The 72,089-nt window shown below is 33.0% G+C and overlaps 7 protein-coding genes and 1 long non-coding RNA gene across 9 annotated transcripts; 5 read left to right on the top strand and 3 right to left on the bottom strand.

The window, feature by feature from the left end:
* The first annotated feature begins 14,486 nt into the window (after positions 1 to 14,486).
* Positions 14,487 to 14,965, top strand: LOC126678392 (zinc finger BED domain-containing protein DAYSLEEPER-like). The gene is made up of 2 exons (XM_050373290.1): positions 14,487 to 14,501; positions 14,573 to 14,965. Exons 1-2 carry the CDS (start codon positions 14,487 to 14,489, stop codon positions 14,963 to 14,965), a joined length of 408 nt encoding a protein of 135 aa, XP_050229247.1.
* A 22-nt stretch (positions 14,966 to 14,987) lies between these two features.
* LOC126678391 (zinc finger BED domain-containing protein RICESLEEPER 2-like) lies at positions 14,988 to 16,326 on the top strand. Its single transcript, XM_050373289.1, has 2 exons — positions 14,988 to 15,920; positions 16,030 to 16,326. The coding sequence occupies exons 1-2, from the start codon at positions 14,988 to 14,990 to the stop codon at positions 16,324 to 16,326; spliced, it is 1,230 nt and encodes a 409-aa protein (XP_050229246.1).
* A 13,991-nt stretch (positions 16,327 to 30,317) lies between these two features.
* LOC126676655 (zeatin O-glucosyltransferase-like) lies at positions 30,318 to 31,939 on the top strand. Its single transcript, XM_050370907.2, has one exon. It carries the CDS (start codon positions 30,345 to 30,347, stop codon positions 31,737 to 31,739), a length of 1,395 nt encoding a protein of 464 aa, XP_050226864.1. The 5' UTR covers positions 30,318 to 30,344; the 3' UTR covers positions 31,740 to 31,939.
* A 4,135-nt stretch (positions 31,940 to 36,074) lies between these two features.
* Positions 36,075 to 38,733, top strand: LOC126679232 (mitochondrial acidic protein mam33). The gene is made up of 3 exons (XM_050374221.2): positions 36,075 to 36,234; positions 36,444 to 36,778; positions 38,359 to 38,733. Exons 1-3 carry the CDS (start codon positions 36,121 to 36,123, stop codon positions 38,513 to 38,515), a joined length of 606 nt encoding a protein of 201 aa, XP_050230178.1. The 5' UTR covers positions 36,075 to 36,120; the 3' UTR covers positions 38,516 to 38,733.
* Positions 38,734 to 38,867: 134 nt separating this feature from the next.
* On the bottom strand, positions 38,868 to 40,517 carry LOC126679231 (NAC transcription factor 32-like). The gene is made up of 3 exons (XM_050374220.2): positions 40,180 to 40,517; positions 39,673 to 39,962; positions 38,868 to 39,568 (listed from the first exon to the last, which is right to left on the bottom strand). The coding sequence occupies exons 1-3, from the start codon at positions 40,403 to 40,405 to the stop codon at positions 39,398 to 39,400; spliced, it is 687 nt and encodes a 228-aa protein (XP_050230177.1). The 5' UTR covers positions 40,406 to 40,517; the 3' UTR covers positions 38,868 to 39,397.
* Positions 40,518 to 42,203: 1,686 nt separating this feature from the next.
* On the bottom strand, positions 42,204 to 43,965 carry LOC126679230 (NAC domain-containing protein 1-like). The gene is made up of 3 exons (XM_050374216.2): positions 43,689 to 43,965; positions 43,215 to 43,474; positions 42,204 to 43,092 (listed from the first exon to the last, which is right to left on the bottom strand). The coding sequence occupies exons 1-3, from the start codon at positions 43,909 to 43,911 to the stop codon at positions 42,319 to 42,321; spliced, it is 1,257 nt and encodes a 418-aa protein (XP_050230173.1). The 5' UTR covers positions 43,912 to 43,965; the 3' UTR covers positions 42,204 to 42,318.
* A 1,208-nt stretch (positions 43,966 to 45,173) lies between these two features.
* On the bottom strand, positions 45,174 to 53,054 carry LOC126677311 (protein SLOW WALKER 2). The gene is made up of 16 exons (XM_050371867.1): positions 52,351 to 53,054; positions 52,121 to 52,196; positions 51,834 to 51,953; positions 50,928 to 51,003; positions 50,553 to 50,621; positions 50,358 to 50,438; positions 50,200 to 50,271; positions 49,711 to 49,803; positions 49,403 to 49,558; positions 49,201 to 49,284; positions 48,944 to 49,087; positions 48,161 to 48,250; positions 47,722 to 47,804; positions 46,714 to 47,073; positions 46,246 to 46,468; positions 45,174 to 46,067 (listed from the first exon to the last, which is right to left on the bottom strand). The coding sequence occupies exons 1-16, from the start codon at positions 52,997 to 52,999 to the stop codon at positions 45,429 to 45,431; spliced, it is 3,015 nt and encodes a 1,004-aa protein (XP_050227824.1). The 5' UTR covers positions 53,000 to 53,054; the 3' UTR covers positions 45,174 to 45,428.
* Positions 53,055 to 57,731: 4,677 nt separating this feature from the next.
* Positions 57,732 to 60,411, top strand: LOC126678735 (uncharacterized). Of its 2 annotated transcripts, XR_007640714.1 has the most exons (3): positions 57,732 to 57,813; positions 59,157 to 59,272; positions 59,983 to 60,411. It is a non-coding gene; the product is annotated as an uncharacterized LOC126678735 (long non-coding RNA). The 2 variants fall into 2 exon arrangements; XR_007640713.1 differs by lacking the exon at positions 57,732 to 57,813 and having other exon boundaries at positions 58,811 to 59,272.
* The last annotated feature ends 11,678 nt before the right edge of the window (positions 60,412 to 72,089 follow it).

The raw sequence follows: 72,089 nt of genomic DNA, 5'->3' as shown, positions 1-72,089 counted from the left end.
GATGGTTTTAGGTGGTTTTAGATGGTTAAAAGCTTAAAATAGTTCTTAGCATTTATTTCATTCACAAAATTGACACTTAATATATTTTTATAACCACTACATTTTGATACTTTAAAAATCAAATTAATTTTAAAATAAAAACTAAAGGATCTGTTTATACTTTTTTAACTATCATCAATATTAGAAACCCTAAACTCCATAACTTCTTCTTCTTCTCCAACCAGCCACTTCTCTCCCGCCGCCGCCGCTGCTCCGCCGCCACTATTCCCACCGGCCACCTCAGCAGACCCATCTGGGTCTGCCTTCTCCTTCGTCAGAGAAGGCAGACCCAATGGGTCTACCGTTGAAGCAAACGGCAGACCCATCTGGGTCTGCCATCTCCGACGAAGGAGAAGGCAGACCCAAATGGGTCTGCTGTCGTAACAAAACGGCAGACCCATCTGGGTCTGCCTTCTCCGACGAAGGAGAAGGCAGACCCAGATGGGTATGCCGTTGAAACAAAACGGCAGACCCAAATGGGTCTGCCGCTGTAACAAAACGGCAGACCCATCTGGGTCTGCCGCTGTAACAAAACGGCAGACCCATCTGGGTCTGCCTTCTCCGTCGTCGGAGAAGGCAGACCCAGATGGGTCTGCCGTTGAAACAAAATAGCAGACCCATCTGGGTCTGCCTTCTCCGTTTTCACGGAGAAGGTAGACCCAGATGGGTCTGCCATGGAAAAAAACGGCAGACCCATCTGGGTCTGCCTGGGGTTGGATCAGACCCACTGGGTCCGGCGGTGGTGGGCAGGCGGAGTTTTCGGGCGGCGGCGGTGGGGTAACCGGAAATTGTTAATTAGGAAAATTTAATTAATTATGAGAGTAATTATATTTAATTAGGGAAAAAGATAGAAAAAACCCTCAATTTTGTGTTTGTTAGATTTTAAATTAAAATGATTAATTAGTGTTTTAATTAAGATTAATCGGAGTTAATTAAGTGTTAATTTTAAAATTAGGCTATTCCACTCTCTTTTTTGGTCAAAAGGGTGAAACCGATCCGATTTTGCATAGTTCTGGGGCACTTTGATCCGGTATTGCGAGGTTGGACTTATTTGATACTTCGTGCCAAGTACAGGGGGTAAATTGATCCTTTACTCTAATATAAACTCACTCAGTATTATCTGACCCCTATTGTTGTCCCCATTTTCAGGTACTTATTTTGGCGTGGTATACCTTCCAATTTCTTCTTCTCGGAAGCGTTTCATTTTGCTTATGTATGTTCAAACATTTAAAAACTATAGATCGTAGTAATATTAGAATATGTTTAGCTTATAATTATATTAGGATGTTTATTACTCGGGAAGTGTCTGATGAATGTTATTAACGTTATGAATGCATGTTATGTTTGATTTGGAGTATCAAAACTGTAATGAGCATTTATATTATTAATGTTGTATGGTATTATTATTGTTGTTGGAGTCTCGGTTGCACCTGAGCATTTGATTTATTATATGTTTGTTGCAGGATGCATGTTTAGTTAGGCTTCCTACGGATTTCAGAGCTCACACTCCCAGTCCCTAGCGCTGGTCACGGCCTACGATTTTGGATCGTGACAAAGTTGGCATCAAAGCCTATGGTTATGAATACCTAGGCCTTATGCATGATGTTTGGTGTTGGTTATGTATTGTCGTCGTGTCATAGGGACTACTATGGAATTAGAATTTGTGTTATGTCTCCGCACGTCATCTTTTGTTTTCAAAATTCTCCACCTACACCTATATAATTTGTGTGTCAGTCATGGTATGCGTATGATTATGCGTATGATTGTTGGTTTGTTATGATATGTACATGTTGATCTTTAGAATTCTTTTGTTGTTGAACTTTTGTTTGTTCTTCTTCGAATGTTTAATCATGCTCGTACCAGTGCTCATGTTGCGGCTCAACATGCTAAGAGAGCCCAAGATGACGGTTTCGTTGAGGTTGACCAGAATGAACCGGTGGTCCAAGCTGCCAGAGGTCGTGGGCGACCTAGGAATTAGAACATAAATCAGAATAGGAATCGGGCTCGGAATGTGAAGGCACCGGAGATGCCCCAACAACTGAATATGCAAGCTTTTGACATGAATACTTTTCTAGCTGAGATTCTAGCTTTATACAATAACCAAGTGCAGTTTCAATCATAGCAAGCGGCCATGCAAGACCAATATACTTTAGTAGGCTATTTAGTGCAGCAACAACAACGTGGAGGTGCTGGTGGTAGAAATACGAACATGGATTTGGTGTTGGATTACGATAGGTTGAAGCCAACTGAGTTTGATGGTAGCGGTGATGCGCTAGACTTTCTAGAGGAGGTTGAGCAGAATGCTAAGAAGTTACAAGAAGATGACAGGCAGATTACAGTACTGATTGAGATGTCTTTGACAGGACCCGCGAAGGACTGGTTCCACAGAGTGGTTCTATCTTCCATGTGTCAATTGTCATGGGAAGATTTGGTGGCAAGATTCAAGGAGTTCTTTCTGTCATTCTCTATTAATGAAGGCTTCAGAGACAAGCTTTTATTGCTCACTAAAGGTGATCGATCTGTTCAAGAGTATACTACCGAGTTTTCCTGACTTAGTAGGTTTGCTCCCGACTTGTTGGTTGATCAGTTGCAAGTCAATAATTTGTATGTGAAAGGTTTGGGTCCCAAGTTTATTTTCATTGGTAATTGTTCCAATTTTATATATATTATTTGGACAATTTTCTAATTATTTTATTAATTGTTTAAACAATTCCAGCAGCTTTTTTAGATGGTGAACTTCAGTAGGAAATTTATGTGAGTCAACCTGAAGGATATGAAGTTTTGAATAAGGAAGGGAAGGTTTACAAGCTTAAAAAGGCACCATATGGCTTGAAACAGGCACCAAGAGCCTTATATTTCAAAGTTGACTCCCATCTGATCTAACAAGGGTACAATAGGAGTGATAATGAGGCTACGCTCTATCTGAAGCAAGTCGATAAAAAAGTGAAGTCGATTGTTTCATTGTATATGGGTGATCTACTTGTGACTAGAAGTGATGATAGGCTAATGGTGAATTCAAGAAGGAAATGAAGCAAATCTTTGAAATGTTACTTTATAGGGATGTAAATTATTCAATACTCTTCTGGGATTTTCATTTCACAAAGGAAGTATGCAATTATGCAATTGATATTTTGAAAAAGTTTAAGCTCCTCTTACTCAAAATGAAAGACTATTAAAGAATGATCGCAACTATGAATTCTAATCGTGAAGTACGTGCGAGTGAAACCAATGTATTCTAATCGCAAAGTACATGCGAATGAGACAAAGAATTCAAACTTCCTTGGAATCTGAAAATTTTACATTTTTGAGAGAAGATTGCGTAAAAGAATTTTCCAAGGATCTTGTAAAGGCAGAAACTTAAGTAGTTGGCTAGGAACATGAACTCATAAAACATCCGATGATGTCCTTATTATTAGAGGCAAGCTAACAGCTAGGTAGAAACTAAAGATAAAGCCTTAAATCTCAACAGATTAATAAGGATGATAATAGAAATATAGCACGTAGAATGCGCTAATATAAGAATTCAATCTCGCATTCGCACAGTATGCACTTGTAGTTGGAGTTAGGAGTAGATAAGTGTAAACACCTATTTTCCGGACAGGTAAAAACCGATAAAGGACTGAAACGTCCAATGATGATTTCCAGAGAAATATGTCCGAGTGATGAACTACCGATTTGCTTATTGGAATTTAAGCGAGCGAAATCTGCGCATAGCTTTAAACTTGGAGGGTTAAAACGTAATTAGCCGCAAACAGCCTATAAAATCCAAAGAGATTATAGTCTAAGTCTAGAAATTGGACTAATTGCAATGCCTTAGAAGTTTATGGGCCAATTTGCAAGTTTGACTGATTGAAATTGATCATAATCAAACCTATAGGATCTTATTAGCTTTTTTTTAACAATTTCAAGCACTAAAACTCACTTTTAGCACTCTTTTACTTAGCCATCAAGCCTAAATCCGAATTTAATAAGATAATGAGTGTTTTTAACTAATCCATATACCTAAAGGCTTATCACTTAAACAGTTTAAAACCTGGACCTAATTCACCACTATATATTCAACCTTAGGTCAGCTGAGTCAGAGGTCGGACCAGAAACACATAAACCCTAACTCATAAAATTCAACAACACCCTAGAAAAACCCCTAGTTCGCCGAACTCACACACACACCACACACACAAAATCACTCAATTCTAGACTAGAAAAACACCTAAATACGCTTTGATTCTCTAAGAACGCAAGCCTTGTACAGATTTGAAGCTGGATTCTGCATCCACTTCACCAGCAAACGAGCCAAGGACTCAGACCGGTACCTATGAGGACTCTAATATTCTTTCTATCACTTTTTTCCATGTTTATTTCGAATTGCTAGATTTTTATGTTCTTAGACTGCATGTGTAGGCTATTTTAATGTAAATTGCTTAAATAATGTTTTTGCCATACCTACTGATTTTAATAATATTTCCATGATTGTCATGAAAACTGATTAGGAAGCATGTTAATAGTTGAATTAATATGTTTTGTATGTTTAAATTTAGAAATCTAGACACTAGAATAGCTTGGAGTGCATGTTTAGGTTAATTAGAAGCCTATTTTCCATAATATATTCAATTCAATAACTGCTGCAATTTGTTAGTTGTGATGCTATAAATCACCTCCGAACACTCCTTGCCTATCATATTTAGAACGTTTGATTTTTTTGTCATGTTTAGTTGTGATAGTTTTGAGCTTTTGTTATATGAAAAACGGACTCAAGAACGAGCTAAAACGGGCTAAAAACGCTTAAAACGAATACTGGAAACTGGTGCTGCCCGCAGTGCCTCCGCCTCCAGAATAAAGTGGCACCGCCAGATCAAACTGGCCCGTGCTCATCGCTTTCTCAGCCTTCCAGAATCGCTTCTAGATCCTTTCAGACTCGATCCAGACTTCCAAACGCATTTCCAAGCTCGTTCAAACTCGGAATTAGGCCCAGTTTGAACCCAGACTTAGATAATTCAATGTAGTTTAATATTCTGTAATGTAACGGGCCATAACCGATGTAAAACGGACTCAGAAGTCCAATAATGTAATATAGTGTAAAAACCGGGCCCACGAGCCCAAGGCCTAACAAATCAGCAACTTACAGCGCCGATTCTGAGCTAACCCAAACTTCGAATCAACTTCAGATTGAACCAGTAGAATCGAATCGACGAGACACACAACTCTCGTGATCTGACCGAAAGCCCGTTCCGACCAGACTGATGGTCAAAATCCGCGCGAGTGCCAGGCACTTAAAAAGTTAACGAGGTTTAAAAGTATCTCTAACCTTGCATGTATAACAACTGTACATGGGTCAGTTTGCAATGTTTACCGCTTTCCAAAAGCATGCCAAATCGAATATTAATTGGTTAAAGGACTAATCACATAAAATTAGCCAAATAATGCAACTTCAGCCAGTCACTTAGACATCTTAGGACTACCATAAAAAAGTAGTAATGGTTGTATAGGTTTTTCATGACTCGCTAATAAAATCAATCAATCGAACGTTTACATCCGGTTTAGGCTTTGTGCATGTAACATATCCAGACCAGCCAAACTTTTGATATTTTCTAGAAACCTCTAAGGTTAGATGTATGTTTAGGAGTACCTGCTACTTGCTTCAAATGCCAGTCCAGATCGAGTCATATGCGCGTCAAACCTGTTACACTCTTTCATACTTGTTTATTTACAGCTGTCATATCCCATAAACTGCATATACTGTTGAGATGAGAATAAAAACGAATGTGTCCAGTAAATAACGCCGGTAGCAAATAAGAAGTCCACGAACCCTAGTCTTTGGTCTGATGCACGGTAATCTTTTCCATAAGCGAGTAAGGTTACCTAGTCGGTTAAAAGGCATTTCCTAATTGAACTAGGTGGCGACTCCATTTTTCAAACTCATTTCCAGATTGAGAAGTCATCCATAAGCCTTGGGCGAGCGACCCCCGAACCCCGCTCCACTCATAATAAGAGATTACTTTATAAAGGTAAGCTAAACAAAAACTAAATAAGAAGCCATTCAAAGTTATTCACCAAACCAAGTAGACAAAATATTCCTCAGCCGATCATCGGTTTTGTGCTCATTCCTAAGCACAAGATTGAAGATGAATCGTATAGGCAGATATAGTCGCATCGTGCAATCATCAACTATGCATTTGAATTGAATTAAATAACTAATTTTTTTTCTTAGATTTTCAATTTGTTTTGAAGTTAAAATTAATTGTACCAAACTATCATATGGGTAAAAGAAATATAATCTCCCATTCACAAACACATGCATATAATTTAATTTGCAAATTAAACTAAAACAAAACCGAATAGCGGCAAAGCATAAGCTACATAAAATAAACATCTATGAAAATCTAAACCTGGAGATCATATGTAGAGGAGAGGAAGAGAAGTGTCAATGAAGAAAAAACAAAATGATAAATTGATATAATAACTTTCCAAATTTTATTACTTACGCTTCATAACATAGTGCTATACTAAAATAATTACCATTAACTTGAGCGAGATAAATTTCAATGTGTAAATTCATTTGCAGGTTGTTGAATAATACTAAGATATTGGATAAAATTGAGATTAATTTCTTATACTGCTAGAGCATGAAGAATTTATTAGTTATTTTAGCTAGCATCATTTATTTTTATATTTAATTTATGAAGTAAAAACTTTCAAACTATCGGGCAGTGCCACAACATTTATTTTTTGCAGATATGGCAAGTAAATCCCCAAAACGAGTAGAAACTAGTGTCTATGATCCATAAATCAAAACATGCTTTCTTTAAAATGTCCTCCTGTGAGCAAATTGAAAAATGGATTCTGATTTTTGCTACTATCTCTTTTACCTTCTTCAGAATCAAGATTTGTTATGTTTGAGTTTGAAGTTGCTAGTCTCTTAACTAATATGAATCCTGTTGTAGAGGGTACATGTCTTTTAACGGAAAGAAATGCCAACACCGGACTTAAGAGTCAAAGTTTTTGAGCTAGGAGATGAACTTGATGTTGCTAGAACGTCATCTTCAGGAGGAATTTTTGCTTCTGTAGTTTGTAGATCAAAGCTATTACCATCCAATTCAATGCGACCTTAACTTCCTCGTTGTTTCCATTTCGGATGAATGGCATGTAAATATATCTATTTTTTCTTCCTTTAACTAACTATAAGCTTCTCTGATAGTGTTATTATCCTCATTCAGCTTCGTAATTTGAGAATCATCTTATAAAAGAGAAAATAGTGTATTAAGTATTCCGACAAAAAAAAAAATTAAGTCAAGTCAAAACCACTAAAATGCATGAACAAAGAGCGAAACCCAATTAAAGAAGGCGTTGATCTCTCACTATCGTCATTACTGCATCTGCGTAACTTAAATGTACTAAAAAATGCAATCTGATGAGAAAATTTCACCTAGCTTTATAGTTCTTAATAAAGGTCACATAAGAAAACATAACACTACAAGTCTACCATTTAAGCAGTCATTCCAGTCCTATCGTATGGAAACAAACAAAACATTAAATGATAAAACAATAAAGTTTTTCATTTGAAACTTATATAAACGAGTTTAAGAGCTAAGAAAACGAGTGCAACTATAGAAAAAATTATGGAAAAGATGCAGCTTAAAATTCATGACCAAGACTGTTTTCCAATACTTAACAAATACTTAAAAATTTATTTTGCCAATAAAATAATGAAATCAAAAACAATTGGGGGTAAATTTCTTATTTTTATTCCCAAGTGCACATGTGATAATTTGGATCGAGGAAATTCGAAGCATAAAAGAGGAAACTGCCTCATTTATTCTCACCTCCAAGAAATGAATCAATACTCGTATACCGCATGTCTGAACTTTCACTAAAATCTTCTCTGAGATCCCCATCTTAATTCTTCACCTCAATGTTATGTGTTGTATCAAGCAAAACAAATTTATCGATCTCCCATATACAATCTAAGGTGATAAATTCTTTATTTATCAGATATACTCCCTAAATACCTGCATCAAATCTTAAAGGATAAATTAAAAGTAAGCAGGAGATTAGAAGAATTTAGAATCAATTTCAAAGGATAAAACACATAGATGTCTAACCAAATCCTAAGTCCTTCCTAGGTGATCTTTACCGATTGCTTCTTTTGCAGAGAGAAGAAACCATGTTGAAAATAACATCAAGTAATATCTATAGGAGAAAATAAAATAAATATTTCAATTATAAGAAACAACATGATTTTACACAAGTAGCAATAGTCTGGACTATGAAAATTTAGACACTTCATTAAAATGAAAAATACAAGTTACAAGAAATACATAGATTCCCATTTATAAATGCTTTTTAATTATTTGTCCCATAAATCAACCAATCAACTTCATGTAATTTTATCGTGTTGCAAACTATTTTTCTAAATGTGATAGCAATGACGTATCCATGTTCCTATGAATTTGTCCCTTTCCACATACCACAACGTTCTTTATTCTAACTTGTTTCCACCACAATAAACAGTTCCAGAAATAAGAACTTACTTGGTGGACCAAAATGCAAAATCGTGCAAGGAAAGCAAGAACTGTAAAAGAAAATCCCATAAAAAAGAACATATAAGTAGAGTAGATTCCTTACTGACAAATGTCAAGGGAATAATCACATGGAAAAGAACACACAATGCACCCTAGACTTGGCAATTTTAGACACGACACGATTAAATGATACGACACGACACGAAATTAAACGGGTTTGGGTTTGATGTAAACAGGTTTGGGTCATAAACGGGTCAACACGTTTAATTTCGTGTCTAAACAGGTAAAACCCGCATAACCTGTTTAGACACGATCAGAAACGTTTAATTAAACGTGTATATGTAAAGAATGGCAGAACTCAATAATATTATTTGAGTGAAGTGTTACAAGCTATATATAATGGCAGTTAGAGTTTTAGACTCTACTGCAAATATAAGGATATCTTAACAGAAAAATATACATGCACTATATCTGGATATATACATTAGCTGTAACTGAGGGAATTTTGAAACTCAAAACCATAACCAATCTTATCCCTTATCACCTCCCCGCAAGCTGAACTCGGGATGGAACGACGTTCAGCTTGTCACGAAGAACAGTAAACCGAGACTTCGACAAAGGCTTTGTGAGTACATCGGCAATCTGTAATTCTGACTTGATGAATTGAACTTGAACCGATTTGTTTGCAACTTGTTCCCGTACATAATGATAATCGATTTCAAGGTGTTTTGAGCGAGAGTGAAAAATAGGCGTAGTAGTGAGATACGTCGCACTTAAATTATCACACCACAAGATTGGACACTTGCCAACAGGAAGAGATAACTCTTGTAGAATAGAAAGAATTCATTTGAGTTCTGAAACAGTGGTAGAAAGTGCCCTGTATTCAGCTTCAGTGGAAGATTTAGCAACCATTCTTTGCTTTCGAGATCCCCAGGTGATTAAATTTGAACCATAGTAAATACAAAAACCAGTCGTAGAGCGACGATCATCAAGGGAACTCGCCCAATCACTATCACTGTATGCTGAAATCTGAGTGGACAGTGATTTCCGAAGAGTAAGACCATGACTAATGGTAGACTGTAAATAACGCAGAATCCTTTTCACAGCACACCAGTGATCATCAGAAGGTTTGTGCATAAACTGTGATACCTTATTCACTGAAAATGAAATATCAGGACGTGTAAGTGATAAATACTGTAAGCCACCAACAATACTTCTGTAAAGCGAGTCATCCTTAAATGGTTCCCCAACATTGAGTGAAAGAGTATTCTTAGGATCCGCAGGAGTTGAAATACCATTAGCTGTATCCATTCGAGCCTTTTGAAGCAATTCTCAAATATATTTCTGTTGAGTCAAGTGTAAACCATAACTATCCCAAGAAGCTTCAACACCAAGGAAGTAATGGAGAATTCCAAGATCTTTAATCGCAAAACTACTGCCAAGTGATGCAATAATAGAAGTAATGAGAGATGTGTCATTTCCCGTAAGAATTATGTCATCAACATAAACAAGACAAAAAATTTGAACACCATTCTTCAAGATGAAGTACAACGAACTGTCTGTTTTAGATCCTTCAAAGCCAAGACTAACAAGTGCAGAAGATAGTCTTTTGTACCATTGACGAGGTGCTTGTTTGAGACCGTATAAGGATTTTTCAAGTTTACAGACATGATGTGGTTTGGACCTATCAATGAAGCCCGGTGGCTGAGACATAAAGACAACCTCATCAAGGTGGCCATGAAGGAAAGCATTTGAAACGTCAAGTTGTTTCACTGGCCAATTATTGGATACGGCAATTGACAATATGAGACGAACAGTAGCCGGTCGAATAACCGGGCTATAAGTGTCAGTGAAATCAATACCCGGGCGTTGGTGAAATCCTTTCGCAACTAATCGAGCTTTGTAGCGATCAATGCTACCATCAGGTTTCCGTTTAATTCGAAAAACCCACTTGTTTCCAATCACATTATGAGATGGGTGAGGAGGAACAAGAACCCATGTGTTATTGGAAGAGAGAGCGTTTATTTCATCTTGCATGGCTGATTTCCAGTGAGGAAATTTAATAGCTTTGGTGAAACATGAAGGTTCAGTTTCTGGAATAGAAGAAGCAAGAAAACTGCGTGGCTTTAGAGATCCAGTTTTGGAGCGTGTATTGTAAGGATGAGAGATAGTGTTTGCCAAGTTTGTAGGATAAGTGGTTAAATCAACTTCTAGATTAACATTGGAAGTTGACGTGGGATTAGGAAATGTGATGGGAGTTTGTTGTGAAGATCTTTGATGGGATAAGGAAGAAGTTTCTAAATTTAAATTATCATGATTTGATAACTTTAAATTAGAGGGATTTGGAGAGGGATTTGTATGAGCTGGAGATAGTGTATTCGAATTCAAATTGTTATGCGAATTAATAGGAACAGTTGAGCCAATTACCACAGGATTTGGATAAGCAGTAGATGGTAAGCTAGAAGGGACCAAAATTGTAGCTGGAGTTTTATCAGGATTCAGCACACCATGCAACACATCATTAACCTTAAAAGGAAATTCCTGCTCAGAAAATATAACATGTCTAGATGTCAGTAATTTATTGGATGATAAATCAAGACAAATATAACCTTTATGTAACTTACTGTAACCAAGAAACACACAAGATTTGGATCTAGGAGACAATTTATTATTTGCATACGGACGTAACCAAGGATAACACAGGCAACCAAAAACACGAAGATCGGCGTATTTAGGCATGGAGTTAAACAGAACTCAAATGGTGATTTGTTTTGTAAAGTTGGTGTTGGTAATCTGTTAATGACATAAATTGCAGTGTCAAAAGCATAATTCCAATATTTGGTGGGAACATTTGAATGATTAAGCAAAGAGAGTCCAGTTTCAACTACGTGTCGGTGTTTGCGTTCAACATGACCATTTTGTTCAGGAGTTTTTGGACAAGCAGTACGAAACGTAATACCATTTTCAGCAAGATAAGAGTTAAGCGCAATAAATTCACCACCTAAATCACTATGGAAAATTTTAATTGAACGATCAAAAAATTTCTCTACAATATGACGAAATTTAATGAAAGTGGAAAGAACATCAGATTTATTTCTCAAATAATAGATCCAACAATACTTGCTAAAATGGTCATGAAATAACACATAATAGCGGAAACCATCAACAGAAGGTACAGGGGATGGGCCCCAAACATCGGAACTAATAAGATCTAACGGGCCTGTACTACGAAAATTAGAAACAGAGAAAGGTAATTTATGACTTTTGCTTACACAACAAGCATGACATAAATTAACATCTTTATTAAGAGCTGAAATTTGAGATTGATGCAATATTTGATGAACAGTACGAATAGAAGCATGTGCCAGCCGATTGTGCCAAGTGGACAAAGAACATTTTAATGCCTGTTTATGAAACGCTGAACCAGCAGTTGGAGCAAGAGACATGGAATAAAGACCACCATTATTCGGGCCTGAAAGCAACACTTTCTTCGTGCGGATATCCTTTATCTCAAAATAAGTAGGAAAAAATTCAATAGAAACCTGATTAGTATTAGTAAAGGAAGAAACAGAAAGTAAATTATCACAAATGTCAGGAGCACGAAGAATATCATGTAATGAGAAGACAAAATTATTGGAATGAAATTTAGAGTTACTAGTATGAGTAATAGGAAGAGATTTACCATCACCAATTTTAATGCCATCAGGACCTGTGTATTCAGCAGGTAAAGAGAGATTATTCAAATCAGAAGTTAAATGATGTGTTGCACCGGTATCCATAATCCATGATTGAGAAGAGTTGGGAGTGGAGGCTGCAGCAATATTGGACGAGGGACTGTTGTGAAAATGGCGAGTATCTCTCTTGATTTTTGGTGAAGAACATTTATTTGCATAATGACCAGCTCCATAACAATTAAAACAAGTGACCGACAAAGGATCAAAAGATGAATTCTGACCAGTATTGTGAGAGTCGGTATTTGGCACATGAGGGGAAAAATGATGTTGGAAATTGCGAGATGGATTAGCAGAATAGTGGGTACGACCGCGTCCCCTTGTTCGTCCTCCTCTACCACGAAAAGAAGGCTGATTTCTGCCATGAAAATTCGAATTGGTCGAATAAAAAGCAGTAGGTATAGTATTCATGGTTGCCTCCGTTTGTAAGCTTGCTTCCTCACTAAGCAATAATCCATATAAGTCATCAAAGCCCACAGAATCCAAACGATTCTCTAGTGAACGAATGAAAGGTCTATAACTGGAATCAAGACCATTAGTGATAACTTGTACCAAATCATCTTCATGAACAGAAGATCCCAAAGCTAATAATTGATCAAACATCGTCTTTGCCCGTTGAATGTAAGAAGCAATAGTTTCGGCTGAATCTTTGTGAAGCCGATAGAAATTAGCTTTAATATTACGAATCTGCGCTTTAGATCCAGAGGAATAAGCTGTTGCAAGCTTTTGCCATGCTTGAGAAGCACGAGAAACATTCACAATTTGAGGTAGGAAATTTTCAGAAATAGATCCAATAATCCATGTTAGAACCAGCTGATCTTGCTTATACCATAAACGATAAGCAGGGTTGGGTTGATTATCAGCTGTTAAAATATCAGGAGGAGAAATTGAGTCATCAATATGACTATCCAACTCATAACTACGAAGAAGAGGCATAAGTTGTGCTTGCCATAGGAGATAATTGGTCGTATTTAACTTGATAGGAAGTTGGGTTGTAATATTAGCATTTGGCAGGTGATTTGTAGCAGAAATTGGAACAATTTGGTTTTGGTTTAATGCCATTGAGAGAGGAAAAAAAAACTGGTATTAAAACCTTATGAATGCTCCGATACCATGTAAAGAATGGCAGAACTCAATAATATTATTTGAGTGAAGTGTTACAAGCTATATATAATGGCAGTTAGAGTTTTAGACTCTACTGCAAATACAAGGATATCTTAACAGAAAATATACATGCACTATATCTGGATATATACATTAGCTGTAACTGAGGGAATTTTGAAACTCAAAACCATAACCAATCTTATCCCTTATCAGTATAATCGTGTTAACCCATTTAATATGATCCATATATAATGTTAAAACCCATATAATTTGACATGTCAATATTACTTATTTATTTAATTTTTAATTTTTTGCTAAAGCAAATATTAAAAGAAATAATAAAATTAACCCTAAAAATCTTTCATCTCACTTATACATGTTCTCTCTATTTTGTGTGCCGCCTCCATCTTCTTGACCTAATCTTCTTATTCTCTTAACCAACCCTAATCTCATCTTCTTCTCTTCACATCTCAGCCTCTCATCCATTCCTTTTCATACATTATACTAATTTCGTTATTTATTTTTTAAGATTTGCAACAAAGAGACAAGGAGTGGCAATTTTACAGGTAAGTATATTTTTTAAGCAATTTTTTTTAATTCGAATATAACACTGTAAAATTAGGACTTGCTGCTTTATTATTTGATTTTTTTTTCTTATTTTAGTTTTTTTTGTCAAAATTAAGAGTTGCTAGAGGAAATTATGATGTCTGTATACTATTTTTAAAGTATATGTAAACACATGACTCATAATTTTGTCTTGTGCAGCCATTTAAAGAAATATAATGGGTTTATTATTTGTGGGATGTGGATGTTAGTATTGTATTAGCTTGTTGAGAAATAGTGTTAGCTGTCAAGCCATTTTTAAGTCTATATTATATTTATTGAACTAACTTATTGATATTTTTTTAGATAGATTCAGAAGGCATTCATGTTAACTTAGAGTCAAATACAATTTCTGTAGATGCAAGATGACGATGTGGTGGAAATTTCAGAGTTTGAAGAACCTGTTACTTCAAAAGAAAAAGGGAAGAGGAAGAGAAGGCTGACCTCTTCAGTTTAGGATTACTTGGATCGTTTGCCGACAAAAACAACGATGGAGCAGCAAGATGTAAGTGTAAACATTGTGCGTCTATTTTTAAGTGTGATAGTAGATACAGAACGGGTAATCTGAAAAGGCAGATTAATAATTGTCCGGGTAGAGTTAATCGTGATATTGGTCAAATGATTGTTGGGGTTGATATGAAACTCAAGTCTTTAAAATTTGATGTTGAAAATTTTCGTCAGATGCTTGTGGCTGCCATTGTGATGCATAATTTGCCGTTATCATTTGTTGAGTATAAGGGTCTTAGAGCTTTATTTTCTTATTTTTGTCCAGAAGTTGTTTTGATATCAAAGAATACTGTTAAAGCTGATTTGATGAAGATGTATAAGTATGAAAAGGATAATTTAAAAAATATGTTTGCTGAATTATCTGGTAGGGTTTGTTTGATGGCTAATTTGTGGACTTCTAATGTTACTGATGGGTATTTGTGCATCATTGTACATTTTGTGAACAAAGATTGGATTTTATAAAAAAGAGTTATGTTTCTCATATATGCCACCTCCACATAGTGGTGTAGCTTTGATAGAGAAAATATTTAGTATTCTAACAGACTGGGGAATAGAGAATAAGTTGTTTTCAGTTACATTAGATAATGCCTCTGCTAATGATGCTTTTGTTAGTCAATTTAGAGATCAATTAAATGTTAAGAAGTCACTCTTGTGCAGTGGTGATTTTTTTCATCTTAGGTGTTGTGCTCATGTGCTTAATTTTATTCTTCAAGATGGTTTAAGAAATATTGATCGCTCGGTTCAAAAAGTTAGGGAAAGTGTTAAGTATGTCAAAGGGTCTCAAGGAAGAAAACAAAAATTCTTAGATTGTGTGAATTTTTTGTCTATGAATGCAAAAAGAGGTCTAAGACAAGATGTTCCAACTAGGTGGAACTCAACATTTTTGATGCTTCAAAGTGCTTTATTTTATCGGCGTGCCTTTTGTCACTTAGAATTAAGTGATTCTAATTACAAGAGTTGTCCTTCTCCAATTGAATGGGAAAAGATTGAAAAGATTAGTAAATTTTTGGATGACTTTTATGATATCACCTGTGCCTTTTCGGGGTCAAAATATCCAACCGCAAGCTTGTATTTTCCTCGAATTTTTATGGCATACTTAAGCTTGAAAGAAAAAATGGATTCAAATGATGAATATTTGAAGGAAATGGCAGTTAACATGATGACTAAATTTGAGAAGTATTGGGCTGATTTTAATACGACTTTGGCCATTACGGTGATATTGGATCCTAGATATACGATTCAATTTGTTGATTGGGGGTATAAGAAGTTGTATGGATTACACTCAAGTCAATTTCGAAATGTAAAAGATAGCTTATTTTCACTTTTCGAAGAGTATTCTTCAAGAGCTCCATCTCGCTTAAATGGAAATGGCTCAAACGGTCAAGAATTAATTGATGATTCCAGATATGTTTTTAAGGTAAGCTCTTAAATTTCTTTATTTAAAACTGATTTGTTGTTTTATGTGTTACATGTTTTTTAAGAATTTGTATTCTCTTTACTTAGCTGATTTATTGTTTGCATAAAAGGAATTTGATACCTTTGAAAGTGAAGAATTTGGTGGTGCTAGAAAAAAGTCACAATTGGAGCAATATCTTGACGAGAAAAAGGTTGAAAGAACCGCAAACATTGATGTTTTAGCATTTTGGAAGGCTAATCAATTCTATTATCCTGAACTTTCTCATATGCCTCGTGATGTGTTGAGCATCCCAATCACTATTGTTGCTTCCGAGTCTTCTTTTAGCATTGGTGGCCAAGTTCTTGATCAATACCGAAGTTCACTCAAACCTCAAACTGTGGAGGCACTCATTTGTACACGTGATTGAATTTATGGCAAAATTGGTAATTTTATTATTTTAGTAATTGTATTTTTAAGTTTTTAGTACAATATATTACTAATTTATATACTTATCTATTTATATGTAAATACGGTTGAAGATGAGTTATTAGAGATTACGAAAGATATATTGCAATTAAATCTCAACAAAGACGAGGACTCTTTACCATCAACTCAAGCTTCTTCAATTAATTGTGATTCTTAAAGTGGACAAGATATTTTTGTTGATTGTTGTTCTTGAATTGAACATGATATTATGTTGTTGTTAGTTGTCATGTAATTTAACTGTTGAAACTTTGTTAAGACTTTAATCTATTGTACTGCAGTGATGTTATTTAGGTTATCAAACGGGTATAAGTGTGTATGTTAAATGGGTCTAAACGTGTATGTTAAACAGGTTGATTTTATAATACATTTTGTTAAACGTGTTTATATGTGTCGTGTTATGTTAAACAGGTTAACTACGAAACACGTTTAATTAATCGTGTTTACTCGTGTCGTTTCGTGTAACCCGCATTATTAACGTGCCGTTTTTGGGTTTTATATATGAAACACGATTATTAATCGTGTCGTGTTTGGGTTTAGGTCAATCGTGTTCGTGTCTAAACGTGTATGACCCGTTTATAACCCGTAGACACGAATTGCAGGTCTAAATGCACCCTATACACAGTCTCAATATAAAAGAGAATTCGTCCAAATTCCAAGCAGCTATACTTGAATCAAATTTATTCGAGTTTAAATTTAATGACAGTAAAATTTAATAATCGTTATTGATATAAGAGAAATTATGACGTGTCACGTAAACTCAATTTGATATAAAATTACTAAAAAAACATTATGTTACTTATAATTATAAATTTATTATCTAAATTAAATTCAAATTTATAATAATTTATTTAATTAAGTTTAAAATAAATATTTATAATTGAATTAGAAAAACAAATTCAGGTCAATTTGGTTTAAAATTTTAAAAACCAATTTGATTGAATTTCAATATTAGATATAAAAACATTGATACAAAATTGAAGTGAACCAAAAGTAAACAAAACTTAAAATAAAACCATTGGTTCATATATACACAAAATAATAGTTTGACGTTGTAGACACCTCTTTTCCGGATATATAGAAAAGTGATAAGAGAGTGAAGCGTCCGATGATGATTCTTAGAGACAATCGTCTGAGTGAAGTGATTTGCTTGTTAGAATTCAAACGGACTAAATCGATGCGCATCGACAAATCTGAAGGAATGAAGCTTAATGGTTGCAGATAACCCATAAAAATCGAAACACATTGTGATAGAAGTATAAGATTTCGAACCAATTACAATACCTTAGACGTTTATGGGCTGATTTGTAGGTTTGACAAATTAAATGGTCTAAAATCTAACCTTAGTGACCAAAACAGCCTTTTTGGCTCTTTTTTCATGGCATGTATTTTTTATTCCGAATTTAGTGATAATTAACCTAAAAATAGAAATTCAACCTAACCAAAACACCTATCTATAACCCTAATCTACTTTTATAAATACAACCTTAACGCACCTTAAAGGTGGTGGCACACATAATTAAAGATAAAACCTAGATCTTAGTAACAAAAACCCTATATCAAGCCACCACACACGCACAATTTCCAACCACCAAAAATCAATAAGGCTCTTGCGCTTCTATTCTTCAAGAATGAACTGCTGCAATAACGATATAAGTTGGATTTTATATCTAGGTCTCTGAAAACCGACCCCATGATTCAAAGCGGTACTTATGAGGACCCTATTCAATTCCTATCACATATTTACTGTCATCTATGCATGCTGTTTTGAATCTTATTCATTAGGATGCATGATTGGTATTTTTTATGTTCTTGAGTAAATTACCATGATTTGCCTTGATTTTCATTATTTTCACATCTAAATCCATGTTTGGGATGTTTTAATTGTTGTAAACATTTTATTTTGGTATATTTTAATCTCCAGGAACTCATATGTATTTTTTTGTGTTTTGGAACGTTTCTTGATGAAAACAAAACTCGAGCAAATTTTGCAGTTCTGGACTCGAAACTGGTGTGGAGTGGCATTGTGGTGTCTCTGTGCATCAGCTTTCTTAGATCTTCGATTTAAACCCATAGTCCTGTTTTCTCATTTACGAGCTCATTCGGGTTCGAAACCGCTCCCCGTTAAATTGTTACCCATGTAATTAGTTGATGGATTTTATGTAATTTTCCATAATAGTCCTAGTCAGAATATTCACGCCATGTCAGCAACTGTCACGACCCAATTTCCACCCTAAATCAGGTCACGACCGGCGCTAGGGAATAAGAATGGTCGTTTCAAAACCCATAGGAAGCCTAGAACCACTAGAAATATTTTGAAATATATTACAAGATCGTATCTCATGTACGATCCGTTTTCAGAAAATACCGTTAAAACCTTTCTCGTTTAACGCAAACACATTTCTGAAATATACATATAAGTGAAATAAGATTTTAGATTTACTGGTTAGATAACTGCATTATCTCAACCCTCGCTTCCTTCTGAAAACCAGGCGTGGTACCACTGTAAAGCAGGGACTTATATCTCGTTTGCCTTAACATATAGGCAGCCATGTTCTAGACCATACGCCATTCTTTTCAAGAGTTAATATGTTTAATACAATATTTGAAGACACCTTTTCGTCTCAAAACGGTAGTATTAAATATATTAAAATATACACAGCGGACCGGTTACTCATAGTTGGCGTATATAAAACATACTGTTTTTGAAACATCAAAAACACGAGGCCGACTCAGTAACTATATACACAATGCCATTATGCAGCCACCAAAAAGGTATATCCACGCGTACTAGATCTTATCAGAGTATATGAACAAAGGACTAGTGACACAGTTGCTGGCATATCAAACTTACAATATTGCAGCATACTAAGAGTACAAAATCATATGTACAACACCAAAAGAAGAGCTTCCTTGAAGCAGGAACGTGAAAACTCGACTGAGCCCCAAAAGCTAATCACCTAAAAATGGGAAACAACAACGGGGTTAGAAATATAAATATTTATGAGTGAGTAAATAGGTTAATAGTTACATACTGAAATCGCATAATATATATATATATATATATATATATATATATATATATATATATATATATATATATATATATATATATATTACCAATTTTTCGATCGATATGAAACCCTAGTCCACAAATATCCTAACAGACATACTCACATCATGAGCTTACAGACTACATAATAAAGACCGTGAACTGAATCATTGCCGTCCAATTCAATATCTCTGGTACCTGGACTGTAATCATGAAGCTGCCATCGTGGCTTTACCCGCGACCATAACCGTATTACTGTTGTCTCAGGATTTATCCATTAAGTCAGAGCATCCTCGTTCCCAATGACTTAACAACGACAAACATACCTCTATACCTCAACAGAAGTACATCTAGAATCAGTACCGGTGATCACGCAGCCCTATTACTACCCAATAGGTAGCTCGTTCCAGTGGATCTCTCTTGGCTAAGTTTATACTACTGTGATTATGGATTTAAAACAGTTGAGTACTGATATTCAAAAGTAAACATGTAAACTCATAGTACTGTTAAATTACTACTTAGCCCTGTCATATGTGTGACAGACTCCCCTGAGTCCTGGTCTGACTGCTTGACAACTCGTCGGGTCAAACACACAAACACACAAGACAAACATATTAATACTCATCTCGGGTCAAACACACAAGACAACATATTAAACCAATGATTCAGGGAGCAGATTAGTTTCAGGTGAAGAGTAATATGTAACCTGTTAGTTGCTGGAGCTAACGAAAATCAGTGCTTCGGGGGGCAGATTCGTTTTGGGTAAAACTGAAGTTGTGAAAACCTGTGGTTGGGGAGCAGATTGGTTTTGGGTAAAACTAGGGTTGTGAACCTATTAGTTTGATGATGCTATTGAAAACCAGTGGGAAGAGAAGCAGACTAGGTTTTGGGTAGAACTAGAGTTGTATCCTTTAAAGGCTTATCTCTAGCCCGCAATAGAGATTGAAGTGCAAGTTAAATACTTAAGGATGAGTTTCTTAAGGAGTGGATGTGGGCAGGTTGCCGAACCACTATAAACCTGGTGCTCTTTCCTTATGCTTTCAATACTCCTTTATTATCTTACTGTTTCATTAGCTCACTATTTTACTAGCTTACTGTTTTACAAAAGAATTTTCCTAAAGACTTTAAATATTTTATACCATTACTCGAAAATACTTTACAAGGTCTATTAGCTTTGACAATTAACTTGCTAAAGAGTTAATCGAAACAGTTTACTAAAAGATTTTAGTTAGCTTATATTTGATTAGCTTTTGAAAGGTTTCGAATCAACCATCTTGTTAAGTATTTTAGTATAGTAATATTTCGAAAGAGTTTTTAAAGTCTCAATTCACCCCCCCCCCCCCCTAAGCTATTGCCGGACCCAACAAGACTTACTCAGATAATCATATTAATTTAGTTCCAACAAATCACATAGAAATCATAGAACTATCATGAAAATTGTAATTAGTGGTTGTATAGACATTTAAGACGGTAAAATCAAAAATCAGTCTCACTTTTACATCTGATTTAGACTTTATGCATGTAGTTGGATTAAAATCCACTTTTATCTGTTATGTGTTAGAAACGCCAGGGTTAGATATTTGTTTAGGAGTATTTGCTTTTTGTTCACCATGTTAGTCTAGATCGAGTCATACGTGAGTGTTAAATGTAATGCATGTTCATATTTATGCACTTATCTTTTCAGCTATTTATTTTTCAGTCATTTAGTTTCCAGTATCCTATTTTTGGACTTCATGCTTTGATAAGATGATTATTTCTATTTGGGATAATATGATAAATTGATAAAATCAATAAGTCAAGTACAAGAGTTGGTTGTGTTGCGAACCCAGATCTTTTGGTCTGATGCAAGAATCTCATCCATAGTCTCATGAGATTGTCTAGTCGGTAGAAACAATATTTTTCTAGCTAAGTAAGGTATCAACTCGTTTTTTCAAACTAAACTATGAAGCTTTCCCATAAGAATGGACAAACCCGACCCCCATTCCACTCACAATACCCCTAACAGTGTTCGATCTGATATCCTAAAAAAGCCCACTTAAAAACGTTAGTCGCCTATTTGCACCTTTCCGAGCAATGAGGGCATACGTGATCCTTTGCGTAGATGTTAGATGTATATATATGACCTATATCCCAAGGTTTAATGATTTTCTAGTTGAATAGTAGATGATTTTATTTAATTGTAGGTTTGATTTTTATGTTTTTTTGAAATCTAACTTATTTTGCTAACTCTTTTCTCTTAAATAATACAATTAATTTATTGCCTCCCTTACTTTTTAACATAAAGTGGTTTCTATAGAGGTGTGCTAGAATTTTCCCTAACACACATTATTAGATTATGACTTACTTTTTACCCCATTTAATAATCTATTACTACTAAAAACACTGGTTTTAGTAACAAAAATTTATCCGTCAGAAATTTGTGATGGATTAGTGAAAGATTTTATATATGTGATGACAAATTTTGTCATAAATCCTTCAAGAAACTTTGTGATGAACAAATCCGTCACAAATTTGTGACGAACATTTCTATCACAAATTTGTGACAGATTTTTTGTTGTCACAAATTTCTGACATTCCGTCATAATTGTTATAAAACTATTAAATTTAGAATAAAATATTAGTATTAAAAAATATAATAATTTTAAGAAAATAATTATTTAAAAAAAATAAAAAATAGTTATTTGAAAAATAATTATTTAAAAAATATTTACTTAAAAAAATATTTATTTCAAAAAATTATTATTTCAAAAAGATTTATTTAAAAAAATTATTTTACAAAAATAACTATTTTAAAAAGATTATTTTGTTAAAAGATTATTATTTTTGAAAGATTATTATTTTTAAATAATTAATTAGAATGGATACTTACTTTAAATGAATTATTTCAAAAAAATATTTTTTAGAAAAGGGTTAATTACATATAAAATCACCACCTTTACACGAAATTGCAAAAATAACACGACCTTTAAAACGTGGCAATTCAGGGCACCACCTTTCATTTCTTTTCAAAAATAACACGGGCACATTTTTAGTGGCATTTTTGCTGACGTGGCGTGACACGTGGCACTCTCATTGGGTGTCCAAGTCAGCAAAATTTTATCAAAAAATGTGCCCATGTTGTTTTTGAAAAGAAATGAAAGGTGATGCCCTGAATTGACACGTTTTAAAGGTCGTGTTATTTTTGAAAATTCGTGTAAAGGTGATGATTTTATATGTAATTAACCCTTTAGAAAATATGTATTTGTTCTTTTTTGTTACAACTACATATCTGTTCTTTTTAGAAAATATGTATTTGATCATGGAAGACGAGTGGCAGCGGGTCCAGGGCTCGCAGTGTCAGGTCCGAGGAAGGCGGTGGTGGATTCGAGGTCAGAGACGTTGACACATGTCACGATCCGAAAACTCGAGCCGAGACCGGCGCTAGAGAATGGGAGTGGTAGCTCCAAAACACGTAACAACTCTAAAACCACTATAAACCTTTTGCGATCAATCAAATAGAAATCATGCAAAACGTTTTCAAAAAGGCTTTTAAAAGAAACACGATATCAATCATCCATTTACATTATGAAAACTATACATAGAAACTAGGGTCTTACAATGCAATGCCACATCAAGCATTGCACTGTTTCGCACATCAAAAGCAAACGGTTTAAAGCGCAATTAAACTATTCAAATTACAAAATATTAGAGTGTGTAGATACATAAAAACCGTTTGACAAAATCATATAAACATCTTGGACTAGACTACTGCATCGATATCGATAAACACTTCCGTTGTACATACTTCTAAACAGACTTCTGAAGCGAGGATAGAAGTCTGTCACGTCAAAGAGACTATTCACCTGAAATTGTTTAAAACAACGGGGTCAGTCGAAACTGAGTGAGTTCATAGTTTACTAGTGAGTATTCTATAAAACAAAACAATCCTATAAATCATTCATTCATATGCATCCGAATATAACTTCCGACAGAAACCTTAACCCTCGATTCTTTGAATCTTTCTTGCAATCCAAACTAATATCTTAATCCTGATGATAGGTTACAGGATAGTTCAACCATGTCAACCATACCATGTGATAGAGTCCCGAGATAGTTCAACCATGGTGATCGTACCATCACTTAAATCCAACAATCAATCTGAGTCCCGGGATAGTTCAACATGGTGACTCGTTAGATACAGGCCGCGGGATAGTTCAACCATGTTGACCTCGTATCGAATTCACAAACAACAAAGAAGTATATCGCTTGATCTTAACTAGTGATCACGTAGTTCCTATTGCCGCCCAATAGGAAAGCATGTTTCATCGGATCTATACTGGTTTCATGATAATGATGCGTGCATTTCATATAAAGCATTTCGATAATAATTCATGCTTTGCAATTCATATAATACATTTTGTATTTAGAAAGCAATGCATTTTCAATACATCAAAAGTAAACATTTATAAACTCACTGCTTGCTATTCGAAAAACTTGATCACACGACACCCGTCAAGCTCCTTGTCCGGTAGCTGGTTGCATCGCCGGAACTAGGAAACAGACAAACATAACTCGAGTAAGAATCTAACTCTATAGACATTCTAGACTCGAGATATAAACATATACGTAGCTCGTCGATTTCTAATCGCGTCTAATCTCATTATGTTCTATCTAATCTCACTTATTTCTTCGTTACTTAATGATACGACTATACCACTTCGATATAGACCTTAGGTTTACTACTAAACCTAATTCTTTAATCTCGAACTATACGTTCAAACCTTGCCGTCAAACGATATGACTATACGTCCATTTCTTTGCTAAAACGAAATCTTAAAGCTCATATTGACTCATAAAACATCAAGTCCAAGCTCTATGCATCGGAAGGGTTCAAAAACGACCTAGGGAGTCCGAGTCTAGCCTTGGAACATCGTTCCAAGGTGTGTCCCATCGCGAAGGAGACCTTCGCGTCGCGACGCACACCCTCGTGTCGCGCCTTTGGCTGGCGCGACGTGAGGTCGAGGGCAGCAGCCCTTTCTGCCACAAAACGCCCCACGATCCAATTTTCAACATGCTTGAGACACTCCCGAACGTATCTGATATTAAAACAACATCTAAATCCATCCATAGTATATGAAAAACGCTTAAAACGAATCAAATACGTAACTTCGATACGATTTCGCCGTAACCTAACTATCCTAACCAAAAACCCATCAAACTAAATCATTTAAACCTTAACACGACTAGCTTACCTTGATAGCCTTTCGTTCTAGGATCGTTTTACAACAAAAACCGTCAAATTTGGTCGAGAAACGAACGATCTAAGGTTTGTCGTAATTGATTATGAAAATGATGAAAGTTTGGCTTGTGAAACTTCAAAATAAAGTTGATGATGAAGGTTATATATAATGGTTAAAGTACAATTAGGCTCAAGCAGCTCAATTTCATACTTTAACTCAATTCCTTAATTAAAGTCTGCGTCCAATTTTAAAACAGTATCGAACTTACACGAAACTTTACCGATAAATTCTTAAAAATATTTTACGGACGATGGCGTAAAAGTTATTAGATCGGGACCTACACTTTATTTTATATTAATTTTCTTATATTTTTCTTAGTCTCGCTAATACCCGCTCTAACGAATAATAATTACCAATAAAAAAATTTATTTCGCGATCAATTTAATAAACTTAGTCCGACTATGATAACTCAATTTCTATTTCCGACATACTTGACTTAAATTTCGTAATTTAGGACACGTGGCACGGTCAAATACCTTAAAAATTTATAGGTCATTACAACACATGTCGGTTTTTAATTTGTTTAATTATTAATAAAATTTTAAAAATTAATTATTTATATGTCTAATTAAATTCTTATTTAGGAATATGAATTTTTTTTTCTTATTAAAAAACTTGTTTGAATTTGTTAAAGTAGAAAAGAATATATAATACCCTTAAATTTAGTTGTTTGAATATTTTCATTCTTATAGTAATAAAATCATTTAAAATTTTCAATTTAGGGTGCAACTGAAACCCGAATATGCAAAATAGGATATGATTAGTAATTTTTTAACGTCGGGTTATGATTAAAAAAGGGCTAAACGGTCAGGAGTTTTTAAGGTATTAGGCCGATTATTAACTATTGGATATTTTCATATATTATAGATGAAGTAGCGCTTGGGATGCAACACATATCCCGACATACAAGCTGCCAGATATACGGTTATTATTTGATCATTCTCTCTACAATGATGTAAGTTCATTTGTGTCATGATTCGATTTCACGCATGTGACCGATATTAGGGAATATAAGTTGTCGCTCTAAGATCCATAGCAAGCCTTATATAAATATTTTACATTTGTCGTCCATCACGTGCGTACACGTGAGAGCTCATCGTAGAAGACTTATCTTTAACATATATCCTTATTTACTTTATCAAGCGTTTTGAACCACACATATTAAAGAAAAATGATGAAACGCATTACACATATCTATCATCTTTTACAAGATCAAGATATTAAGACTACTATGGATTTTAGAGTTCAAATCTTGAGATTTAAAATATTTATCTAATTTATTTAAATTGTATTTTGATAAAAAAAATACTATTAAATTTCTAAATTATAAAGTAATGATAACGTTTTATTTTTATAAATTATTTTTTTTATCAAGAGTTGATGGGCTGCACAAATTAAGAGCAAGTTCTCGTCGTTACAAACGAGGGAAGTTTACGTATTTACCTCAAAAAATAAAAATAATTGTTTTTTTTTACCTTAAAACAAAAAAGTTTTAGAAAATACTTCACGTTTTTTCCAGATTTATTTTTTACTCTCGGTATTAAAATAATTATGATTTTACTCCGTTATCATCTAGGTATCATCACATTATCGTCTCGGTATCATAATGTTTCTGTGATTGTTTTTCATGTATGTATCATATTATCATACTATTATCATAAGCTTATCATTTTATTATCATAAAACCTTATCATACTATTATCTTCACATTATCATCTTGTTATCATATTTTTCTATACTTTTTTTTCCATGTAGGTATCATATTACCATACTATTATTATAACCTTATCATTTTATTATCATAAAAACCTTATAATACTAATATCATAACATTATCTATTATCATACTATTATCATTATCGTATTGTTCTATTGTCATAACTTTATCATAATTGTATAATGTTATGATAATACAGTGATACTCATATAATAATTAGACGCTATTTTTTATGGCTTAATTGCACCAAAAATCACCAACTTTTGCGTATTTAACATAATATTTTTTTCTTGATATATTTAACATTAACTTTCACGTTTTTTTGCATATTTGTCTATGGTTTCGTTTCCCTAGGAACATTGTGCTGGTTTGGATGCAAAACGACGTCGTTTTTCATCAAAAAATGACATTGTTTTTCATCCAATACGTTCATGAGGATAAATCTGCCAAAAAAAATGAAAGTTAATGTTAAATATGCCAAAAACAATGATTATGTTAAATACCAAACACATGCGAAGGTTGATAATTTTTGGTGCAATTGAGCTTTTTTTTATCAAAAACGTTTTTCTCTGCAATGTTATTATACTGATATGATAATGCAGTGATACTCATATGATAATCAAAGGCTGTTTTTTTTTTTGCAGAAAATCATTTTTGTGCAGAAAATCATTTTTTTATTATAAAATCATTTTTATACGTATATTGAGATCTAGAATTGAAAAAAATTCAAGAGTAATTTATTTAGATCTGAATGTTAAAATAAATTGTAATAATCATCACGAGTTAGGTGGTGTTTGATAAAACTGAAAATTAACTGCTAAATAATAAATGCTGCAAATAATAATTGCTGATTGTTTTAAGTGTTGAATTGAATAAGTATGCTTGATAGCTGTATTTAATAAAAATTATTATATTAACATATTAAACCTCTGAACATTGATTATTTTAAAAATAAATTATTAAGTACAAATTATATGTTATTTAAATTCTTACAATAAATAATGTTTAAAAATATTACAAATTTAACATATATTATAAATAAATATCACAAATTTTATTTGCATATGTTAATAATTAGTCCATAAAAATTATTAATAAGGACGTGATTTATTATAGATTTCATAACACAAATTTTTCTTTCGGTGTCAACGATGTATTCTGATGCTTAGATTCATTTTGTAAGGATCTAGTGCTCGTATTAATTATTTTTGGCCTATATATCACATCTTGTGACAAATCTAATATAATCACCAATTATGAAGAAAAAAAACTATAATAATGTCCTCACTCCTCCTTTACTTTGAAAATGAGTTTTAAAATAAAATGTTAATTTTTAAAACTTTAATAAGTCGTTCAAAACTTAAATAAATGTTATGTGTTATAAACGGGAGTCCAACTAAGACCTAAGAGCAAAAACATTAAATAAATGTCATATATTTAAAAATATAAATAAAGATAGAGAATAAATTAGTGATAATAAAAAAATATAATAATTTATAATTTTAAGTGTTGATCTAAGTATATACACTCATTATGATATTTAAAAAAATAAAAAAAACAATATGTGATATAAAATATTTTTATTGGTGAATAATAATGATAGAAACTTTATTCAATAATAAAACTGATATTTTATAATTTAATATGTTCAATAAAAAAAAATTTGATTTATTAGTTTAAGTGGTTTTAACTTAACTGAATAAGTTAAGTTGCATATTTTTGAATTATCAAACCAACTTAAAACAATTAAATGCTTAATCTATTAATTTAAGCAATAAGTTGGGTTATCAAACACCCCCTGAAAGAAAAATCGCTAAAATAAAATATGAAAGAACGGTAGAGCAACGGCGAAACGTTGGCAGAGCGACGAAAGAACGACGAAGAAAAAAAACAAAAATAGAGAAGAAAAGAAGAAAAAAAAAAGAAAAAAAATGACGAAAGCAAAAAGAAATAGAAAAAAAAAAGAGAAAGAGAGAGAAAAAAATGACAAGAGATCACTTTAAAAATGTATGATTAGAATAAAAAAATAATAAAAATAAGTATAATTATAATATAAATAGATATTAGAATAAAAAATAAAATATTTTTTTATTTTTATTTAGTGTGATAAGAAATTATATTATTTTTAAGTGTAGTATTTATTCTAATTACAAACAACAGTAGAACTAATGTCCCATCTATTAGCCTACATCCTAAAATTTATGAAAATTTACTATCATTTCATTTTAATAATATTTTTAACTGAAACAATATCGAAGGTAAAGAAGATTTGTATATATTAATACTAATAGTAAAAAGTTGCTTATAAGAACAGGAAAGCCCTAGAAATTTTCAGGAAAAGGAAAAGTCCATCTCAAAAGATGGAAACCAATAGTAGACACTTACATGTAAATGGTGCATTATTACGTGGATACCACAAGTGGAAAATGAGTCGATCATCTAATTCACAACTTTTTATGCTTTCTTTATTTGAGAAAAATAATCCCTCACAATTTCATCACAACACTTAATTATATAATTAAATAAGCATACTACTAAAACAACTGTTATTTATTTATTTATTTAATTCATCAAAAAAAGAACTGTTATTTAGTGACAGAAAAAACTAACGTATTCCTGACAGATCTTTTGGGTAACTAATTTTCTGGTCACAAATTCTTTTTATGACGAAAAGTAATCCCTTATAAAATTTGGATAAAATATGTCACTAATTTGTGACGGATTTTGTCTTTTATAAATATGCAACAAAAAAATTTTAACAAAAAATCTCTAAAATTATTTAATTTAATTTTTAGTAAACCAAAATAACTATTCATTTTATCTAATATTTAATGTTAATTTTGAGATTATCATAAAGTTACTTATCCTGAAAATGTTCCATTAATGGCTCTTTTCTCTCTCTCTCTCTCTCTCTCTCTCTCTCTCTCTCTCTCTCTCTCTCTCTCTCTCTCTCTATATATATATATATATATATATATATATATATCAAACGTTTGTGGGATTTGTCGGTTATAGCCACATCTTTTAAAATTGATAAGTTTATCCCATTTTGAGATATTTAAAATCTTTTTTAGTCATTCGTAAATAAACCGAAAAAATGAATAGAAATTAAATGTGAACTATTCGTCAAAAAGGCTTTAAAGTGAACTAGCTTTTAATATGTGTACAAATGAATAGAGTAGTTTAAAGTTGCAGTCTATGTGTATGTCTATGCAAATTAAAGAACTAGCTTTTAATATGAACTAACTTTTAAATGTTTCCACTTTGAATTTCAATTCTATCCGATAAATAATATGAATAATATAAAAAAATTGGATAAATTACATTAATAGTATTTGAACTTTTTCAAATCTTCTATTTAAGCGTCTAAACTTTCATATTTTTAACATTAGTGTTTCAACTTTCGAAAATGTATCAAATGAGTCTTTGCAGCCATTTTTGGATCATGAAATACTAATAAAACAAAAAACGTTGCTGGATTTTAATCCTATATAAGTGTATCATTGCACACACGATCATCCTTCTTTTTGATAATTGGAAAGGGGGAGCGCTTTGAGAAGAATCAAACACACGATCTAGCAGTTTGCAGCTCATCGCTTATACCGTTTGAGCATCAATCATCATTTGTTTTTAATTAAAATGGCGTATACTTTAAGTAAAAAAGTGAGTTTTTTTTTGTTCTTCCGTTGACAGGAAGACAGTTAAAAGCTTAAATTTTCAAAAAGTTTATCTATTAATATAAAAAAAAATACAAACACCAAAATAGAAGATTTTAAAAAGTTCAGACACCACTTATATAATTTTTTTTAAACATTTAGTAAAATATCTCCTCATTTCTCTATATAAACTCGTTCCCTAATACAACTAGCAATTGCTAAACAATAAACATATCTTAAAACCTATATCAAAAACATATGGCCAATCCTCAACACCAAATTGACTTGAAACAAGCTCAACTTGTTGTGGTTATGGTGCCTCTCCCATTACAAGGTCACCTCAACCAGCTCCTTCAACTCTCAAGGCTCATACTATCTTACAATATTCCGGTCCACTTCGTCGGAGCCGCCACCCACAACCGCCAGGCGAAGCTTCGCGTTCACGGATGGGACCCGCAAATAATCAACTCTAATATCCATTTCCATGACTTTGAAATCCCATCTTTTGCTTGCCCTCCTCCAAATCCAAATGCTAAAAATAAATTTCCTTCTCATTTACAACCTGCCTTCATCAGTGCCTCATCTCATCTACAAGATCATGTGTCCGCTCTTCTACGATCACTTTCTTGCAAAGCAAGCAAGGTTATCGTTATTCATGACTCTTTAATGGGGTCTATAATTCAAGAAGTTCGGTTTATATCCAATGCAGAATCTTACACTTTTCATAGTGTTTCTGCTTTTACTATCTTTTTATTTCGTTTAGGAAAAGAAAATAAATTGATTCCAAAGAATATCCCCTCTCTTGATGGGTGTTTTACCAATGAATTCTTGGATTTTATTTCTTGTCAATATAGTTATCAAGATTTCAGCTCTGGATATATTTTTAATACATGCAGATTAATAGAAGGTGATTTTATGGAGTTATTACAGAACGAACATAAAACTTACTGGGCTTTAGGTCCTTTTAATCCTGTTAATATACCAGAAAGAAACGATTCAGAGCAAAAACATTATAGTTTGAGTTGGCTTGATAAACAAGAAACGAACTCCGTAATTTACGTTTCTTTTGGAACAACAACAACTATGAGTAATGAACAAATCAAGCAGCTAGCAATTGGGTTGAAGCAAAGCAACCAGAAATTCATTTGGGTACTACGAGATGCCGACAAGGGAGATGTTTTCGATGTTTCCGAGCACGACAGAAGAATCGAGCTACCGAAAGGATACGAAGAAGACGACTTGGTACGTGGCGTCGGACTAGTTGTGAGAGATTGGGCGCCGCAGTTGGAGATATTAGGGCATCGAGCGGTGGGAGGGTTTATGAGTCATTGTGGATGGAATTCTTGTATGGAAAGTATTACAATGGGAGTGCCGATTGCTGCTTGGCCGATGCATTCAGACCAACCTAGAAATGCTGTTTTAATAGCTGAAATTCTCAAGATTGGTGTTTATGTCAAGGATTGGAGCCTTAGAAATGAGGTTGCTACGGCAAAGATGGTTGAAACTTGTGTCAAGAGATTAATGGCGTCCAAGGAAGGGGATGTGATGAGAAAGAGAGCGGGAGAGCTTGGTGATTCTATCCGGCGATCGACCGGTGATGGTGGAGTTACTCGGTCGGAGATGGATTCTTTCATTGCTCATATTTGTAGATAGGGGCGGAACTAAGGGGAGCAAAGGTACCGTTTATTTTCAATTATTTTTTTATTTAATCTCTTCTTAAAGTTTGTTGTTCAATAGGCTTATGTACTGGTTATTTTTTATTTAATGGATCTTTTTATAGGTGGAAAATTGTAATCATGTCGTTTAAATAATATAATATTTGTTTTTTAAGACGTGGTATATGACATGTCGTAGCCGGATCTCAATTATAAGATAATATTTTTAAGTCTTCCATAATTACAGTAATTTCACTTGAACCGAATTGGTCTGTTTGTTCTCTTTAATCGTCTCACTTTTAAACCAATAAAGATAACTTCACTTCTATTGATTGAGTTGTACTGGAAGGTTTAAAAAAATTGGTTTCATGTAAATTTCACAATATATAATTATGTTATGTGAGTGCAATTCAATAAACAGCTTATATATATAAGCACTTCCTATAAAATCATATATACATAATGCCTTATGGAATGGGATTTCCTCATGTTTAAATAAATATGATGGGTCATATTCATTAACTTATCCCATCATTACAAAATGAACGGCGTAGATTATTAACTAAATTTGGACTTTTTGATCTATATTGTTGATTTTATAATGAATGTAGTAGATTTAATGAACATGACCTCTCATGTTCATTTAAACATGAGGGACTTCCAATCCAACGCCTTACAGATTATATCAAAAAAATTTAAAAAGAAATAATATGGGATGAAATAATGTTGTTATTACTCAAAGCAAGGTTTAAAATCCGGATCGGACCGTCCAGTTCAACCGGTTTGACCAGAATCCTGAAACCTTTTCGGTCTGAATGCACCTAAAGACCCGAATTTTTGATTCAACCTCTTTAAACCGGAAAAAACCGGAAAAAAAACAGAAACCCGCAATAACCGGTTAGACCTTTGTAACCGGACGTTCCAACAAAATCTGAAAAACTTCACTCACCAAAAACCAACACAAGCACAAAATCAAAGAAAAATGACCTGCAACTAAGCTTCTGTATTCATCTTCTCTAATCTTTCTCTAATATAGTGTCATATTGTATATATTAACCTATGTATCTTTCTTTTTGTTTTTAGCTTAATGGCAAAAAAATCCAAATCTTTACCACTTGTTGCAATTATATCCAAACCTTTTAATTTTTGCAATAATATCCAAATTGCATTATTTTATTGCAATAATATCCAAATTGCATTATTTTATTGCAATAATATTCAAATTGCACTTTTTATGTGAATTTTTTTGAATTTTTTGCCATTTTTTTGGGATTTTTAATATATTATTATACATTAAAACATAATAATAGCATAATATCTTAATTGAAAACAACAAGTTTAGCCATCAATTTGGCTATTATTATTACAAAAAATGCAATTTGAATATTATTATAAAAATTAAAAAATTTGGATATAATTGCAACAAGTCGTAAAGATTTGGATTTTAAATCATTAGGCCTTTGTTTTTCCGACGCGGCCACATTCTTTTTTTCCTAAGGCTGCTGTTTTAAATTCCTTTCATGAAGAATTGAAAAAAGAATAGGAAATTATTGAATTATGGAAAAATTTAACCTAACTTACCTCTTGTCTTGGGCCTTCACAGATTTAGTTTAAGACATTATTACCTTCCTTTCACAAAGGTCCATTACCTTTTTTTTATATTATTATAATTTATTTTATAGTTATAGATAATTTATGATTGAAATACATAAATTATTTAAACAAAGTTAATAAAAATACCATGTTTATGAATTTCACTAAGGTGGAAATAAAATAATATATTAATGTACATGTTGTAGTAAAATATATAAATAAATTTTGTTTTCTCTATGAACAGTTCAACCGGTTGAACCTTGAACCGTTGGCTTTACCGGTTCTATAAACGTGTCACGACCTAAAATATTGAGCCGCGACCGGCGCTAGAGAATGGGAGTGGTAGCTCCGAAACCCGTAATAAGCCTAAATTAACTAAAAAAAATCGCAAATAATACAACGCATACATCAACGGAAGCAAACATATATACAAATATTTACACTAGATATTCTGATATCCACGTGGGCTATAGTTTCCGTACCACGTACGAACTTGCCTCACGGGACTATATACATACTAGTATATCATAACCATAACACCGGCATCTGGTGCCGTAAACAAGATCTAACGTATGTAGCCCACCAAAAAGATATAAACATGGACAGCAAGTAAAATATAAAACCACAATACATGTACTGCTAACTTCCGAATCCAAAAACGACCTCTAACTAGGTCCAAACACTAAGTACCTGAAAATGTTTAAACAACGACAGGGTCAGACTATGTTGAGTGAGTTTGCAAGTTACTAACGGTATTATAAAATAACATCGCATTTAAAATAAAGCTATGATACGAAAATACAAATAATCAAGCATTTGATCCGTTCGAAACTAAAAGCCTGAAACTTAACACGACTTACGAATCATTTGTTCAATCCAATGGCCCGGTCCCAGGATAACTCAACCGCGTTAGCCGCTGCCAACCTCTTAATCCCAAGTTGTGGGTCTCAGGATAGTTCAACCGAGTTCAACCCAATAGATACGGGTCTCGGGATAACTCCAACGAGTTCAACATCGTATCTTTCATTCATATTCCAACTTCCATATTCATATCAAGCATATTATCAAATCATTTCACATAATCTAAACGCACTAGACTGCCTCAATTACTGGAGATCACACAGCTTATTGACACCCAATAGGAAGCTAGTTTCTTCGATCGCATACTAATTTCTCATATTCGAAATTTAATAAGAATATATAACATATCGACAAATCATATATAATGCGATGCATTTAAATAAATAATATATATGTAAAATATAATATCAAATAACTTTTATAGATAGTACACGAAAGTAAAGTGCAACTCAGTCGGACCACTATACAATCTATGACGTGGTCGATATGATAGTATGCTCGTACTAGCCCACGTCTGGTGACCTTACTGCTTGCTGATACGTCTGATACATATTAATTAACGTTTAATAGTTAGACGTGAACCTCGTGTTTTACATGCATAATATTTTTAATTTCTAAGTTTTAGATTGATTAACTTCATTTCTAATGTATTTGTGGATTTGATAATCTTTAATCATATTTACGTCATAACAGATTCCGTTTCTCATACTCAAGGATTTTATATTTATCAAAACGTTTTCTGTTGTCGTTAACTACCGAAAACATCGAGTTTATCTCGAGACTTTAAACTACCGGGGTCCTTGATTCATCTTTAAGGTCTATTGTCCGTAAATTAGGAAATCTAGATTGAATAGGGGCTAAAAATCCAAATAGGTGCCTCAAATCAGCTGTTCTGGCGCACAGGAAGTACTGTGCGTCCGCACAGCCTGCCCAGGTCATGAACTCATTAATTGAGACACATGGTCATGGACCGCTTAGAAAAGGTAATGTATGAACTAAAGGCTTTAAATGGAGAAATTTTTTAATAGACTCAGTTCATCACGTCATCCATGAAATAAACCTATCACATTATAACACGTCAATAAATTATTGCACTATCGTAATATTACTATTTAAAAATATAAAAAATAATAAACAAAATTACAATAGTGTCACTATTTTAATGACGTATTATAATATGATGGGCTAGTTCACGGATGACGTGTTAGACTGACTCTACCTAATAATCTCTCCTCCAAATGTCCAATAAAAAGATATCAAAGTCCTTGATTGAAAACACACTTTTAGAGAAAGAAACAAAAAAAAATTGTCAAATAGCTTTTAAATTGCTTCATCTTCATATTTTGGAGTTGCATATTCACAAGTTTTAATTCTGTTCTTAAATTTTTTTGCCTTATCTCATATTGTTTTTACAGTTTTTTACTTAAGATTTAAATTTTATAAATATTGCTGAGATTTTGGGTTATTAGTCTGGTATTTTCATATTTTTCAGATGTCGTGCTAGCATCATATTATAATAAATTTAATCAAAGATGGAAAAAAGTTAATGTGTTGTTTTTATTGTTTCATATTATTTCAATTTATTTTTTTATTATAATTTTTTTAAAATGTGAAGTAATATGAATGTATATTTTCAATTTTTTCCATTCTAATTTGAACGAATGACTATCGTTAGAATTAAAAATTAAAAAATAGGTTACAATTTAAAATTTTAAAAGAGGGGTTGATAACCAATGAGCTAATAGCTATAACTCAAACGGTATAAGCGCTAAACAGCAAACTGCTAGGTCGTGTCGCTCTCCCTTTTCCAAATTATCAAAAAAAAAAAGAGGGGTCGATATATAAAAATAGTTAAAAGAGATGATATTTTTGGATGAATAAATCTTTTAAAACAGAAAGGAGGGCAGCTCACAATTTAGAAAGAAATGCCCCGACCCACCCAAATCTTACGCCACACTCGTAAAGCCCTTGAAGATTCGCAGTTGCTTAAGGTCTTGCAATCCGAAATCAAACACGAACAATCTTCTCCTCCTCTACAGGTCTCTCTCTTTCCCGCAATTATTCATTTACACATTACAATTAGCAATTATGAAACAAAAATGTAAGCTTTTTTGCATTTTTAACAATGAAACAACATACCCATTACTTGTCTGCAACTGAAACTTGGTTCTTTTATGAGTTAATTTGCACAATTTTAAGAAAAGATGGAAACTTTAGTTGAATTATGTTCTTATTTTGATGTTTACAGGGGTATTATGAAAGTGGGTACTTGGGAGATTTTGTTGTGGACTATGATTCATCGAAGTCCCAAGATGTTGTCTTGAGAAGAAAATGTGAGTCAGGTGAGGAAGTTGCTGTGTCAGCTTTGGTTGGTCCTAAGTCGATTGCGGAAGATGGTAGTTTTCGAGGGGGCGTTTTGATGAAAGTATGCGTAAAAAAGCCTGGATTGAACTCTATGTTGCAGCTTGATTGTGGCGTTACCGAGAAATTGATGGGCGGTTCTCAGTTTGACATCCTCAGTGCGCATTATATTAAATCAGCAAACTCTCATCGTAAATCTGAGTATAGAGGTCCCTTGTTCAGGTAAATTCCTGTGCCTTTTGTATTCGAGTATAGCATTTGCATTTCGCATCGTTGCATTTGTTTGAATGAGTTAATCAAGTCTAACTTTTGATTTTAAATAGGAATAGAAGAATGGGAACATTGCAGTATGTATGCTGCAGTTTCATACTATGTTTATATGTAGTGTGTAACCGTTGCTAAATGCATGTAGGCTACTTCCTATGAATGCGGCTTTAGGGTTCTGTGCTGGTTTGTATTGTAAAGTTGTAATGAAACACAACTTGGGAGAAGCATTTCGTTCTACATAAAAAGTTATGAACTCTGTGCGCAATCTGAATGGTGGGAGAGTTTAGTAGCGCATCGTTTTCTTGTACCCTCTGCTTTAAATCCTCTAATTTGGAGTAGTTTTGGGGGATTCTGTTGCTATTCATGGTCATACTAGGAATTGTTTCTTAACTTTTTATCTCTCTCAAAAGAATGGTAGATAGCCATACGCTATGTTGCATATAAACTTCTTGAATCTTATATTTCAGTGTTTCATCTGTTTCTAAAAACACTATGGAAATTTCAAAATCCTATATTTATAACTTATTCTTATAAAAATATAAAACTTGTCCGTTTTCCATTTTGCTGTTTGCCAGTTATATGTTACAAAGGCTATACGGGCTGTCATGGTCTTATTTTATTTCTCCTTTTTGGGACATTAAGTTTGGTTCTTTACAGGCATATCCAAGTTGTGCACTTTTCTGATGTTAGAATATGCATACATGTAATCGACCCAACTAATGCTGCCTCATCTTCTTACGCCTTGTGGTAATGCCCAAGGAAAAGTTACATGTTTGATGTTCATTATCCATTAGATTGTCTGTCATATTAAAATTATTACTGAATGACCGAAGAGATCCTTCTCTTATTCTTTTAGTCTGTTTTTTGATATTTAATGTAGGAAGATGAGTGATTGCTTTGGGATCTGTTTTGAGGCCACATTTTAGGCTTGTAGCTTGTAAGAGTGATTAAACTTATGGCATGTTAAGTAATTTGAATGTGGGGTGATACTAGATGATATTTTATAATTAGCGTATAGCTGAATTTAAAATAGATATGGTGATTAATTCTGCCAACTTCGATTTTTAATCATCTCTAGATATGCTCTATATACATTCCAATCAAGTTGGTGACCAAAAAGTGAAGACATTTTTTTGTTTCCAGCTCGGCCATGATAATTCTCTCTCTGTAGCATGATACTTAAGATCCCTTCGTAGAATTATATTTTTTCTTGAAAGTATCATTTTGATCATCCAACATATTTTATTTTTGTTGCACAGAAACTTGTCGAATTCTATGTTTCAGAGTTTCATTTCGGCTGTGGAAATATTGTTGAATTTCGAAACTCTATATTTATAACACATTCTCGTAAAAAATGTATTTCCCTGATTCACTATTACTCGTTTTGGAGTTTCTCCTTTTAGCGTTTCTGTTTCCGTGCTACATATACTAGCACAATGCTAACAAACTTATTTTGATCACACCATTTACATTCCTGTTTGTTGATTTGGGTTCTGTTTTCCGATTATAATCTGTCATTTTACCTGTGTTTGCAGCACGTTGGATCCTAATTTACAAGACGCACTAAAAGAGTATCTAGTAGCCAAGGGAATCAGTGAAAGCCTTACAAATTTCCTACTCTTACATCTAAACCAAAAAGAGCAAGGTCAATACCTGAAATGGTTGCAGAAATTAGAATCGCTGCTAAAATAGGCGACCATGTCAACAACTAGCAGAGGTTTTAGTTCTTTTATAGCTCTTAAATTTTGCAGACTAAATGAACCTATCTTTGCAAATTTTTGGTTGAGTTTCCTTTGTACCCATTAATTAGCAAGTTCAGGTGATTTCAGCTGTGAGTCCAGATTTTGCAAATACTATATTCTGTTAATTTATAGCGGTAATTACAAATAAATTCACCACTTTTATGTCTATGTGTATCTATCTATATCTATAAATATGGCAAAGTAGGGTCTGTTAAGTTAATTTCATAATTTGCCATAACAGACCTATATGCTAATGTGTGTGTGGCATGAATATGTTGAGAGAATGAAACAAGTAGATGAAATTAGTTGTCCGAACTTGTTTTTTGTTTTGCACTTCAAAATAATATACAGTAAAGAAATGGAAATTAACTGTTACAAAAAAACATAAAGAGTAAATTCAGCAATTCCAAATGCAGTTATGATCAGTTGGTAATTTTTGGTATCAACTCGGGGAGTTATTTTTCGACTGGTTTATTTTGCATCTGAATAACTTGTTTATGGATATTGGAGTGCAACGACGGAACGAAGGTGAGACTGCTGCGGGTCGATATTGAGGATAAAGGCGGCCTGACCTATAGCAAGCTCCACAAGCGTTGCAAAGGGTTTTAGGCCCCATTAGTCCTTCTCTCCACTGCGGAGTCTTGGTTATCTCACAATGCATACATTTCAACTTCATTTTCTTCTTCTTTTGTGTTCCGGAGAAACTTGCTGCGCTGGAAATGAAACAATATTTTCTAGACTTGCCATATTAGAGCCTGCACTCTGTTCATCCTGAGGCGGTTGATGCTGATATGGACTCTGTTCATTATCAGGAGGTTGCTCTAGCTGATTATTACAATTGAGCAAAATCATTGGGTGGCGGAGGAGATTCAGGCTCAAAGTCATCGCCAATAAACTCATTATTATCGTCGATCTCCTCAGCTCTTGGAGATTCAGGTTCATCATCTTCTGAAAAAAATCTCGCACATTCCTTATAAATCTGACATAGTACACAATCATCCAACTGACAACAAAACAATAAGAACAAAATTAAATATAAACATAAACATCAACAGGACCATGGACCGACCTACACATAACATACTCGTTATTAGAACAATTCTTTACCTCTGGATTAGGTTCTTGGCCGTCGGGATCGATGTTTGGCAATGGAGCAGGAGGCGGGTTTTCGAGTATGAATTCGTTCATAATCCAGTCAGTTGATGAACCATTTGGATGTTTTCCAATGTAGAAAATAAAAGTATTCTTCCTTCCAATGATAATACTATTATGCCTTATAGGTTCAGCGGCTTCGCCCCCTATCCAGTACCCGTCACCAGAAGCTCTCAATCTTCTGTTGTTCTTGTCCCTTGGTGTGAAAAAATACCATTCCCCCTCTCCATAATCCTTATATATATCTAATAAACAGATGAGTATATCATATTTTTTATCAACAGGATTCTTGAATCTACGCATATACATCATAATCACATTGACAATTTAAAGAAATGAAAAGAACTTGCAAGAATTTCAGGGTTGAATTTCTAAAGATTAATCATAATCGCACTGGCAATTTAAAGAAAACGAAATAACTTGCAAGAACTTCAGCATTGAATATAAAGAAAAGAAAAGAACCTGCAAGATTTCCAGGATTGAATTTATAAAGATCAACGTTCATGATCCTGTTTAGAGGCAAAGGTTGATGGTGGACTTTCTTGTGCAGATAATCAAGAATGAGCTGTGTATCAGTAGGCCAAAATCTGTAACCGGATGGAGAAGATTTGAAGAACTCCATTTCTTCCTCACTGAGACGTGGCAAATCTGTCGTTCGATTCGGGACTTCGTTTTGATTTCTAGACATTGTTTGGATATGTAGAGTTTGATTCTGATTCTGAGAAAGTGGAGAAGAAAGGAGAAAACTGAAGAGAAATTTTGGGTTATTTTTTTCTAATGAAGTGAGGAAATGGGCAAGTTTTTATAGCTTATATATAAGGATCAATCTTGAGTTTTTGTGTGATGCAACGTCTTGTTTTGGATAATGAGACGAGAGGATCTTTTTTTTTATTAACTAATTATCAGTGTTTTAAAAACCGAACCAGTGGCCAAATCCTTGAGGCCGTTGGTTCCCGGTTCAATCGGTTCAATAATCAGTTCAACCAGTTTAATAAATTTCAAAAATATTTAAAAAAGTTCCGGTTCATCTGCGGTTTTTTACCGGTTCAATCGGTTCAGCCCGGTTCAACCGTAAATTCCAGTTATTTAGCATTTTAACACCGGCCGATTTTCAGTTCGGCTGGACGGTCCAATCCGATTTTCAAAACACTAATTAGCATATTTATGGAAAAGCTAATGATGAAAACAGAACCTATTGGCCCAATATTGAACCCATGTGTCTGAGCCTTTATCAAGAATGCTACAACAACTTTAAAAGAACTAATCTCTATTTATAAAAAAAAAAAAAAAAAAAAAATGAATCTATGGGTTTGCCTTTCACGGACGAATCCCATAGGGTTCGCCTATTAAGACCTAATCTCTTAGGATTCAGCCTAACTGTGCTCCGAATCATCCATATATTTCGAATAAGATCTTATCTTATCCAAAAAAAAAGACGTGTTATGTGAGTACAACTCATCATTAATCTAGAAAGTTCTAGTACCGTCTAAAAAAACTTTCAAACCATCTACAAGATGATCAAAAAATTATATTCAAACTACATCAGCTCCAAAATAAGAATCATATTCCTATTCGGATAGTAGTATATATGCCCTAACCTCATTATTATATAAAAGCATCTCCAATTGTGTTTTTTAATTTTAAAGAGCATCTTAGAAATAAAGAATGATTTTTCTATTTTACTCTAATGAATTTTATAATATTAACCTTTTATTTTATTTTAATTTTACTGTATTAAATGATAATAATATTAATTTAATGGACATTCTAATATTAATTTTTTATTTTTATTTTATATTTACAAATAAAAATAAAAATATTAAATATTAATATTATAAACTTAATTTTAATTTTTAATTAATTACTTCATTCAGTTTTAATATTAAAAATAAAAAATATTACATTTTAAAAACAAAACAAACAACTTATTTTTTTGAAATTTGAAATTTCACTCTCTATTCTAAATTTAAAAAATAGAGAGTCCATTAAACTATTAATTTATTATTAAATTCTTTAAAATAAAGAGTTTGACAATTTTAGAAATTCCTTTGAAGATGCTCTAAGAGACTCGAGATATATCATTATCATTATTGCTTTACAAGCTCTTAAGCTATCAACATACGCCAAACACTGACTTAATCTTCGAAGTGCTCGTCGGACAACCAATGTTCGATAAGCAATCTAATCTTTGTTTCTCAAGTTATCGGTCTAGAAGGCAGGCAGACTCCATCAGTTCTTTACGGGCATTTTCAAGTTGTGCTCTTTTCTGATGTATACATAAGGAGAAATAGGGTCTGGTAAGTTAATTTTCACCTTCATAATTTGTCATAGCAGACCTATATGCCAATGTGTGTGTGGAATCATTTGATTATGAATATGCAAATATGTTCAGAGAATGAAACAAGTAGATAAAATCTGTGATCTGAACTTGATTAAAATGTATGAACATAAGAGAGTATTAAGTATTGATTTTTGTTTTGCACATATACAGTTTAACAAAGAAATGAAATCCAACCGTAACTAAACAACATAAAGAGCGAATTTAGCAATTCCAAACGCAGTTCTAATCGGTTGGTATCATTTGATATCAACTCGAGGGAGTTAGTTGTCGACTAGTTCTTTTTGCATCCGAATAACTCGTTTATGGACATTGGAGTGCACCGACGGAACGAAGGTGGGACTTGCAGCAGGTCGATATTGAGGACAAAGGCGGCCTGACCTATAGCGAACTCCACAAGCATTGCAAAGGGTTTTAGGCCCCATTGGTCCTTCTCGCCATTTCGGAGTCTCGGTTATCTCACAATGCATACATTTCAGCTTCATATTCGTCTTTCTTTTGTGTTCCGGAGAAACTTGCTGCGCAGGAACCAAAACAATATTTTCATTCAGCTGATTATTATAAAGGCGGCCTGACCTATAGCGAACTCCACAAGCATTGCAAAGGGTTTTAGGCCCCATTGGTCCATCTCTCCATTTCGGAGTCTCGGTTATCTCACAATGCATACATTTCAGCTTCATATTCGCCTTTCTTTTGTGTTTCGGAGAAACTTGCTGCGCAGGAATCGAAACAATATTTTCATTCAGCTGATTATTATAATTGTTGGCTCCTCCTGGAAGTAGCTCATCACTCAAACTGCAATTTCTTCTAGGCGGAGGAAAATCATCAATAAATCCTGGAAAATCATATTCACCAAAGGGTAGTTCGTAAGGGATATCGGGTTCAAACACGCCGGAATTATTATCATAGCGGATAATCTCCTTATTATTGTCTATCTCCTCAACTCTTTGATCAATAATATCTTCATATTCATCTCCTCCACCTCTAGCAAACCTCTCACATTTCTTATAAATCCGACATAATACACAATCATCCAACTGCCAATAAAACAATAAGAACAACAAAATTAAATATAAACATCAACACGAGCATGGACCGACTTACACAGAACGTAAAAGACTCGTTATTAGACGAAAAGAAAATGAAAAAAAATCTTTACCCTTGGCAGGGGAGTAGGAGGGGGGTTTTCGAGTACGAATTCATGCATAATCCAGTCAGTTATTTCATCATTTGGATGTTGTGCCATGTAGAAAACAAAAGCATTCTTCCTTCCAATGATAACACCATTATGCCTTATAAGTTCATCGGCTCCGGCCCCTCTCCAGTACCCGTCCCCGGCAGCTCTCAATCCATTGTTACACTTCTTGGCCCTTGGTGTGAAGAAGTACCATTCCTTCTCTCCATAATCCGAATACATTTCTAATACACAGATAAAGAGTATGAATCTACGTATAATTCAAGAAGATTAAAAAAACCTGCAAGAACTAATAATTCAAGATTGAAGTTACAAAGAACAATCATATATAATCACATTGACAGTTTAAAGAAAGAAACAGAATTTGCAATATTGATAATTTAAAGAAGAACATGCAAGAACTTGAGGGTTAAATTTATAAAGATCACTCATAAGAACCTGCAAGAAATTGAGGATTGAAGTTATAAAAATGGAGAGTGATGATCCTGTTTCGAGGCAAAGGTTGAAGGTAAACTTTCTTGTGCAGGTATTCAAGAATGAGCTCTGTATCAGTAGGCCAAAATCTGTAACCGCATGGAAAAGATTTGAAGTAGGCCAATTCTTCTTCACTGAGACGACGTGTTGTATTGGGGATTTGATTTTGATTGCTAGACATTCTCATTCTGATTCTGATATGAGAAAATGTAGAAGGAGAAAACTGAAGAGAAGTTTTTGTTTTTTCTATCAAGTGAGGAAATGGGCAAGTTTTTATAGCTTAAAAGGATGGGTAATTGATTCTCATCATCATTGAATTTTCGAGTTTTTTCATTTCAGTTATTAAACTATTTTTTTTATTTTGATCATTGAACTTTCATTTTTTTTTTCATTTAGATATTTCAGGCCAAAAATGCTTAGGTGGCAGCCAGAAGTTGACATGTGACAACCTGATTTTACAAGTTTTACTTTGAAAATTTATCACACATACGTAATTTCACTTTAAAAATGAGTATTTAGATCAAATAATGCATATATGGCAAGTTTTAAGGTTAAAACAATTAATTCCGGCTGCCACAAGCATTTTTACCCGGAAAATACCAAAATAAAAAAAATAAAAGTTCAGTGATCAAAATGAAAAAAAAAATAGTTTAGTGACTGAAATAAAAAAATTAAAGTTCAATGATATTCAGGATCAATTATCCTAAAAGGATTGACCAATCTTGAGTTTATGAGTGATACAATATTACAATCTTGAGTTTTGGATAATGAGATGATGAGAGTATTAAGTTTTTATAGCTATTTTTTTTATATTTACGAGATAAAACAAGTCATTTCATTTTTTTAATATAATTTAACAAGTAATTTTTATCTTTTTGTACCATTTAATTACTTTTTTAATACAATTTACTGTTATTAATGAGGATATATTTTTCAATTACTTAATGAATAATAATTTAGTGTTTATAATTTAAAATAAAAAAAAATCTTTAAAATTGTGTCTATTTTGGGACAAGTGATATAAAGAATATTTTATGTTTAAAAAAATTCAAAACATTAATTTATAATAAAGATAGGATTAAAATGCATGTAAATTTCTTAAAGGTTTCGGATTAATTTATATAAAAAAAACAGATCATTCAACTCATTAGCTCAAGTGATTTCCTTCACTCTGAATGACCTTCCTACTCTTGAAACTCTCCTCTTTTTAATCTTCTTCCTCGTATATTTATAACTGAAAGAACATTTGATTTCGTCCTATGAACAAGTAAAACCTGATATTGTATTACAAACTCAACAGTCTATATAGCACGAAAACAAAAACTTTAAAACAGAAAAACACTAAAACGAGAACTGGCGAAACAACTACTTCGACTAGAATAAAGATAAATAATATTTCAAAGCATTTGCAAATATAGAAACAAAATGTCGAAATGTGAGACCGAAATATAGTAACCCAAATATCAGAATGCTATAAATAACAGAAGCTTAAATTGAGTTAAGTAATTGTACAAATATTTGTTTGTGCAATTCTCTCTTGTTATTGATGGGTGGTTGCTCGAACAAAATCAACCAGCCCTTCAATAGTTTAATAGCTCATTGAAAAACTTCAGTATCACAGGGCACAATGCTGCTATTTTCCAGTACACAAGGAGAGATTGTCACAACCTGATACTTTATGATGAGATGATGATGACCGACGCATCACTCTGACTTTTTCTTCTTTCGTGATTTTGGCTTTTTTTTCGTCATAGATTTCTTTTCTGTGGGACTTTCGTCATTTAACAAGTGCTCGTAATCTTCGAGACTTGCAAATGGCGATGCACCAGCCTTCGCACCAGATTTTCTTTTTCTATTCCGGTTATTAAATCCTTCATAGTCATCATCGCTACCGTCATCCATAACTCCTATTTCAATAGCTTCCGCATCTTCATCACTTTTATTGCCGTTTGAAAAGCCATCAATATCCGAGGCCAAATCCATTTCCACATCACTGGCATTACCAATCAAATCATCGTCATCGTCATTGGCAACTCGGTCCAAATCATCATAATCATATTCACCGTCAGCTCCAAAAGAAACATCAGCAGAATCCAACAAATTCTCAATCTCTTCATTATCACTTTCATCCACACCATCTATTTCATCTTCATCATCGCCGCGCCCACCAAAAAGCTCTTCAGCTGCCTCTTCATCAGCTGCCTTTCTCTTTTTCTTCTTCTTTGACTTTGTGGAGTTCATTTTATTCACATAAAACTTGTGAAAAACAAAATCTTCAGGAGGCACATCCACTTCAGCCAATGATAGAATTTCCGGTCCAATTAAATGATTGTTCATGTCGAGCTGTGGCACAACAAAATAATCCAGCTTTAATAACAAGGTTAATAACTGAGTTAATATTTAAATGAAGAAAAATGCATTTAAACACTGAGCAAATAGGCAGAAATCGTTATTTTCTGCAGAGAAAAGGAGAGAAAGAAGTTAAAGCAATAAAAGTATTTGCTCAAACATTTAAGCCGACCTTCTTGGCTGGTTCGATCCGAGAACCACCATGCCATGTTGTCTGCTTTGCTTTCTTCTCCATGAACTTGTCCAGAAAAGCATGAAGAGATAGATCATTCAATGGGTCACCATTGTAAACAATATTGGCCCCAGACAGAAGGGTCCCGGCCATGGTAGCAACAGATGGATGCACATGAGAAGCAAGAACCATCAGCTCCCACCAGCTTACACAATTCGCATTACTGTTGATCAACAAGAAATTGTATTATATGAAAATGATCTCAGATTCTATTATGAGAAGAAACATAGAAAACTAAACCCGTAGTCTCAAGGTTACCCACCCAATTATCAGTAATTTCCATACGAGTATATAAGAAAACAATTAAAATTTCATTTTTCTTTCTCCATTTAAATCGATCACTAGCATCTTTCAAAAGAAAAATTCAAACATTTCATGCAAAATATTGTTGGAAAAAATCTTATGTACCAGTAAGAAGGCTCTCTGTGTCTTGGATTGTAACCTCCAGGAAGGGAAGGACCTGTAGAGGATGTTTGACGATGGTTTCCATTATCATTGGATGGTGTTTGAAGTTCTTTGATTTGTTTTGAGTTATTTTTTGCAAATAAATCATCTTCTGCGTCGTCAGAATCGTCATTCTCAGAGCTAGCGACAGAATCATCTTCCCCTTCTGAATCACTTGCTGGATTGTCCTGATCACTCCTGTGGACAACTTCACGTTTGTTTTCAGCTTTTACTGCTGTGCTAGGTTTGTTATCACCTTCTTCTACTATGTCTTCAAAATGTTCAAGTTCTTCATCAACCGATTCATTCTGCATAATCATGTTCCTGCATGATAAGAAGGAACAAACTTATAAGGTGAAGAACTAAGCAGCACGGAACGGGACTCATGATACGACACGACACGAAGATATGAAATGTTTTACAAATATGGGAAACAAAATGCCAGGGAAACAATTTATATTATATTAAATTATATATATATCAATAATAATAATAATAAATTATGATAATATCTTTAAATAAAAATATAATATACTCATAATAATTAAAATCAAAAAAATATTATTATTAGTATTTAAGTAGGAAAACATAAGCAATCAAAAAGATTATGGAAAAATAAAAAAATTGTAATTAAATAGGAAAACAAAAGAATATAGAAACAAATAAAAAATTATTTAAATAGGAAAAAATAATAAGAAAAAAAATAAAAATTATTTCAAGTTATTTTAAATATTAAATTTTCTAAAACGTTTCATGACGTTTATTAAAATTACTAAAAATATAGTAAATACAAAAACCTACTTTTAAAGTTTCTGAATCATGTCTTAATGTTTAGAGTTCCGATTTCTGAAAAATTCCGCACACAGAAACTTGGCTATTTTGATGTTTCCGTGCTTCCTAGATGGAGAATATCTAGTATACCATAAAGTAGAGAATAAAGTGTACTGAATGCTTCAAAGAAACCATTATTACCATAAAGGGGGCCTTGCTTTGAGAATTTCAGAGAGGAGAAATAGGCATGCACAGGCATGTTCAGGTGGCTGCTGAAGAGACACCTGTTATGTGTTCAAATAATCAATCTCTGTATCAAGTGTATAGAAAAAAAATACAAGTTCCTCAACAGGAGAGTGAATGCCTGATATTCATGAAATCTCAACTGTCATGTGAATGAAATTTCTGACTAACTAAAGAAAAGTGAAGTGCGACCAAATAAAATATGAAATGTGAGCGAGTGCGTGTTGGACCTAAAATGGTCAACAATAACTCATAACAGAGAAATCGTTTTTTGACAATTATTATATCTAGTCGAAAATAGAAAACACCTACTCAGCTACCTAAAAGAAACCGGGCTTCATGTCATACTATTTGATTAATGAAATAACCCAGTAAATTGAATTCATCATTTACTAACCTGCAATAGACGCTTTGCGAAGGCCGAAACACGCTTCAAATTCACATCGTTTTTCATTGCTTTCCCAAGAATTCCATAGACATAGCCTGGCTGAAATATAAACAATACACATTAATAAGGTAGACACAAGTAAGCGCTTCTGCACAAAAATATTGCAATTTATAAATGATTGTCCTTGACATCGACAGGAGAGCATATCTAGTTAACACTATGCATGCCGTACGAAAAATTATAACAAGGACAGAAATTGTAATAAAGGTCTCAACACCGGTGCAAATTATGCAAAACCTGAAGGCCAATAACCTTGAAAGGCATCCAAACAGGAGTTTCAAGTTGAAAGTTAATATTAAAATAGTGATGATAAGATACCAGGTAACAACTTTTGAGCCCCAGAGCATTCTGTCTCTGAGCAGATGCACTTTATTCAACAAAAGAAGCCAAAAAGGACAGTAATCAAAAAGCTAAACTCATCTAAATTAAAACTAAAACAAAATTTAAAAAACCATCCTTAGTAATATCTATTGTTTTAGGCATACTGCATGATCAATTAGGCTGCATAAACATGTACAAGAAACTAGTTTTGATATTTCCAAGAACAAGCTAGTTTGAATGTTTTATGCCACCAAATGATTTGTGAAATGTAACTCTTGGAAAGATGCACCAGATAAAGATCTGGGAGATTAATTTTCTACAATCAACTGGTTCTGGAAAAAGCTTAAATCATTACTAAGCATGGGGAAACGCAAATTGTCACAAATAAAAGCATAATCCACCTAGACTCACCTTGGAAGAATTCATGGCAGCTGGGAGTAGAAGTTTTGAGTATAAAGCACGGTAAAATCTATCGCTAACAATCTGGTTTTTTGATGAGATTTTCTCAAGAAGTGTCAAAGCCTGAACCCCTACATTGAAATTGTTTGAATGAACCTGCACAGGCGAAGACCAGAACACATAAAAAGTGGTGATGCCTATAGACAAATAGATACTTGCAAAACTACAAGTTCTTTTACACCCCAAATTAAAACAAATGAGGATCTTACCATTCGGAAGAGCAGCGGTGTTTGGATCTCAATAATATCATCAGCTTCAGTACTTGAAACATAAGGAAATGCTCTATTAATGCCCTGTAATCAAAGGAGAAGATGAGCATGGTATGAAGAGGAGGTTTTTAAGATCATGAATATAATCCGACCCTGCTGCACATATTAACATCCCTATTAAAAGGGGGAGGTTTATACTAACTGTTAAAAGAGCTGAAAAAATCCGTGAATCCAATTCAACATGAGATTCTGAAGAACTCTTCATTTTATGCTCCTTGACAGGATGAGAAGTGTTTAAATTGTCTGCTTTACTGCTTTTATCTTTCTTTTGACTGCCACCCATCTCAGAAATTAGCACCTGCATTGCGATTATTAAAATTTTGGGGAATTTCAAAAATCTAAAACCAGCATAAACAATAAAGTTAAAAATTTACGAATGCTGTAAAGAGAACATGTGATATTTGAAAAGACATTGAATGAAACACAACAAACAGTGAAGTCCAATGATACCTTGAACAAGGCAAAATATACATCTAGCAAACGCTTTGCCACCTTCGGTCCATCTCCTTTATGACTCAGACGGATTTGGCTCAAAAAGTTCACCTGTAAGCATAAAAGGGAAACTAAGAAAGGGCCATAAGCAGTGCCTGGTTAGAGTTCAAAACATCTCTCTGGTAGAGGAAAAATAAATCTATGGTTTAATGACTTTATGGTGCAACATCAATCAAGACATGATAGTCAGGTTAAAATAACAAAAACAATGTAACTGGTTGCTTGTTTGATATCCTTTCTTCCTCCTTCAGCCATACTAGGAAAAGAAGCATGTATAAATGATTCTCATTTAACATGATGGCTAAAGATCAATTGCGCCTTACTGCTGTAAAAAAATTGATCTGATTATCACCATAGATCATTTAAATGCTAATCAAACCAAAAATAAAAGGACAAATTGTTCCAAATTAGTTGGTAGCAATCAAAAACAAGAATAATCGGACATACAGCTATGCCCTTTGCTCGAAGCCCCAAATGAGGTCGAAAGAGAAAAGTGTCCACTTCATCAATCACCACAGCCTGTAAAAAAATGAAAATGAGGCACTCAGCTAATAAATATTGTAACAAAAATAGAGGATTTTAAGTGGTCAGATTAGAAGTTTTACCGTCATATTTGGATGGTCAGACAAAAGGTTTGACATGTGATAGTCAGCATTGGATGCACTCCTTGTTTGGGGATCACCAAGCTGCAAATAACAAAACATAAGAGCACAACTACAAATTAGCTCGAGGAAACGTAATAACTCCAAATAGCCCTAATGAGGACATAAGTAGGCATTTGACAGCTAACAAAGACTTACTTTATTAACTAGGCCACGAAGCAATCTGCGCTCCTGCTCTGATTTGCTTTTCAATAGCTCATACATGGTCTGGATCACAATCGTAAAATAAGTTAAATGAAATAGTTTTCATTTTCATGCACACCACTTAAGATGAAAGCTTAAAGGGTCATTGAAAGGTATTTATAAGTTGGGAATGGCACCAAGGGAATAAACTGAGGGTATTGTCTAGCTATAGTTTGCCATAACTCTTCAAGTTATAAATTAAATTACTTGAACAGAAGGTGTGTCTCATGATGTACATGAGTACCCTCCAAAAAAAGAAATGTACATGAATAATTTTAATTTCATATGATATGAGCACAAATACACTGAATAATAAACAGGAAGGCTAACCTTCAATGCCTTGTCTTTTAGTATGGGTAACATATCTTTTGATGCTTCCTCAAGTGCGGAAACAAACCTCTCATACCTGAGTAAAGAGCAGTGACTTGTTAGATGCAATTTAAAGACATGTAGAGGTCAAATTAGAACATTAAATTGTATCCTCGACTAAAACATCCGAAGAATTTATCAACAAAGCCAACAGGACAGTTAAATTGCTTTGATGCCCCATCTACTGCATAAAAAGACCTATATCCTAGAAAAAGAGTGTTAAAATGCCCAAAACTAAAAATAATTAAGATAGAACTAAAACTACTTCTTAGAAAGGAAAAAAGTTAAAATTTTACGGTTGTATCTAAGGTCTAGTTGAATTTTCAATGCTTACTTCCAAATTCGACAAATATTTGAGCATGTTTGCATTATAAAAGGAGAACTCGTTTTTTAACGATATGATACCAAAAGATTGTTCTTTTTCTCTCCAACAACAATGTTACCATAGTTTGAACCTAGGAAAGGAATGTGGAAAAATGAAAAAACAATGATTGCAATCAGTGCATGGAAGAGGCCATATATTCACATCCGACAATGCAGAAAAACAGGCACTGGTGGTATTCACTTGAAGGTGCATTTGATTCTTAAACTCAGTAATATATTATCCTACAGATATCAAATCCATCAACAAAAACAAACATCGATTAAGCCATGTACATGTCACCTTATCTATGTTTGCTTTTAGCTGTAACTTGTGTTTAGAAAGAGGCATCAAGATACTCACTCGTACTTATATCATCTTTTCTAAACCGACAGCAGGGGTGCATGGATATTTAAATGAAATGACCAAGTGATGTCAATTTAGGCCATGAACAGAGAAAAGAATGTCACAAGAAACTAGTTAGTGGAAACAAGAAAGTAGCACACCTCTGCTTCAAGCAATCCTCCCAATACCAAAACAGCAAAAGAGAATAACCATCTTTGGTCTCAGGTAGACTATTTAAGGGCCGCTGCAGAAGGGTCTTCAGCTTCCGATCAGGTAGCAAACTGGTTATAGGACAAAGAAAACATAACAGTCAACCACCATAGTATATCTACTTATTAAATTAACAGGAAACAGCCAGAGTGTACAGATTATAAATTAAACGGATTCTAACAAATTTCCATGTAAACCCTCCATAATTACTGATATAGCAACCAAAAAAATTCACAACCTTGAAACAAAAAGTTCTTTGAGTGCTTCAAATCCAGTGAGAGCATGGCGTTTTCCGACTTTGGATGTCACCATTCCTGCAACATATTTTCATACAAATTAGAGCAATAACAAGAACTAAAGCACATACATCCAACTGAACAACAAAGTATAACTACTAAGAAACAGTATGCCAGTTGACAATACACATAAAAATAACTTCAATGAAATCCATAACATAAATGAAATTACCTAAAAGGGCATCAAGTGACCTCAAATTAGCAACAGGATTCTCCCCAACAATAACCGAAAACGCAGAAACTTTATCAGCAGCAGTACCAGACCTTTGAGTAGCAGTCAACATCTTAATCTGAGCACTTTGCCCTCTACTCTGCTCAAAATCATGACCATACTGCCACATCAACCTCTCCCCCAACTCCCTCTTCTTCTCCACAAATTCCTCCACACCCATTTTACACTCCAACTTAGCTTTCCCCTCACCAAAAACTGCCTTCTCAAACTCCACTGCATCCACATGCCACACACCCAACACACTAGCTTTAACCAATGGTAACTTGGGAAGATTCTTATACTTATCAGATAATCTTGCACTGCTATTGCTGGTATTAAGTGATAAAGGTGGGGGCTTTGGGAGTGGGTTTTTAGTGGGTTTGTGATCAAATTGTGGTTTCTTTTCGTTTTTGTTGAAAGTTTTGGGGTTTTTTGAGGTTTTATCTAACTGGGTATTTTGGGGAATTTCTGGTTTGTTTTTTTTGGGTTTTTTGGAAGAGGTTGATTTTCGAAAATCAGTGTCATCAAACCCAGAAGTGGATAATCCGAGAGAAGAAGCAAAGGTGGCTATGTCTGATTGGAGAAGCTCCATGTTCTTCGTCTCCTCCATTGTTGACAGTGTTCTTCTTCCACGATGCTTTTAGGGTTTTAGCTTCAAATTGGCTTAAATTAAAACCCTCACTGGTTTTGTCTGCGTGTCGTGCAGTGGGTCCCGCATTTGCCACTTGGACATTAATAACATTAGTATAGGCTATAGCCAACATCAATGCCATGTCATCGTACAGTCGGACCATCTAATAGCTAATATTTAATACATTAATAATTTTAATAATTAATCGAAAATTGAGAAAACCAACTTCGTTCCGCGTTAAATAATTAATAATTTTATTATTTAATAATAGCTAATCACCTCAAAAACTATCAACCTTTCATTATTTTTTTTCAATAACACCCTGATCTTACAATTTCGTCAATTGCACCCTATTTCGTATTTTTATGTTTCAATAGCACCCTAAATTAAAAAAAATAGACGATTTTATGATTATAAGAATTACATTTTATAAAATAACCAAATGTAAGGATCATTTTATACTATTTTCTACTTGGCTAAATTTTAACAAGTCCTTTAAGTTAAAATATGTTCAAATAAACCATCTTCTCCACTAATTCAATAAACAAAAAAAATATCTTTCCCTACATCTTTTCCGCTCGACCTGCTGCCGCTTCCGAATCCGCCACCACCCGCCGCCGCTTCCGGGACCAGCAGCTGGCCTCCTTCCGGCCATGGAAGACCAGCTGCTAGTCTTCCATGGACGGAAAACCAAGACCAGCAGATCTGTTGGTTTTCCGGCCGTTGAAGACCAGCAGATCTGCTGGTCTTCAATAGGGAACACGAGATTCTCGCCTTCCCCGTTGAAGACCAGCATATCTGCTGGTCTTCCCGTTGAAGACCACCATAGCTGCTGGTCTTTAACGGGCCATGGAAGACCAGTTGTTGGTCTTCCTTTAGGGAAGACCAGCTCGTCTTCCCCAAAGGAAGGTCTTCCATGGAAGACGCGCAGCTCGTCTTCCATGGAAGACCGGTAACAGATAGCGGCGTTTGAACGAAGGTGGTGACGGAGAGCGGCGGTGTTCGAATGGATTTATTTATTTTTTTATTATTAATTAATTTATTTTTTGTTATAGAGAAGAGAGTTTATACGTATAATGTAAAACATCATATGATATTTAGAGTTTTTCAAAAATATGAATGATTTATTTTGAACTTTATCCAAATGAAAAGAGTTCAATTTAATACTTTAGGGTGCTATTGAAACGTAAAAATACGAAATAGGGTGAAATTGACGAAATTAAAAGGTCGGGGTGTTATCGAAAAAAATGAAAGGTCGGTAGTTTTTGAGGTGATTAGCCTTTAATAATTAATAAAATTTAATATATATTCTATATGAATATTAATTATTAAAGAGATTTTTAAAAAAATATATATATAACAATTGATGATTTATTTGAGATAATACTGATCTTAATTCATAAAATGCAAGCTAAAATATCATCAAATTATAACTTTTTTATTTATTTGAGAAATTTCAATGGAAGTTATTAGATAAACAAGTCAAAATAAGTGAAGCATCATTAGTATAAAAAAATATTAAAAATTATTTTACTTTATGAATATAACTTTTTGATGATTAACTTTTGGTTCGATATCAAATTGGTATTTTTTAAATTGAACATAAAATTATTTCTTTTAAATTAAGTGATTATAAAGTGTATTTAGTTAGTTTTCTTATAATATAATATTAATATTAGGTCTATAAATGTAGATGTTTTAAAATATCTTTTATATATTTTATATTGTTTGATCCACCATGTGTATTAATTACTAGAGGGTCTAATGTACCTCTCCTCTGGTAGGAGAAATTCTTGGTTTTCGCCACATCGTTCTATAATTACATGCATCATTTTCAATTAAAATTTAGGATCTACATGGTAATTCTTTTAAGGAAAATTTGAAATAAATATTTCATTTTTTATAATAATTAGTATAGTTTTTACATCTCTTGCTAAAAATTAGAAAAAAATACTTTCGGTTACATATTAGGTGGCGTTTGATAAAATTGAAAATTACGTGTTGAATTTTAAGTGCTGAAAATAATAATTACTGACTTTTTCATGTACTAAATTAAATGAGTCTGCTTGGTTTGGTTATGATGCTGAAGTTAAGAAAAAAGGGGGTCTAGTCTGCTGGGATCAGTCTCTTCTAACAAAAGAGTTGGTGGGTTAGGGATGATAGTTTAAACCTAGGTTCCCGGATCTAGATGTTTATATTAAAAGTGAGTATTAATATGTTTGTATTGTGTGTTTGACCCGACCAGTTGTCAAACAGTCAGACCAAGATTACAGGGAGTCTGTCACACATACAACATGACTAAGTAGTAATTTAGCAGTATTGTGAGTTTATGTGTTTACTTTTGTATATCAGTATTCAACTATTTTAAATTTATAATTGCAGTAGTATAAACTTAACCAAGAGAGATCCATTGGAACGAATTAGACCAGTTCATGGGCTAGATTCAGGCCGGACCCGGCAGGTTTTTTAATTTTTTTTATAAGCACAAGTCCGGCCCTGTCACGGCCCAAATTATTGAGCCGAGACCGGCGCTAGGGAATGGGAGTGGTAGCTCCGAAACCCGTAGCAAGCCAAAAAAACTATTAGAATTTTTTTTTTTTGCAAATAAAAACATAATATCGTATATAAAATGTTTTCAGAAAACTCTTTTAGATAATACAATTATAGATATTAAAATGTTATGTCAAAGTTTACATTTAAAATAAACTGTTCGAAATCAATTCACAAATCTTATACTGACACCTACGGACTACTGCAGCTCTAAATGAATTCATACATTGTGCAAGCCAATCGACTTCTGGCACAAGGAGAATAGTATGTCTGATCCAACTCCAGTCCCCTGAAAAACATCAAAGGTGAGGGGTCAGTATTTGGGAAAATACTGAGTGAGCTTGCAAGTTACTAACGGTATTATTAGAAACATAACATCGCATACGATAAAAACTCATATATACAAATCGATACACGATATCAAAATATAACATAATGTAGTATATAATACTCTAAGTATTAAATCCGATTGAAACCCTAATCACGATACTCAATACGATTTATAACGATAAATATCAATTTGATCGATCCATTTGGTAGGGTCCCGAGATAATTCAACCGAGTTAAACCTCTACCGTCGCTAAATCCCAAGTTGTGGGTCCCGAGATAGTTCAACCGAGTTAAACCCACTAGATACGGGTCCCGAGATAGTTCAACCGAATTAAACCTCGTATCCAATTCGATATATATATTCCAACTTCGATACGATACGATACGATAAACGATGTTCGATATAATTCCATATCTCGATAATAATCTAGACACGCTAGACTGACATACTCACCGGTGATCACACAGTCCTATTGACGCTCAATAGGTAGCGCGTTTCCTCGGATCATACACTGGTTTCAAAACTATAATAACTCGATAAACGATTCTATAATCGATAATAATAGCAAACGATAATCGATAAAAGCAATTCGATAAGCGATACTTCAAACCATATATTATGCGATGTATAAAATCATAGAATATGAAAATAACTTTTATAAACAATACGCGAAAGTAAAATGCAACTCACTGAAACCGCTATTCCTTATATCCGAACGTAAGCTCCAAGAGACTGGCCCGTCAATCTTTGTCGAGCTCCTTGGTTCGTCATACTCGTAGCTCGATAGCCCGTCACATCTGTCATAGGATTCTATCGTTAAAACGTATACTTAAAGAATCTATTCTAACGATTATTCTAACCACCAAACATGACCAAAAGCGCAAAGCATAAGCCGTCGCGTTCTAAACGTATCTTTCTCGATATCTATTACCAAATCTCAATCTTACACTTTGTTAATACCATTAGTGGTGTTCAACTCATCAATTAAGCCTTGCTTAATATGCTCATTCCAAAAGCCTAGCTCAAAACGTCAAGTTCCATGTCCATTTCATGCTTTCGGAAGCTATTTTTCGCTCCCGAAGGTCCCCCGGAGGTCACGATCGAAGTAGGGCACGTCGTGCCCTTCCTTGTGCACGCCGTGCACCCCTTGTGGTGCACGCCGTGCACCCCTTGTGGTGCACGTCGTGCCCACGACGTTTTTGACGTCTCTGGACCATTTCTGTAATACCCCAAAATTTACGAATATAATTTTAAAAGACCGGACGGTGAGATTAGTCTCGTTGACTTTTAGGCCGGGAATAGAAAAGTTAATTTGACAATTTAGGGCTTTAATCGATTCAAATTGCGTGAATTATGTGATTACGTGTTAGAAATAGATTGCGTGCTATTTGAAAATTGATTTGTTATGTGCAGTAGCATTTTCGTAAATAAATGCAAAATATTTTAAAATGAATTTTAAAATATTGTAAAATAGGTTAAATATGAAATTTGACTTTTTAAGGTAAAATAATAAATAAGAATGCATCGGAATTGGTTTCCGAGAAAATATTATTTATGTTAAAAACCGTTAAAATAGTATGTAATTAATTAATCATAAAAATAAATATACTATAAAATATAGCGTAGAGACAAAAAGGAAAACAAATGGGGTGTAAGGGTTGTGACACATGTAGATACATGTGTCATGGAAACAAAAAGGGGTTGTAGAGATTGGACACATGGCTTTATAGGTGTCATTCTTACCTACAAACTTGGGAGTTAAGTTTGCATGTGATATTACTTTATTTTTATTACCTAAAATAGTAAAACATTTTTATTATTCAAAAGTAACTCTTCTTCTTCTCCTAAAACCGTACCCACCCACACTACCACCTTCAACTCCATTTTTCTTCACTTTTGAACCAAACTAAAGGTAAATTACTTGTTTATAATATTTATTAAACATGAATGAAGCTTTTATGTGGTGTTTTGGTGTTTATTTCGAATTTGTGTGGGTAATAATTTTGAAGTTTAAAAATTCGGAATTTTCTATAGATTATAGTTTTAAAAGATGATTAAGTTAATGGGTTTTGTTTATTTTAAGTTTTGATTCGTATATTTATATGGAATGATTTTAAAAGCTTAAAAACTTAAACTTTTCTTTGGATTATAGCTTTAATGGATGATTAAACTATTAGGTAGTTAATATTTTTGAGTTTTGGTACTTGAATCAAAATGTTAAGCTTTGGGTGTTCTTGAAACAAAATTTTGATTTTTAAGTTGATAAAAAATCCGAAAATTCCATGGAGTGTTCTTATATGAAATTTTGAGGATTTGAGTGTTCTTGAACTCTAGAGAAAAAGGTTAAAGATTTAATTATTTATTTAATCCGAAAATTATAAGAATAAAAATATGTGTTGGGTTTGTATGGATTGTTGGTTTTAAGCTAAAAGAAAATATATTTTTATAGGAAATAAATTAAATCCGAAAATTTTATGGGTGTTTTATGGTTTAATGTGGGTGATTTTTCTAAGTTCAAAAGGTTTGATTTTTTTATCTCAAATATAGACTTCTAAGAATGATCAAAGACATGGGTTGAATTTATTTTAAAATTATGGTGAATTTTTCAAAGGTCTATGCTTTAAAAATGTGAAATAAATCCTTTGAATTTTCATGATTTAATTAAATCCGAAAATTACATGTATAATCTAGATATGAGTTTTGATAATTTAGAGTTAAAAATTACATGTTAGTATTGTTGCTAAAATTTCCATATAATATGATTTTATTTGGAATTTTTACATGCTAAAGTTGATTTTATTTATGAAACTATGTTGTATGATAAATTGTTAGAACTTTGTACATACAATATGGATTTATGGTTGTATGGATAAAAGAAAAATAATTATTTGAGAAATATGGTAATTTGATTAGTTTAATGAAACTAATTAAAGAGATAAAAGAAAAATAATTATTTGTGAATAATTATGAAAGGCCATAGATGTGGAATGAACCTTGAATTTATTTCAAGTGTTTTCCTGAATCGAACCCGATAGAGTAGGTTCGTAATTCTCGAAGAGTCGAGAATGAGAAGGAATTGTGAATCGGTTACGTTGAAATAACGACCGAAAAGGATAGTGTTTTGTGAAAAGTTTTTAATGTGATGATTGTTTGTATACGATATGATATCGTATTTATGTGGCTACGTGTTTAGAGGTCGGTAATAGATTTAGAATTCTATTTTTGAGATCGACTTAACACGATTCCTGAATATAGATGTGACGGAAAGTCAACTATTGACGGATCAAATTGAAGGAGCACCGGTTGGAATAGACCGAGTGGCTAATAGTGGATCATCGTGGCGTATTTAATTATTTATGGAGCGACAGTCTGTGAGTTTGCATTATTACATGCATACATTAAAGTAATAAAATTACTATTATTACTTTAATGTGGAAATTAATGTCATAAAGCCTTTTAAATATATCGTATATTTATTTTGAGTAAATAAAATTATTATGGAATGAGTCTATGAAACGTGTCATCCTATTGGACTATAATAGGACTATGTGATCACTAGTTATTGCATGCATATTTATTTTATGTAAAGTGGAATGGACTGTGTGAATCTAGACGACGGTCTAGAAGTCTGAGACGACGGTCCAGACATAGCGGGAGAGCTTCTAAGACGACGGTCTAGAACCCCGAACAAGTTAACGGCGATGGAACGATAGAGTTCGGCCGATTGATTTAAGAACTAACGACGTCATGGAACATTAAATGTTATCGGTCGTTGAGTTCATGAGAAAAGTTGGAAACAGTCTAAAGAAAGGTTTAGAACTGTAAAGGATAGTGGAAAATAAACTACAGTCGAGCGAATGTACGGGTTCAGCCGACTAGTTTATAAATCTCAGTCTGAAAGAGGACTTAGAGGAAAATGGATTAGAAATGGCATTTCATTTAAAGCATTACGTTTCTGTGATTAAACCGGTAATAAATATTTTAATATGTCTATTTTATAACGTGGTAAAGTATTTAATGTGTGTTTGTAAGTTGTAAACTCACCAGTATATCTGACCCACGTTGTGGAACTATTTTTCAGGAATATTGCCTGTGTCTGGACGAGACTTCATCTTTTTGATTCATGAAGTCTTCGTTTTGCGTATATGGTATTTGGTCTTATCTTGATCTGTAGAGCTGCAGTAGAATAGATAGACAGACGCCTTAGCATGTCAGTATTTGCGATGTTTGCCACGCATGAACTCTGTTTTGTTTTCATCGCACGATTATAATATATTTTAACGACATGCATTAAAGTATTGGAAAATAGTTGCAACCCGGGTACACGGTAGTACCGAGAGTTTTGAGATACAGTGTAAAGAAAACTGTACGCAACTATGTTATGTGTATAATGTGGGGCCCAACGTGGCTATATGCATGATTGCATGTTATCGGTTTTGTAAAAGACGGTATTCGAGGAATACGCGTTAAAACGATAACTAGTAATTGAAAAGTAACGGTTTTAATTTAATGAATGTGTTTGCATAATGAAATGCATTTAAATCCATAATGAAATGGTCTGCATAGTGAAATGCAGTTATCACCATAACGAGATGGTGTGTGCATAATGAGATGCATTATTAACCCCAGTGTAGTGGGTATGAAACTTGAATACATTAATTAAATAGGAAATTAATTGTAAAGTTTCATTATGATTTTATCGGAACGTTTTTAAACGGAGATTTTAAAATGTTCGAAAATGTGGTTTGAATTCCGCGAAAAATTTGAAGTGATTTTTAAAGTGTTTTTAAGGCTTGCTACGGGTTTCGGAGCAACCACTCCCATTCCCTAGCGCCGGTCTCGACGCCGAGAATCGGGTAGCAACAAAGGTGGTATTAGAGCAATGGTCGATGAGTTGGGCCATTGCGTGATAATGTGTGAGCAATATTCGAAAAAGTCGAATTATTGCATAGTGATAAAGAGTAAAGGCTTAGAAATGTCTATCGTGTTCCTAGGAATTTATAAGTATTCATAGGAATCTACTGCAGCATATAAGAATTCGAATCATGTCTTTGTTATGTCATCGTTTTAAAAATCCTCGATCTTCAGCTTTCCCTTAGGAAGTGAGTCTGTGATTATGTGATTAAGTGCTTATTTGCAACTCTATGATTCGTTGATTAAAGTTGATTTCGGTTAATGAAAACCGAATATGATTGCATGTTTTTCAGTATTTAAAACGTGCTAAAATGTGATATGTGGGAAGTATGAAAATGATTTGTTTAATTTTTATGTGAGAAAGTTATATGGTTTATGTTTGACTATTCGGTGAGAATATGTTTAAAGAATGATATGTGATTTGATTACCCATTTGAATTTGATTGGTTGCTAAGTGAGCAACGCGATTTGGTTAGAATGAGTGACTAAAAATAAGTGGGAACTCATGTTACAGAAGTAGAACATGATAAAGAGGAGACTCATGATGAGACCTCTGTTAAGGGTAAAGAAAATGACCCGTTACCTATAGTAGGTAAAAATCGCGAACGATAGATAATAATAGATATATAGACGTTGTCGTTGACATCGAATTGATCAACGAAAGAAGAAAGCGAAGAATGATTTCTACAGAGTTGGAAATGTCTAAAGCAACTTATTTAAAGGAGTGTCGAGTTATTTTCAAAAGGGTTTTATTATAAACTCGTGATCACGAGAAAATAAAATTTTAAATGAGATTTTCTTTGATTTCAAAAAGTGAAAATTCCGAAAGGATATTGAAAAGAAAAGGGGACGCCCTAAGTTTTAAAGTGAATTTGAGTTTTAAATAAGTATTGCTGGACATAAGTCTGTAGTATCGAAAGAAATTTGAGATAATCATCATTGTTCGTGGGACAAAGAATTCAAGTACGTTCCGATATTCAAGTATAAGGAGAAATTCTTATCGAATATCCGGATTTCTACCCGAGTAGAAATTCGATAACGGTAGAGTAGAATTATCAGGTATCTTAAGTTATAATACCGATAATGTAAGCTAGGTATATCCTTTGAGATATAAGGATTACGCGGCGGATCGAGCGAATAGATCGATTAAGCGTACGTTAGCGAGATGTTGCACTAAAGACAGAGCAACATGGTACGAAATGTAGAAAGACATTGAGTAAGTGGTAACAATTGGATGTGTAGAACCATCCTATTATAATAAGTAAGTGTGTTTGTAGTTAAAGACGATGTTAATACCAAAGTATAATTTCATCTTTTACGAGATATGATGAAATGGAAAAGGAGTAATCCTGAAATAAAGAGTAGAGGGGAATAAAGGATTAATAGAAAAGAGTATAGAAAGTGTCTACGATTAAAGATAATCGGTAAATCTCGTGTATTGATCATGAACGGAATTCATGAATTATTTAAAGAAAAAATAAGTATAAATGGAAGAACGGATAAGTGAAAGTTAACATTGTAGTTATATAAAGTGATTAGCACAAATTTAAGGATTGTCATAGTGAGAATGAAAATCAAATGAGAAAGGTGATTAAGAGGCAAAGTGATTGGAATAAGGATGTGTGTTCTCTGACAAATAAAGTCATGAGTAGAAAGTGATGTGATAAGGAGACAAGACAATTGGGTACCAGAAATATCTTTTCTGACGCCTAGAAAGGTAGTAGAAGGTTTTATGCGTGTGCTCAAGATAGAGACACGAGTTGTATGATGTAATTGGTGAGATTTTCACGAATCAAAGTGAATTGAATCTCAGGCTAAGAAATTGATTTAGAAAATTTCGAAGCTATGATTACACTGCAAAAACATTACAGAATAGGAAATGTTATGGCAAATGTGTTGAGTACAAAATCTTCGGATAATCTCACGCGTAATGCAAAAGCATTGACTAAATTCTTAACTCGAAAATATTATGATTTTCTAGAGAAAGAATTCTGTGGTAGAAGGAGGTAAGTTTCGGTGTAGGAAATTGATTATTGGTATATGAATTACAGAATTGTTAAGTAATGAAGTGTATTTGGCGAAAGAATCGTCACAAGTTAATTCTGAAATTGATTCAGATTAAAGAAAAAAAAAGGGGCAGAGAATCTAAGGACGTTACGAAATAGAAAGTACAGTGACGCAATGGTGTAAGAAAAAGCTAAAAGAACAAGATTTGATATAAGAAAGTGGTAAGTACGAGTTTGACATGTGAAACTCAGAAAACATAGAGACGAGTGAAGGAGTTGTAAAGATGTAGTCAATATGAAAATTGTGAGAGAAATGAGAATAAGAAAAGACAGTGATATTTGGATGAGAACGCAGTGGGAATGATAGGTAGAGTCGGTAAACATTAACGAGAAAGTAAAAGTAATTAATGAGACAAGGACCAATGAAAGAATTTCACATATTGGAAAAGAGAAGAAGTAAAGTATCAGAGTAGCGCAGTGGAAGCGCAAAGGATTAATATTTTACATTAAAATGAGTAACTGGTACGCACAAACGAGTTTTAAGCAATTCGAGGACGAATTGTTTTTAAGTGGGGGAGAATGTAATACCCCAAAATTTACGAATATAATTTTAAAAGACCGGACGGTGAGATTAGTCTCGTTGACTTTTAGGCCGGGAATAGAAAAGTTAATTTGACAATTTAAGGCTTTAATCGATTCAAATTGCGTGAATTATGTGATTACGTGTTAGAAATAGATTGCGTGCTATTTGAAAATTGATTTGTTATGTGCAGTAGCATTTTCGTAAATAAATGCAAAATATTTTAAAATGAATTTTAAAATATTGTAAAATAGGTTAAATATAAAATTTGACTTTTTAAGGTAAAATAATAAATAAGAATGCATCGGAATAAGAATGTCGACCTAGATATTAAAAATAATAAACTTTTCTTTTGTTCAATTTAGTCCATAACTGAATCGATTAACTCTTTAATCATAACTTATACGTATTATTTATATCCGATAAATAATACGAACTCCAATATTATTATTTTTCCGTTAATGATCTTTCAATTACTATTCTCAATATTTAATTGGCTAATTTACACTTTGGTCCTTGAACTTTTTAAAAATTACGATTTAGCTCAAGACGCATCCGCGTCCAAATTTTAAAAGGCCTCCGATTGACCCGAAACTTTTACCACATATACTATAAAACATTCCGCGGACCTGGGTGAAATAATTTCCCTTTTCGTGATTCAACTGGTTAAATTACCATTTTAGTCCCTGAACTCTAGTTTGGGACTTTTCTTGACACTTTTCCTTTTAATTTAAATTCCAACTTTAAAATTGGAATATGATTTTAAATTCCGCATAATTACTTTTCCAAGACCGACCTACTAAAGACTTATTTACTTTAATTTCTTGGAAATTATTTCCGATATCGCCACCCTGGCGAATCAGAACTGGACACATGATCCAATTGGATAATTGAATCTTTTGGGGTATTACATGCCCGAGCCCATACAGGCTTTACATTTCCTACCCAAACTCGGCTCTAACACTATATTTTTGCGAGCTCGGACCGGGCTTACATGTAAAATTTGCAAAAATGAAAGCTCGAGCCCGCCTTTAAAATAACGGGCTTTTTGCGGGCTCGGACTCGTGTCATGACCCGATTCTCGGATCGAGACCGACGCTAAGAAATGGGAGTGGTTGCTCCGAAACCCGTAGCAAGCCTTAAAATAAAATCCATTTTCCCATTTAAAAACAATTGAACTTTTCTTATAAAAGTTTCCTCGCATTAAATTGTCTCAAAATTCACTATAAATTTTTCGCAGAATAAAAACCATTCTTTTTCAATGCTGAAACATTTTCATTCGGTCAGCCATTTCATGGGACCGTCTTCTCATTTTTACAACATGTCATTAACTCTACCCTTTTCCGATACATATTAGGGTAAAACATCCAATTCACATTTATGCCACGTTGGGCCCACATTTAGACTTTTCGTCTCGATGCCAACAGTTTCATTACTGTTTTCCATATTTACCTCGGTATCACAACGAGAGGCATCACAAAATAATATTGATAAGCATGTATTCAAATACATAATAATAAGGCGTTGAAAATAAACAGAGTTATAACGTGGCAATTCATCGCAAAATAACTAGACAATTCTACTGCAGCGCTATGATAAGAAATAATCACAATACCACTACACCAAAATAGAGACTTCACGGATCAAGAAAATGAAGTCTCGCCAAAAAGATAGCCTACGTACCTGAAAAATGGTACAACAACGAGGTCATATTAACTGGTGAGTTTACAACTTACAAACACACATTAAATAATTTAACACATTATAAAATAGACATATTAGAATATTTACTACCGGTTTAATCACAGAAACGTAACGCTTTAAGTGGATGCCATTTCTTTTCCATATTTCCTCTAAGTCTCCGTACAGACTTAGGTTACTAAACTAGTCGGCAGAACCCGTACATTCGTTCGACACTAGTTTATTTTCCAATCATCCTTTCAGCTCTAAACCGTACTTTAGGCTGTTTTCCATCTCATCTTATAGACCTAACGACCGATAACATCATTGTTCCATGACACCGTTAGTCTTTAAAATTAATTAGTCGAACTCTCTCGTTCCATCGCCGTTAATTTCTAAATCAATCGGCCGAACTCTATCGTTCCATCGCCGTCAATCTGTTCGGGGTTCTAGACCGTCATCTCAGAACTTTCCCGCTATGTCTGGGCCGTCGCCTCAAACTTACCACTTTCCCACTTTACGCATAAAAATAAATATGCATGATTTAACTAGTGATCACATAGTTCTATCATAGGCCAAATAGGATGGCACGTTTCGTAAACTCATTCTATAATAATTTTATTTACTCAAAATAAATATACGATATATTTAAAATGTTTTATGACATTAATTTTCACATTAATGTAATAATAGTAATTTTATTACTTTCATGTATGCATGTAAAAATGCAAACTCACAGACTGTCGCTGCACAAATAATTTTTACATCACGCTATTCCACTTTTATCTCCCCGACGTTTATTCCCTCAACGCCCCGTGGATGCATCCCATCCAAGATTGACATTTTGTCAAATCTTTTAACGTTCGACAATTCAACGTTTCATACGTTCTACTTTCAACTCTTACGATAATCATCGTAGCCCGTACATACCGAAAATCTTTCTACGTATCGGGTTCAATCTTAGGAATCCAATTTTAAATTCAAAGTTTAGTCCATTCTATATTCTTAGGTAATTTTACCATTTACCCTTTCGGAAAAATTAACAAATACATTCGGAGTCCTCAATTTCCGTTTTATAAAATACCATTGTTTTTCAATCCCTCTTTTATAAAAATATATCCTTTAATTAAAATTTTTCCAAATTTTAATTAAAAAAATAATTAATTAGTTATGTCGAACTAATTAACACCAACCCATGTTTTTTAAAACAAATCTTTTGGGTCTAATCCCAAATTAAAAGTTCAAAACTTAAAAACTTTTAATTAAAATAATTCAAAACCCCACATGTCTTCCAAATCCATTAAAATTCTATTTAGGATATATTAGTCCTTATACTTTTAAATTTCCCGTTTTAGTCATTTTAACCAATTTTTAATTTATTAACTTACCTTTTTAAATTAACTTTGAGTTCAAATTTATTTAGTTCAAGTCTAAATCAAAAGGTTCAAAGTTCTAATTTCCGGGATCTATTATACGGTCTTGGCCCCACTTGACCCCGGGTCCTTAACGGTTTGGGTTTTAACCTAACTGAATCTCGGCTCGGCAAAACAGAGCCACCGTGCTCCATTTACCGGCCGGTAATGGTTCGCCGACCCTTACCTACCACCTATACACCAAAAGTATATCCAATTAATTTCAAACACAATACAATTAAAAATCACTGAAAATATTTAATCCCACACTTGATTAAATATCACAACACCAAATTCACATTTTAATCTACTTTAACAATCATGGATATAGCAAATAATTTTTCACTAAAATTATCAAAACTAATTTTAGTTTATTCGGCCAACACATAAAATTATCACTTGACTAATCTTTTTAACAAATAAACATCACCAAAGCATGCTTAAAACAATTGAATCAAATTAACTCCAATCTCATGCTCATAATTCAACATTAAGCTAAGCAATTAAAAAGTACATCTCTTACTCTAATCTTTAACTAGTCAATAGCTCAAAATTACCATTTAAACATTTAATCCATATAACACACAATCATGCTTTTCAATTGACATTTAACCATCAATTAAATCATACAACACTATGTTGGATTTTCTAGGTTCATAACGCAGTTAAATTTCAAAAAATTTATCTAAAACTCAAATCAAGATCCATGTAATTCGAATAAATAGATTAACAACAGAATTAATACTTACTTGTATGTAGAATTCAACAGCAATGTAGGACGGAAGGATGTGGTTCACTTTGGCGATACCTGGCCTCGGATCAGAAACGCCTTCAAAAGAATGCGTCCTCTACGAGTATCCACACAAATAGACCTTAGCCAAAACTAGTGCTTGTGTGCTAGCACTATTGCTTCACAAGCAATTTCGAATTTTAGTGATTTAGTGAATAATGAATTTCGTTATTCTCAAAACTATTCCTTAATGTGCATTTGTAGTCATACAACAACACTAGGGTTTGAGACAAATTCGAATTTCAATCTTATTGCAATTCTTACAAGTTTATGATTATCAAAAACTCCTTTTGATAATCATCCATATATATTAATTATTATATTTATTATCTTCAAAAAATAATAAGTTAAGGAAAACACTTATCCTTAAATTTCGAATTAATATATATTAATATATATATATATATATATATATATATATATATATATATATATATATATATATAATAATTAATCACTTAATCACATTGGGCTTGTACAACCCATAACTATTTTGGGCCTATTTTTAGTGTGCGACCCTGTAGGTTCATATAACGTTGGCAGTAGGCCCGAAGTTCCTATTTCAGCCCACAAGTCATAAGTGGCCTCTAGCAAGACATTATGACTACCCAAGTTATACGAATATCGACAATCCGATTTAACCATTTACAATAATATTTTAATCTGTTTGTCTCTCGATATCCAGATTGAATATAAGGCATAATCCTGTCATCCTTATAATAATCAATCATTAGTTTCTTAATTTTAAGTAGACTGAAAAATGATAACTCTTTATCAATTCATTTAGCATGGCCATGCATTTCCTTCAGTCTATCTTTTTCAATGGGCCCATAGATATCTTACTCAAATAAATGAGGGACAAATTCCTTCTCAGTCACTCACATTTCTCACATAGTTACTTTCATATCCAATGATAATCTATTTCATTATCCTGTTAAAGATAATGTAAAAATGTATCAAAATATGAAATAACTATGTAGAAATCCATGATGATTTCAAGGTAAAAGGATTATACTAATAGAACTGTAATGAGAATTACTTATGACAGTGATCTATGTAGTATTCTCATAGTGGGTCATCCAGTGCCTTATTTCTCAAATATCACCTATGATTTGACTTATTATCTCATATACATGATTAGTAAAACATAATCATCAGTCAACATCATACTAGTCTCAATGTTCTATTAAGATTAAGGATAGATGGTATATAATTCTTTTATAAAACCTAAGGGTTCTACTATCAAGTCACATACTTGATGACCTTAGAAAGAATTATCCATTCAAGTATTTTAATCATTAATATAAGAGAAATCTAAAAAAGTATCCAATAATGATGCCCACTTTACAAAAGTGCTAACTAATCTTATTTATTACGCGTGTACTTAAAAATAGAAAATGTTTACATTTGTACCTAACCAATCAACTATTGACAGCTCATTCCATCAAAAAAGAAAGAAAAAACATAGAAACATGCTGACGCGCGTCAACATATATCAATTTGCTGACATGCGCGCGTCAGCCCCCATTCCACACAGAATACTTTTGTTTGCTTATTTAATATACTTTGTTTGTTTTATTTTTTCATTATCATCACAACTTTAGTTAAAAAGGACATTGCTTTGGACTTGTGGGCAATATATTGCCAACTGTTATTTTCAACTCATGATAATTGTATACAGGAGACAATACAATTATAGTTTCATATTTTATATTTTTCAGTTAATTAATTTTATAATATGATATTTTAATATTCATAATTAAAATTAAAAAAGTTTAATATCTGAAAGCTCTCATATAATAATTAATTATTTTAGTTTTATAAAATTATTGAAATCTTATTTTTAAAAAATAAATTAATTAAACTATAATCATTGATCTTTTATAAAAATATATAAATATATATATAATGTATATGATAGATATTGTGTATTTAAAAATATGTATATACCATATATAAATAATATATCAATAGTGTCTCTGTTAAAAACATTTAAAAAATATCGCAATCACATATCATAAATTAATATATTTTTAAAAAGAATGATTTAATTCCTCTAATATATATTAAATTTTTTTATCTCTAACGCATTAAAATGTATATTATATCTATTCGAAATGAATTTATAGTGTATCTCATATTAAAAATATTATTTGTATAGCATAATCTAACGACGAATAGATTATATAGCATAATATATACATAACATGCTCAAAAAGCGTATAAATAATATATTAAAGTTGTATCTAGCATGTACTATAATTTGACACTTATTTTTTAAAAAATAAACATGTAATCTTTTTGATTTTTTTATATAAAAAATAACATTTTAAAGATAATAAAAATATTTTTTAGAAAGACACCTCATGCATATTGATACAGGTCGATCTTAAAGGGTCGCCCGTACTGTTTCTCCTGCACAAGTAACAGATGTAAGCTCAAAGGACCTTAGGCTGGTTTAGCCTGTAAGCCGCTCCGATGCTTAAGTCAATAAGGGTTTTTTAGTGAGTAAGTGAGTGTTGAAGTGTTTTAGTCTTTTTCTGCGTACCTTTCCCAACATTCTGCGGCTTCCTTTTATAGTGAGTTTATGGCAGTTGTCATCTGGTAAATCGTGGGTTTGTCCCATGATTTCTGATGATGGTTAAGGCACGTTCTCCGATTATCCCGGGTAGTGGAGATAAGGGAACGAAGTGGACGAGGTAAGCTTGATATCGATCGGGCGGAGTCTGATTAAGACCGAGCTGGGCGATATTTATATCATATCTGGACGATATTCCTTTTGGGGTGCAAAGTGGGCGAGTATAGCGTTTCGTAGGCGATGCTTGGAGTTCGGGTATTCTTAGGTCGGTATCACATATCATTTATATGTATCTAAAAAGATATTTATATCTCAAGTCAGAATATATGTATCATATGTTTAGAAAACGTATCAATTCTATATCAAATACGTATCTAACATGTATTATAGTTTGACAATTATTTATTGAAAAAAAATAATATTTGCAAAAACATCATTTAAATTTGACTAAAAATGTATATATATAATTAAAATATATGTAGCAAATATTTTTCTTTGAAGAATATGTAGCTTATACTTAGAAAACGTATATATTACATATGAAAGATGTATCTTATTTGTATCATAATTTCACACTTGTATTTTTTTTAAAATACATATATTTGTGTTTTGATTATTTCACGTAAAGTATATCAGGTATACAAAACAATTCAAATACATTTTAAAAACATCTTATAAAATTACATACATAGTCGAAAGATAATGTATCTTAAATATTTATAAAATATAACAACGATGTTTACCAAATGTATTTGATATGTATCAATTATGTATCAGAAATGTATTAGATATATATAAAAAATATATTTGTTTGAAAATCTTTAATTATAGAAGTGGCAAGATTTCTGGAATGGAAATGGAGACAAACCCCAGCCTATGGACTTGTAAGGAAAACATCTCGATGAGTGGGGGATATGCATAAGGCGCATACAATATATCTAATATTTTATAAAATGTATCAACGATGTATACGAAATGTATTTGATATGTATCAAATTTTTATAAGTGATGTATCAGATATGTATAAAATATTTATTTGAAATATATTTTTAATTATAGTAATACCAAGATTCTTAAAATTAAAATGAAGACAAACTGGCCTATGAACTTATAAGGAAAACATGCCAATGAGTGGGGGTATGAATTTTATTTAATTTGAAACACCGAATAATTTTATGTTATAAATATATTAATGTGGGCATCAAAATAAACACTGGTCTATATCGTGTCATTTTTTGACGTTTTAAATTACAAAAATTTCAATGTATGTGTTTTATATTGTTAAAATTGAAAATTTACATTAAAATCGTAAAATATGTTAAAATTTATAATTTTTAAAATAATTAAATCATTTCGGGACATAGTCATAAAATTTATAAATTAATATTTTTAAATGATATTTTAAAAATTAAAGTATCATTGCAAATAAAATTATTAAATTAATTGTTAATCTATTTATTGAGTATATAAATAATAAATCATCAATTATTATTTTTTATAAGAATATAGAAACATATAAAATATTGGGATCCACAAAAAAGAAGAAAAAGTAACACTGAAATAAAATTTAATATTATTCTATAATCATTATTCTTAATTATATTATAAGTATGATAATAAAACAAAAGCATGTAAAATTTTCATATTTGAAGGCACATCATAATTGTACTTGATTTTCCCGCCTAAATTGCCTAAAACAAAACAAAGCAGTGTCCTTTATCATGTTAGGTTGACTGACGCGTCTGACGCACTGACGTATCTGACGCGTCTGAGCTACTAACTATGATAGAGCACGTGGCGTTGTTTTATTTGAAAGGTAAATTTTGTAATGTAAAAAAGGTACGCACTGAAAATATTTTAAAAACTTAGCATTGTTGAAATTTTTTTCCGTTTTTACCATATTTCTGTAATTTTCTCTTAATATAAAATGATAAAAACTTCAATCAATAAATAACAAAATGATAAAGTCAAAAATGGTCAAACATGATTGACCTAATGCATATCACTAACACATTATACATCACCACTTAGTATAGAAATTTTTATTAAAATTTCTTAACACATTCGGTTTAAACTAAACTAAATCATGCTTTTAAATTTCTAACATCAACAATAATCCAACATCTCACACAACACAATTTAAATAACATGCAATTTCTATAAAATGTAGCATAATAAAAAATGGAAAAATTCTAAACATAATTCGGCATTTTTTAATAAAATATCAA

The sequence above is a fragment of the Mercurialis annua genome, linkage group LG4 (assembly GCF_937616625.2).
Source record: "Mercurialis annua linkage group LG4, ddMerAnnu1.2, whole genome shotgun sequence".
In the NCBI taxonomy this organism is placed as follows: Eukaryota; Viridiplantae; Streptophyta; class Magnoliopsida; order Malpighiales; family Euphorbiaceae; genus Mercurialis; species Mercurialis annua.
The sequence above is the reverse complement of the archived record's forward strand: the minus strand, read 5'-3'. Positions and strand labels throughout refer to the sequence as shown.

Excerpts from the sequence above, each read along its gene's own strand:
- LOC126678391 (XM_050373289.1), top strand. The coding sequence starts at position 14,988 with ATGCCACCTCCACATAGTGGTGTAGCTTTGATAGAGAAAATATTTAGT. Across the intron at positions 15,921-16,029 it reads ATTCCAGATATGTTTTTAAG|GAATTTGATACCTTTGAAAG; the intron begins GTAAGCTCTTAA and ends TTTGCATAAAAG.
- LOC126676655 (XM_050370907.2), top strand. The coding sequence starts at position 30,345 with ATGGCCAATCCTCAACACCAAATTGACTTGAAACAAGCTCAACTTGTT.
- LOC126679232 (XM_050374221.2), top strand. The coding sequence starts at position 36,121 with ATGCCCCGACCCACCCAAATCTTACGCCACACTCGTAAAGCCCTTGAA. Across the intron at positions 36,235-36,443 it reads AATCTTCTCCTCCTCTACAG|GGGTATTATGAAAGTGGGTA; the intron begins GTCTCTCTCTTT and ends TGATGTTTACAG. Across the intron at positions 36,779-38,358 it reads TATAGAGGTCCCTTGTTCAG|CACGTTGGATCCTAATTTAC; the intron begins GTAAATTCCTGT and ends CTGTGTTTGCAG.
- LOC126679231 (XM_050374220.2), bottom strand. The coding sequence starts at position 40,405 with ATGTCTAGAAATCAAAACGAAGTCCCGAATCGAACGACAGATTTGCCA. Across the intron at positions 39,963-40,179 it reads CAATCCTGGAAATCTTGCAG|ATATATATAAGGATTATGGA; the intron begins GTTCTTTTCTTT and ends TCTGTTTATTAG. Across the intron at positions 39,569-39,672 it reads GCCAAGAACCTAATCCAGAG|TTGGATGATTGTGTACTATG; the intron begins GTAAAGAATTGT and ends TTTTGTTGTCAG.
- LOC126679230 (XM_050374216.2), bottom strand. The coding sequence starts at position 43,911 with ATGAGAATGTCTAGCAATCAAAATCAAATCCCCAATACAACACGTCGT. Across the intron at positions 43,475-43,688 it reads CAATCCTCAATTTCTTGCAG|AAATGTATTCGGATTATGGA; the intron begins GTTCTTATGAGT and ends TCTGTGTATTAG. Across the intron at positions 43,093-43,214 it reads CTCCTACTCCCCTGCCAAGG|TTGGATGATTGTGTATTATG; the intron begins GTAAAGATTTTT and ends TTTTATTGGCAG.
- LOC126677311 (XM_050371867.1), bottom strand. The coding sequence starts at position 52,999 with ATGGAGGAGACGAAGAACATGGAGCTTCTCCAATCAGACATAGCCACC. Across the intron at positions 52,197-52,350 it reads GTCACTTGATGCCCTTTTAG|GAATGGTGACATCCAAAGTC; the intron begins GTAATTTCATTT and ends AATATGTTGCAG. Across the intron at positions 50,272-50,357 it reads CTGACCATCCAAATATGACG|GCTGTGGTGATTGATGAAGT; the intron begins GTAAAACTTCTA and ends ATTTTTTTACAG.